Below are 72089 nucleotides of genomic sequence, written 5' to 3' on the forward strand. Positions count from 1 at the left end.
GTAAGAGACGAGCTATTAGAGCAGGCTAGTGCTCGAACTGTCAAACACTAACTTGTCTTAGTCTTCAACCTCATAGTGAAAATTCAGTTTTCAAGGTTTTAATGTGCCAGCCACCTGCTCATCGAGCACAGTTGAGGAGAGTAATCCAACCATCTGGTTGGAATTGACTCAAGTTTTCACAAACTTCTAAGTCTTGGGAATCTGACTTAAAGTGATCCACCTTTTTAAAATTTTAGTTCTTATTCAAAACCCAAAAAAATTAATTAAAATTTTTCTTCTTTCATTTGTATATATTTCTAAACAGTTCATTTTCATTTCTTTCCTTATCTGTTTTTCATCCACTGTTGGATATGAGTGTACCTTATAACGTTGTGTAGGATTTTTGATGCTGATCATTTTGGTACCTCAAGGGTCAAGATTGGGCGAGTAATGAAGCGTGGATCGGCTCTTGAAGTTGGCAAGGCACTGAGGACATGATCGGAATTTCCTAATTTCATTTGGGCTTGGGCCAAAAATTCGTTCACTTAAAAGGCACGTACCATCAAACCTATTTAACCCACGCGACCACCCAACCATCCATTATCTTCCTTAAACATTTCCCAACCCTAGCCGCCCAAATCAGCTCACGACCGCCCCCCTTCAGCTCGCGACCGCCCGCCCACCATATATAACACCACTCTAATTTTTCAGAGCCTGTTCCATTTTCAACCCCCATTCCAACTAAAAACCCCAATTTTATCAATTCCTATTCCAAATGGTTCGAGTTCTAAAAATCATGTCGGAGCAAAAGTTTGAACCCATCTGTAATTCCGATCTATTTGAAGTGCACTTCAAAACTGAGGTTAGAAGAAAATGATGGGATTCTTTGGTTTTGTTGGAAGGTGCGGCTTATTCTCCCTCTCACACTCTTTCGTTTTCGTAATCATATGCTTAGAGGGGAGGATGACCGCAAGATGGTTGTAAATGATGGTTACACACTCAAGCTCACCAAGGAGATGGTGAGTGAGGTTTTGGGGATTCCTCTGAAAGCTAATGTTCAGACAAAACAGTCCCTAGACAACAAGACCATCGACATGATGATGGCAGAGACGATTCTCAAGAGGGTGAAAAAACCCCAAGTCGCACTGCGTGTTTCAGAGTTCACTATGAAGGAATTAGTTGGCAGTACCTCAGTGGACAACCTACAACTTGCTAGGCTCAGCCAAGCCTTCTGACATGGGTAAGGAAATGTTCCACATCCTATGGATTCTCCAGGAGCAAAAGAATAGCTTATACATCGTCACCTTTGTTTAAGAGCAACTCTACAAACCCAGGAGGTCCACTGCCCCTCTACCAGTGTTGGTCACCAGGATCGTGCAGCACTGGGGGTTCTAGGCTACAGACGCTCTAGTGGAGGCCGGTCAAGGACGCTACCATAGGTCCTATCTATGCCCACTGCATCTAGAAAGTCTGGCATCCACCTGCCGCCAGAGCCGCCGAGCAAGCTTAATCTACCGAGCAAGTAGACTACTTCGCTAAAGGTTCCACTTGACAGTTCACTCAGCCCATGAACTGCATTCATTTCCTCCATGGAGGCCGGAGCATTCAGCACCAGCACATCCACTAGCTCAAGCAAACACAAGGAGTCATTCTAGCGACACAGTAGACCCTCAGAGAGAAGGAGCGACATTTTCAGCACACTTTCAGTAGAACACTGTAGAGCATTAAAGACACGCTCCCGCGTAGTGATAGACACGCTAGGACTCGACATCAAGGATAAGGATCTTCTCGACGTCGTGACGAGTCACGCATGGATTCTAACTAGGAAGTGCCCTAGTGTCCGTATAGTTGAACATTTTTCTTTTTATTGTATTTTTTGTTGTTTTATTTTTCTTTTTATTTTTATGACGTTAGTATAATATTCTCTATATGCTTGTTTATTTATTTTTCTTATGAAATTTGGTATATGAGTAGAAGGTAATACAAATACATCATGCCAAAAAAATTCATTTTTCTTTCATGCAGTTCATATGTTTTCAAATATAGAAAAACCAAAAAAAAATTCATAGTACAATAATAATCCTTAGTACAATAAACCATGTATTTTTCATTTTATATCAAATAACCCACACATCAAACTTATTTGGCGGTGGTGTATTTTCATCATGAAGAACATAATACAGGTGTATCACCGTTTTTGCTCATGTTTCTATGGTAATCTCTTTCCTTATCTCTTCATACTTTGAGGACAAAACATATTTCTATTTAGGGGTGGTATAGTAACATTATGCAAAAACTAGGCATTTTCTATAGTAGATATAATAGTACATTTATTCCTTTCTAAAAACATTTTTCGAAAAAAACCAAAAATATTTTTCTGTTTAGTATAAAAAGTCTTGTTTCCTTTTTCCATGATGAATAAAAAGTTTAGAAGTCTCATTATAGCAATAGAGTAAAGATTCGTTCTTTGAACTTAGACTAATATATATACAATAGTTTCTACATATTTTCATGAATGGCATGCATAAGCATTTGATTGTATATAGCAGTGAGTTTCCGAGACCAAGGTTAGAACAATTAAGTTCCATATCCTCTATGAATCTAGCCAAAAGCCTCATCTGAATGATTATTGAGTGATGACACAAAGGATGTTTGGATAGAAAGACCACACGTCCACTTGCTTGATCACCACGCCATATCCTAGGAGAGAATTTAGGTCTTTTTTGGATCGATATAGCCAAATAAACGTTAAAACCCCAAAAAGATAGTTTTTCCTCTAGTTACCCCTTTTGAGCCTTCACTATTTTCTAAAAGCCTTTTTTTTCTTCACCATAAATCCCTAACCCGTTACCACACACAATAAAAAGTTTACCCAGCTGACGAGTTGAGAATTGGATGGATATCAGAAAAAGAGAAGAGAAGACCTTGTACAAAAACAGATCAGTTAGTTTCTTCGAAAAGAAAATAAAAAAAAGAAAAGAAAGACCCAACAAAAACCAAAACTCCAAAAAAATCAAAGGAGTCAAAAATCGAATCTCCCAAAAGTTCAAATAAAAAAGAGACGGTATCATAAACAGAAGAAAAAATACACAAAAGCAAAGTTAGAACTCTCAAATTTCAAAAGCATATGAAGTCGCAAAGCCAAAGGGCTAAGGAATTATAATTCGGAAGTAAAGAACAAAACGAGGTTCTTCTCTAGTTACAAGTATCTTGAAGACCTAATTTCTCAACTTATCAGATTTTTGTTTTTCCCATCCTTTTTCTTTCTAAACCATCACCCTAGCCCCGTAACTCCTAATAAAATATACCTCTAGCTCAATTAGGAATAGAATGGTGTGATAGTAAGTGACAAGCGTGATCAATCGACCCCAGTTTCTTTGGATGTCATTTGAGTATGTGAGGAATATAAGTGCTCACTACACTTGAGAGAATGAAACTTGAGTGAATCTATCAGAGAGTTGTGATTGCAGCACACCCCTGTGAGAACCCACATTAAGGACACTCTCCAAAAATCTCGGAAACGACTCTACTTTTGCATTTCATTGCTCATGTTTTGCATATTTATCTTTAGATGATTAAATTACTGTACATATGTTATTATAAGTCCAAAAGAGCTTGTCCTTATTCACTGCTAATGAGATGTATATACTTCTAAGAATAAATAAGGAAACATGACCCTTTGTACTAGATAGAAAAAGTTTGTGAGTATCTTCACTGGAAAACTCTCACAAGGCTTAAAGCTTGTCCACTAGGGAATTCCTAGTAGTTTAAGGCCTTGTTGCATATGGTCAATGAAATTGCACTCCGCAAAACGAGATTAGTATAATTAATAATAAATCACTCATTTGTGATCTTAGTTTTTCTCTCATCTTTGCTTGAGGACGAGCAAAATACTATTTGGGGGTGGTGATCAGCTCCCAAATGTGCATTTTATTATCCTTACATTACTGCATTACAGCCCTTCTTACGCATAATGAAAAGACAACTCATAGCTTTTATTGTCTTTTTTAGGTTACAGAGCAATTCAGACCACTTATCATAAAAGTTGTATCTTAGCACCAAAAGAAGCATTAATTACGCTTATTATAAAGACTAGAAGATGCTATAAAAAAAGTGCTAAAAAGTCAGAGTCAAAGTCAAAGGTCAAAGGTCAAAGACTCAAAACCAAATAGCTGAAAGTCAAGTCCTCAACTCAGAAGACCAGAGATAGATGTCCTTAACTCAAAAGAAGGCTTTCTCTAAAACCTATCTTGATCAAGAAGAAATAAAAAAGCAAAAGTTAAAAGCAAAAGTATGAAGAAAATGGTGAGGTGTCTCAAATGTAATGGATAAGGGTAAATCGGTCTTTTGTAAAAAAGTAGGGGTATAAGAACCAAAAGTTAGGGAGAGAGAATGCACCTAGAGTTATTCTAGTGTCATGTAGGATTTATTTTCTAGTCATTTTCATTCAAGACATTTACTTTTTGTTCTTCAATTTTCATTCAAGTCATTTACTTTTTGTTCTTCAATCAATCAATCAATTCATTTCTTTGTTGTTCTTCTTTCAATCAATCATTTTATTTCTTTCAAGTTATATTTCTAATCATTTAAACAACTTAGTCTTTAAAGTTATTCAATCTAATAGAGTTAACTAATACAAGTTCTAAACTAAAGAATCTACCTTCCTTCCTTCTAAAACTCCCAACCATTCAAACTCCAAACAATCTATGGTTAATCTCACTTCAAAACACTTTGAAAGACTCAACACTAACTTAGCTTCAATATGCAAGCGGCATTGTGTTTATATATGATTGTTGGTTTGTCTATAAGAGCTGGCAATCCACTTGAGCTTATTATATGTGTTATAAGTGATCTCATCTAGAAACATTTTTGAGCTACTTCATGGAATGCTATGATTTCGGTATGATTTGACGAAATAGCCACCATGCTTTGCTTGTTGGATCTCCATGAGAAAGTTGCGTTTCCATTTGTAAAGACATAACCATTTTTAGACAAAGCTTTGTAGGAATCAAATAGGAAGCTTGCATCAGTGTAACCGTGTGAATACAGATTCCCATATTGTTAATTTATTATATCAAAAAGCATGTCTTCAACATCTATATTATTGTAACCAAATTTGTATTTACGTAAGAATTCCTCTCTTCCTCAATCTCTTATATTCTACTTTACTTCTAACATGTTATCAAAGCACTGCTGTTATTTTTTTTCTTTTACATCTCTAACTAAATACCAAAATATATGTATTATAGAGATGATTAAAAGAATAAGATGAAGATGTATTATTAATCATTAAAATCAATCTCATCCTACAACTATGAACAAAATACTCAGATTATATATTCATTAATTTTCCAGTTTTGATAGTTCATCGTAGAAATATTGTAGTTAATTCAATACTGATCCATTTTTTATGTAGTATACCTTGTTTTAAAGAGGATTCGTAGATCCACAACCTTTCTGTTTTACAGGAAAGGAAAAAAAAAAAAGGTCAGAAAATATGCATGACGTCAGACCAACATACCAGAAACTGTTCTCTACAATTTTGACATGCACGTCTTAAATTGTCATAGATTATTCATCAACCTATCATTTTTGTATATTTTATATAATTGCTTCATTGGTAAATACAAAGTGAGGTCCCGCTTTCATATATCACCCAATAGACTATAAGCTATGAGTACAATTAGTACTCTTTGGTAATGTCAATCACGAATATTAAATGATCTGAAGACGAATGATTTGAGTAAACCATACATGACTGCATGATTCCCTTTTTGACTATATTGACGACATTATATTTTTTGTTAATGTACTGTGATATGTTTGACTGTTTCAAGTATCATGTGAAAAAGAAAGGTTGCAAATCCAGAATATGGTTATTTTGAATCTTGGTTCAAAGTTATTGCATAGGTACCCTTAAATGAGCCAGGCTTTAGTGAACTTGGAATTGAAGATCTATATTGATTTTTCTTTGATTGATTTCTATTCAATTATATGCAAACTTGGATGGTTATATTATATTCTACCTGAAGTATTTAAGACACAAAATTTAGAGGAATGTAGATATGCTAAATCACAATCGACAAGGTTCCACATATCATATATTTTAACACTACCCATTGACAAGAACTTAAAAGCTAAGTTATTTTTTGTGGATCATTAAGAAGATAACACATCTGATTTAAGGCTTCCATCATTCTTGAATACTCGATCAAGTAGTTGTAGTATTGTTGTAAAACTTAGATCGTTGTATTGTTAGGTTCTGAATTGCTTGCTTTAATGATAAAATATGCATTGTTTGTTATTAGTACGTATTGTTCATTGTTTATCGATTAGAAAATTGCTATCGGGGAGATTATGATCTTAATCGGCATGATTGAGTTGTGCTATGTCAAAAAAGCATGTTCTCATAGTTTGTCGTAACTTAGTTTAAACCTTGGAATGAAGGCATGGGTTTTACACTCTTACAGTTTTTACGCTTGGCATTGATGCCTCCTTTGATACTGCCAGTCAAAACCTCACCAAGCACAATGCTGGCTTGACCTTTTCAAACGTGACTTTATTGCTACTATGACTGCAAAATGTATTTGGTTTTTATGTGGTTTGCTGATTTAGTGATTTTTCTGAATATCCTGGAATGGCAAGGGTGGAACTTGATAGAATCAGATTAAGAAAATAGTAAAGAGTTGAGGACAGCAGTAATAGGAGACAACCAAGGCGTGGATTACACTATCCTTAAGGAAAGATTTCGACCCTTCCAGTGGTGTAGAAAGTCAGCATTGGCGTCTTCTCCTCACAAGATACAATGGTTACAGTAGACTGACTTGTACTAGAATAGGCTAGCTACTCTCTAGAACGGCAATATAACTCTCTTTGGCGGGCTAACAATAAGAAGAGAAGAAGAAGAAAAAGAAGAAGTAGCTAGGATTTTGTAGTATGCGAGTTTTCTTTCTCTGTATAAGTATTAGTCTCTAGATCTGGATGCACAGTCCTGTTTATATAGAGGTAAGATAGATCACAATAAGTTTCCAAAACATAATAGGAAACCAGTTGGGAATAGAAATCTGAAACTTGCTGCTGGAAGCAAAAACAAGTTTAGGCAATTGGCCAAGCTACTACCCACTAACCAGACACACACACAGTAAGCCCAAGTCCAAGCCCGAACCCAAACCCAACACATCATGACGCGATACGATGCGGCTCGATGTGGTGCGGGCACGCACGCGCGCGTGTGGCTTAGGTAGAGGAAATCCTCATATACTTACTAAGTTAGTGTTGGATAACCAATATGGGACTATCTTCAAAGCACTAAAGTGAAGAGAACTCACAAAGTTCTCCTCTTCCACTTTGCTCATACACAAGTAGATTAAAATATACCAAATAGATTCCAACAATCCCCCACTATTTTAAAATACTTATAGTCCCCCACTATTTTGGAATAGGATATTGCAAAAGAAAAGGGTTTACGAAATGCTAGAAAGAAGCGAAAATTCAATGCCTAAGATACTGGTGCCTTACGGGCTTAAACTAATCATAGGATAACATGTCTTATCTCATGTGAAAGTAGTAGATATAAAATCATTGAACCAACATTCCCTTGTAGTAAAATAGATGACATGCACCCACACTACTTTTCCATTATATGTCAGTTCTGTTGTGTTGCACTTTTTGGCCCTGCGCTACCTGTGTTTCACGAATGCTCTAGGATACAAGCCCACTTCTACCATTCATATAGGTGGATTTCCATCAAGTGTACATTGCAGTTAAAATACACTATTTCATAATAAAATGGACTATGGATTTCAATAAGAGTAAAATAACTCATCCTTACGCATTGCAATTCTAGTTATAAAATGTATACAAAATTACTATCTCGTCATAGGGTGGGACATCTCAAAATAAAAGACGATAGTATATCAGAGTGACTAGGTGATTTGTTTTTCCCTTTGAACCTACTTCATGGGATCTCCAATCACATAGGTAGGGTTACTATCAGTGTCGCCCTATATCTTAGGCAAAAGTCACATCCCCCTCGACGTTTCAACCACTTGCCTCTTACTAAGCGATTTTGTCAGAGGATCAGCCAAATTTAACTCTGAACTCACATAATTTAGAGCCACAACTCCAGATTCTAGTAGTCACTTTATAGACTTGTGTCTCAGACGTATATGCCTACTTTTCGCATTGTATAGTTTGCTGACAGTCACAATGCATAGGTACAGCTAGAGGTGGTTTTGAACCAATAGGAAGATCTACCAAGAGGTTTCGAAGCCACTCAGCCTTAGCACATGCTTTATCTAAAGCAATTATAAGCTCGCACTCCATGGTTGAACGAGCCATCAAGGTCTACTTAGAAGATTTCCAAGCGATTGCACCTCCACCAAGGGTAAATATATAACCACTAGTGGACTTGATATCATGAGAATCAGATATCCAATTTGCATCACAATAACCCTCTATCACAGGTGGAGTTTGTCTAAAACGTATGTGTTAATTCATTGTTCCTCTCAAGTACTTGGCTGGTCTCTCTAAAGCACTACAATGTTCCTTGTTAGGACAATGAGTGATCTACTTAACATGCTAACTGCATAAGCAATATCAGGTCTAGTGCAATTCATCCAGTAATGAGATTACCAATAATTTGGGTATATTTAGACTGAGAGACACTGATAAACGTAAAAAATGAATAATTCTACTCCGAATAAATAATGAATATCAAACGGAAGTAAAACTAAAACTTTATACGAAATAGTTCTTATCAAAGATTTCTACTCTCAAATCTATTGAAATAGAGTTGGAATAAAAGATTCGTTCCACTCCTAGTTCTTTAGCATTCAATGTTTTCTAATATTGCGAATCTATCCAAAGTCTAATGAAAGTAATGGTGGGATTATACTACGATGCAAATTCAAATAACAAGATACTAACTATAATGATTCAACTACGAAATGCTACGGAATACTAAGGTTTGAATCTAGATAAAGAATTAGGGGGGATTGAATCCACCTTAACTCGACTTAATCAACTAACAAAGATTCGTCGTGATCCAAATTTCAATGCTTCGCATGTCAAAATGGTAATTCTAATCCCTAATTATACATGGCATCTCTACCAATTAATAACTATCATGTGAAGCAACCAAACCCATTCTCATGGTGAACTAATTACTTTCTAGAATTGAATAGATTATCACGACGATTTCTAAGTTAACAACGATCAAGCTTCATCAAGGCTTCTTCAACCCCCTCTAATGGAGGTTTAGCCTAGAATCATTATGCTCTCATTTCCAATCGAAATTGAATAAGACATAATATAAATATTCTAACTTTATTAAATTCAACTAAACAATAATTGAAATATAAATTAATAACTAAGAAATCATTAACAAACAAGAATTGAAATTAGATCTAAGCAATTTTAAATAACAAAATCGAAATTATCAAGAACTAACTATTTTATTTATCTAATGAATGATAAACAATGATTCTAATAACTAATCTAAAACAAGAAATGAAACTAATTAATGGAATGAAAACTAATTAATTAACTAATTCAAAAACTCAAAACTAAATCTAGATTATTCTCTAATGGCTACTTTCTATCCTAAGCTAAGTCATTCTTGAGAGCTAAGTCTTGTGTGTAGAAATGGAGGAGACCAGATCCACATTTTCGTGCATGGGCTGAAGATCCATGTTTTGGGCCGGAAAATCGAGCCCAAAGCCCAATTTCTTCAGTCCACAGGGCCCTTTTCAGTTGGCTTTGACTTTAACAGACTTTTCGTCCACTTCTGCTCCTCTGATTGCGTCAAGGTTTAGACCATTGGAAGGATCTTTCCGAGCCGGTCGTTTTGACATAAGGTACGCCCAATTTCGAGGCCTGAGTCTAAAGATACAATCTTCGGAAGTTCTGCTGACTTTTATGTGCTGTTTCTACCCGCGTTGACTTTGACTTTTCAGCTTTTGACCGGGCTTTACAAAGGCTTTTTCTCCTTGAATCTTGGCCTTTAATCATAGAACTTCTTTGCAACCAACCCTTACTCCATTATCTCTCCAAAGTGGCACATTTCTGCACATAATTGACTTCAATGCCTGAAATACGTAAAAGCACGTAATCAGTATTAACTCTTATTTATTACTCGCATAATTGGTTTAAAAGTATTATTGGTAAGGGGTTAAAACTACAGTTTTGGGCTCTTATCAGACGCCATGTTGATTATTTTTCTTAAGTTCACTATTTTTCTCATAAGGTGTCGACACAGGCTTACTATCATAATAGTTAACTTTTTCAAAAACTTCTCAACATAATGCTTTTGTGAAAGCGTATATCCATTACTATTTTTGACAATTTTGATTCCAAGAATCACATCAGCTTCTCCCAAATCCTTCATTTCAAATTGGGAGGATAAGAACATCTTGGTGTTTCCTACAACATAAAGGCTAAAACTCATGATTAACATGTCATCCATGTATAGACAGATAATCGCATATGTATTCACATCAAAAGATTTAAAGTAAATACATTTATCAGCATCATTAATTTGATATCCATTGGATATCATTACACTGTCAAATTTTTCATGCCATTGTTTTAGCGCTTGTTTCAACCTATATAAAGACTTAACTAATTTGCATACCTTATTCTCATTCCCTGGTACTATAGTACCTTGATAAACCATAAAAATAGTATTAGATTTCTCTAACTTATTCTTACGTTATCAATTATTTATTTTCTACTCTCACATATATATTCATACAATATATAGAGTAAAGAATCGTTCCACTCTTAACTCTCTAGACTTAAACGAATTCAACTAATCAAACACAAGGAAACAATGGTGAGAGCAATATTTATGGATGTGAATTTATACTACGAAACTAAATATATGAATTTAGCTTATACTAATTTAAATAAAGCAATTGAATATGACTTGAATAAAATATGGAGAAGAAAAGAGAGACATTGAAATCTACTTTTTAATTTCTTAACATGCTAGCATAGATTTGTACAGAAAACCCTAGTATAGATATTCTCACATAAGGTTAAAATATAAAGATTAAACCTTTAATGATCCCTAATTACTTTATACTATCTCTAGTCATAAACTAATTAGCATGAGAGAAAGCTTGTTCTCATTCTTATGGCAAACTCATTATTCTCTAGTTTAAGTTAAACTCTTCTTATCTCTAAGTCAAGAAAAACATAAACTTGAAACCCTAAACAACAATCTATACTAACAAATCAAGTCCTCTCAAAGCTTCATTCAAACTCCCTCTAATGGGAGTTTAGCTTTGATTCATGGGACTATCATGAATAAAAGAATGAGAAGAAAACATAAAAGAAAGATAAGCAATTGAATTGAATAATAATAATAACTTGAAGGTATTTTAATGAAGGTTTTATGGAGGCTAAAATTATAAACCCTAATTACTTAAACTATATTAAACTAATTAAAGAAAGGGGAGAGAGAGAGCTAAATTATTCTAACTAATGGAAGGAAAATATCTAAATTATTCTAACTAATGGGAGAGAGATAATAGAGTTTTGTCTTCATCCTCTTTATATTGGAGAGGGTTAGATTTACAATTTCATGCATGGGCTTTGGAGCTGTGTTTTGGGCTACTAAACCAAGCCTAAAACCTAATTACTTAAGTCTAAAAAAGGGAATATATTGTAACACCCTTTTTGTCCACTTTTACTACTTTGATTGGCTCACGACTTAGACCATTAGAAAGCTTTTTCCGACTCGGTCGTTTTGACATATAATAGGCCTAATTCTGAGGTCTTAGTCCAAAGATACGACCTGTGGAAGTTCTGTTCACTTTTCTACTCTTTTTCTACCCGTTGACTTTGACTCTTCAGTTTTGGCTAGACTTTAAAAAGGTTTTTTCTCTTTTAAACTTGAGCTTTAATCATATAATTTCTTTAGCAAGCAATTTGACTCATTTCTCTTGCAAAAGTGACGTATTTCTTCACATAATTGATTCCAAGACCTAGAATACACAAAAAACACGTAAACATTACTAACTCTTATTTATTATAAACATAATTAGCATAAATATAATATTATTAAGGGGTTGAAACTACAGTTTTAGGCTTTTATCATACCCTCAGGCTGCATCAAATATATTTCTTCATCAAGATCATGATAAAAGCCCAAAAATGTAGTTTTAACCCCTTAATATCATTACATTTAGACCAATTATGTATATATAATAAATAAGAGTTAGTACTGTTTACGTGCGTTTATGTATTTCAGGCACTGGAGTCAAATATGTGAAGAAACATGTCACTTTTGCGAGATAAATGAGCAAAGGTTGGTTGCTAAGAAGTTATATGATTAAAGGCCAAGATTCAAGGAGAAAAAACCTTTTTAAAGGCCGATCAAAGCTGAAAAGTCAAAGTCAATGCGGGCAGAAATAGAGCATAAAAGTCAATAGAACTTCCATAGGCCGTATCTTTGGACTCATACCTTGGAATTGGGCCTATTATATGTCAAAACGACTGTCTCGAAAAGAGATTTCTAACGGTCTAGGCCTTGACCTAATCAGAGGAGAAGAAGTGGAGAAAAAGGCTATTTTAGTCATTTCCAGCAGATAAACCCTTTCTGGACTTATGTAATTAGGTTTTGGGCATGATTGAAGGGCCCAAAACATGGCTCCAAAGCCCATGCACAAAATTGTAACCCTAGCCTCTCTTATATAAAGAGGACTAAGGCATAACTCTCCATATACTTAGACTTAGATAGATATAATTAATTAGAGCTACATAGTTAGGATTTAGACTTAGTGATTAGATTAAATTTAAGTTATTGTTCTTCAGTATTCAATCGATTAATAAAAGAAAGTTTGTTCTTCATTATGTTTCATTTTTATTTATATGTTTATGATAGTCTAATGACTTCTAGCTAAACCTCCATTAGAGGGGTTTGATGAAGCTTGATGAAGACTTGATATGTTAGTTAGGATTATTGCTTTTAAGAGTTCCACTCTAGTAGGATAGTTGATTCTCCATGAGAATGGGTTGGACTTCCTCACATGCTAGTTATTAGTTGGCAAAGATTGTCATGAATAATTAGGGATCAAACACTTAATCTTAGTTGATTAGGATTACAATAACCTACACTAGCATATTAGGAGTACATCAAGTGGATTCAAATCTCCCTAATCTCTTCTCCATATTCACATTTCAATATTCTATTATCATAGTATAAGTTAATACATCTTATTTAAGTTAAATTGCCATATTAGTATAATTCAATTCATTACTCTCATTCGTTTTGTTAGTATCGATTAAACTATCGAAAACTTACGTTTAAAGGACTAGGAGTGGAACGAATTCTCTACTCCATTTATTGAATGATTCAAGAGAGTAGATAACTTTGATAGTTTAGAGTAAATTATTATAGCTTTACTTCTGTTTAAGTTTAATTATTTAAGTAGGAGTAAACTAGAGTTTTTACAATTATCAAATGGCTTCATTTGAATAATCAAGGGGGTAATAACATCCCCCGCTCTAGTAATTCTTCTTCCACAGTTAAGGTTGCTAGTATATTTGAGGTTAAATTTGATCTTGGCTTAAAACTTTAATAGAATCTCTCACTAAAAAGGTAGAAGCCATTTCTGTCCAACAACAACATACTCCGGTCATAAATGTAAACACTCTTCCATGTAATTTCTGTTACAGCCTTGAGCATCCCGACTCCTATTGTCCTCTAGTCTATGAATAACCATCCGCTCAACCGAACAATGTTTATTCCATTAATAGCGAACCTAACGCGCCTTGGAGAAAACATCCCAACTTCGGTTGGAAAATTAATCATCATGTTACACCTCCAGGGTTTAATAATCAAAATGTTAGGCAAGCGCCAAATTACAATCAAGCTCTACTGAGACAAGGACAAGGTAATTATAATAATTATAATGTTAATAAAGGTATCGTTCCGATTACTAATAACTATCACAACCCACCCATTAATAATCAACGTGAGATAGTTCTAGTCACACCACCTGTGCCCACTACACCTTCACAACTGGATCGTCTCGACGCCTTCATACAGGTTAGCCAACAGCTTTTCCAATCCATGACTTAATCTAACCAACAGGTTTTACAATCCATTAATCATTCCATCCAACAGTTAATCCAAGAGAAAACGCCACCAAAAGGTGTGTTTCCAGGTCAAGCCGTACCAAATCCTAAAATGCCAAACACAACCTTTGAAGTAACCAGTAATCCTAGTAATGAAAATATCAACGTAGGTGAGCTAAATGCCATCACCACTCTCCGTTTTGGCAGAGTGGTTGATAATGCCGTAACAATGCCTGCCTACCAGTGGTCCCTACACCTGATATTTTAATAGATACCAAAGTCGTAACTAATGATCCTACTCCTATATAAGTTACCAGTTAATCCTCAACCTAAGAGGAAATTGCCAAGGTTAAAACTCCTATTGATCCATATGCTAAATATAGAGAGAACCCACTGTTTCTCCAGAGACTAGCCATGTTACACAAGGATACTAACTTTGATGAGATTATGGAAGTGTTTAAAAATCTAACGATTAACCTACCTTTTCTTGACGCTATTTAAAAGTTACCACAACATGCTAAGTTTCTAAAAGAGTTGTGCACTACTAGGCAGAAGACCACTATACCAAAAGACGTATTTTTAACTGAACAGTTCCCAACTCTATCTGAATATAATGGAATCATTAAGTACAAGGACCCTGGTCATCCTACTATACAATGCACCTTGGGGGATACCCATATGACGACTACGCTATTAGACACGAGGGCGAGTGTTAACTTACTCTCTTATTATTTATATAAATAAATAGGTCTCTAGGAAATGCAACCTACTAAAATGACGTTGCAATTAGCTGATCGGTTCATTAAGTATCCTAAGGGTGTTGTTGAAAACGTGCTGGTTAAGGTTCAAAATTTTTACTACCCAACAGACTTTGTTATCCTAGACACATAAGTCGCTAACGACTCTGTTCCTATTATTTTAAGGCGTCCTTTCTTGGCAACTGCCAACGCGCTCATAAACTGCCACGATGGTTCGATGTCCATGTCCTTTGGTCATCTTTCTATTCAGGTAAATGTTTTCAATATGATGAAACAGTTACCTGATTCATCTATAGATGGGGAAGTTAGCATGATCAAGAGCTTAGCTCAAGATTATTTCAACAATATATTTTTGGAAAATCAGATGCACCAGTACCTTTCCTTCGGGAGTTTCAACTTCGACGATGACTCCTACTTAGAGGAAGTCAGTGCCCTTTTCGAGTCTACCCCTATTTTAGATCCTTCTGATGTTCTACCTTTCGAGTTTGAGGACCTCTTACCTAAATAGGTCTTCACTACACAAGATGAGGATCCTCCGGAATCCTTTTTGCCAATTCCTCCCACCCCTGTGCTCAAACCTCTTCCTACTGAGTTGAAATATATCCATCTTGATCCAGATGGTAGTCATCCGGTGATCATATCTTCTTAGTTATTTGCTGATGAAGAAGCACGTTTGATTAGGGTGATTAGGGAACATCGTTCCGCGATCGGTTGGTCCCTAGACGACATTAAAGGGATTGACCCTGGTGTATACATGCATCGCATCCATTTGGAGGATAATGCAAAGATTTCACATGAACCTCAGCATCGCTTGAACCCTGCCATGAAAGAGGTGGTTAGGGAGGAAATTTTGAGGTTACTCAATGCGGGGATCATATATCCTATTTTCGATAGTGAATGGGTAAGTCTTATTCAAGTAGTCCCTAAGAAATCAGGGGTTACCATTGTTCGTAATGCTGCAGGTGAATATGTTTCCATGCGTGTTCCTTTGAAATGGAGGATATGTATTGATTACAGACGCTTAAACTCCATGACACGAAAGGATCACTTTCGTTTACCCATTATAGATTAGATGCTCGAACGTATAGCTGGTCATGCTTATTATTATTTTTTAGATGGCTATTCTGCCTATTTTCAGATCATTATTGATCCTGATGACCAAGAGAAGACTACCTTCACATGTCTTTTTAGAACATATGCATATAAACGGATGCCTTTTGATCTCTGTAATGCTCCTAGTACCTTCCAACGGTGTATGCTTCATATTTTTAGTGATATGGTGGAGCGCTTTATAGAAGTTTTCATGGATGATTTTTCTATCTATGGAGACTCTTTTAGTGAGTGCATGTCTAACCTTTCTCAGGTGTTGACACAATGTGAGAAGAAAAATCTAGTTTTAAATTAGGAGAAGTGTTATTTTATGGTAAAGAAAGGGATAGTGTTAGGTCATATTGTATCTAGTGACGACATAGAAGTAGATAATGCTAAATTGGATAAGATAGCGTCTTAACCTATACCACGGACTGTCTGTGACATTAGAGCCTTCTTAGGCCATGCAGGTTTTTATAGGCACTTTATCAAGAATTTTTCGAAAATAGCTAGGCCTTTAATTAATCTGCTTTTAAAGGATACCATCTTTGATTTTAATTTTGACTACAAGCAGGTTTTTGCAACTTTAAAAGCCGCTTTAACATCTGCACCGATTATACAGCCTCTCGATTGGTCTAAACCTTTTGAGCTTATGTGCGATGCTAGCGATTATGTTGTTGGTGTTATGTTAGGACAAAAACTAGATGAAAAGTCGAATGTAATTTATTATGCTACCAAAACTTTAAATGATGCTCAACATAATTACACTACTACTGAAAAGGAATTTTTAGCTGTGGTTTATGCTTTAGATAAATTCCGCCCTTATTTGGTTGGCTCTAAGACCTTAGTCTACACCGACCATGCAGCTCGTAGATACCTTCTTGCCAAGAAGGATGCTAAACAGAGATTGATCCGATGAATTCTTCTCCTGCAAGAGTTTACCTTATAAATTAAAGATAAACGAGGGGTAGAAAATGTGGTAGCAGATCACTTATCTAGACTTACCAATGACAGTGATAGTGATTCAGAGTCCATACCTGACTCTTTTCCTGATGAGCATCTTTATGCTATTTTTTCTGCACCATGGTATGCCGACATTGTAAACTACTTAGCTTCTAGTATTATTCCTGATATTTGGTCCAGAAATGAACGTAAGAAATTTTTGGACAGAGTTAAGTTATACTACTGGGATAAGCCCTACATTTTTAAGTATTGTGTGGATCAGATTATTCGTCATTGTATTCCCCAGTGGGAATATTATGAGGTTTTATCCTTCTGCCATGACAAAGAGTATGGTGGCCATTTTAGTGGTATGAAAATGGTTGCTAAAGTTTTTCAATGTGGATTTTATTAGCCTACCCTCTTTAATGATGCCCAAGTTCATTGCAAGAACGTGCGTTCGTTGCCAATAACTTGGGCGTATTACTAAACGTAATATGATGCCATTAAATCCCATTTTGGTGGTAGAAATTTTTGATGTCTGAGGCATTGATTTCATGGATCCTTTTCCTGTTTCCCACAGTTTTGTTTATATTCTTGTTGCTGTGGACTACGTTTCCAAATGTATAGAGGCCATGGCTTGACGTAGCAATGACCATAAGACAATTGTGTATTTTGTTAAGGAATACATTTTATGTCGGTCTGGTATTCCTAAATCCATCATCAGTGTTGGGGGAACACATTTTTGCAACAGAGTTATTACTTCTTTAGTTAAAAAGTACGAAGTTACCCATAAGGTGGCAACTCCTTATCATCCACAAACTAGTGGCCAGGTAGAAGTCTCTAATAGAGAAATAAAGAAAATATTAGAAACAACAGTAAATCCTGATAGGAAAGATTGGTCTAAGCGTCTTACTGATGCCTTATGGGCATATCGAACTGCTTTTAAAACTCCTATAGATATGTCTCCATTTAGACTTGTGTTTGGAAAACCTTGTCACTTGCCCATTGAATTAGAGAATTGTGTTATGTGGGTAATAAAAAGCCTTAACTTCAATTATGATGAGGTAGGTGTCAGGCACAAATTGCAATTAAATTAGCTTGAAGAAATCTGTATCGATTCTTATGATCTCACGAAAGATTATAAAGCTAACATGAAACGTATTCATGAGAAACAAATTTTGTATAAGGAGTTTGTGGTTGGTCAAAAGGTCATGCTTTACAACTCCCGTTTGCACATTTTCCCCAGGAAATTAAAAACCCGTTGGTCTGGTCCTTTTATGGTTATTGAAGTGACCCCTTACGGGGCAATCACCTTGTTAAATCTCAAGGACAACATTACCTTTCAAATTAATAGCCAACGATTAAAACATTTTCACAAGTTAATGTCCCCTAATGTAAAAGATGTTCTTTTACAAGACCCTATCTATGAGGACTGACCTTTGTTGTTGGTGTACTTCACTTCATTTCCATAAATTGGTGAGTGCACCATTCAGATAACCGGGCCCTCCCTTTGGAGTGTGCGGCTGTAAGTACCGAATCCTAAGTTCACGTTTAATAGAATTCACGTTTTCCACTCTTACATATTTTCTCGATTTTTTTGTCATGTTTCTCTATGGTGTGAATTATGTCTTTATTTCTTTATTATTTTCCCTTATATTAATCCATATTCATAAAAAATAAAAAAAAATAAAAAGAAAACCATAAAAATTGTAATCTAGCAAGTCTCGGGAATCTGACTTTAAAAGACCCACGTGTTTAAACAAATTTTCTAAACCCTGTTTTCAAAATTTGTTTAGGGGTGGGGTGTTGGTCTTTCCATTCTTGTTCGCTCAATTTCATATTCTTGTTATTTATGTTGTTTAGTAATATTTTGATTCAGGTTGACAATATCTATAAATTTAGATTCCTTTTGCTCACATAACTTATGTCATACACGCACTTCGAGGTATTTTCCATTTTCTTACATGTCAACCACATTTAGATTTGAGGTTTTTTATAGATCATTGGATTGTACTCTCTTTGATGATCGTTTTTATAGCTTATTTGCAAAAATCGGACTGTTAAAGAATTGGAAATTTTAGTTTTAATTTTATGCGGCATAGGACGGAATGGGTATTTCAAAATTTGTTCTGAGCTTGGGCCTAACAAGTTTAAACCCCACGCGTTTAAACCCCTTCGTGTTCTTCACCTTCTCCACGCTTCCAAGAACAATTCGAACCAAGGAAAAAAAAATCCAAAAAAAAACCACCACGACCACTCCAAATTCTCGAGTGAGCTTCAATTCAAACTCGTTCCCCACCTTGCATTCCACCCAAATTCGAATTCCAAACCCCAATGGCGACCCAAAACCGAAAAATTCTTCCAGAACAAGCTTTTGTTTCTAAACAATTTTTACCCTTTTATGATACTGAGATGATTGGGAGGAGGTGGAAAGGGTTGTGGTATTCGGTGAATGATTTTTATCACACCGATTTGGTGTTGAGTTTTTATAAAAAGAGGGAGATTGAGGGTAGGAAGATTTTTTTGTGAGAGTGAATGGGAAGAGAATGGAATTGTGTATAGGTGTGTTGGCTAATATTCTTGGCATCGATGCATGACGCCTCACACTGACAGTGCAAGAATCCCAATTCGGAGGAATCGAGGCTTTGATGAGAGAGACGGTATTGGAAGGGCAGTACAATACGCAATTGCACTGTGTTCAACAATTGTCTCTAAGAACCAACCAGCTGGCTGTAGCTTAGTGGATTGGTCAGAATGTCATTTGCACTATGAAAGTCAGTGACATTAATTCGAACTGTCTGAACGTTCTCTGGGTTATGCAAGAGAAGAGGTATGATTTTTGCATCCTCGACTTTTTGTTAGCTGAGATTCGATGCATCGGTATTAATAATGCACCCTTCCCTACTTTAATTACAAAGATTAAGATGCATTAGGACTGTGTTTCGAAGACTGATAGGATTTTGTTGAAGTTGCATGCAAATCCACGGATTTATAAAGACTGTATTCAGAGGAAGTGGAAATTGCCTTAGGATAGGGGTGTTGAGACAGAGTCGAATGAGGAAGATGAGGATGAGACGTCATGTTTTGATGCCAGAGTTTGGGAAAAGGCTACTACGGATGAAGCTCGTGCCTCCCTATTGCATCGTGGCATGCGTTCTCTGAATACCATCTGTGAGGATCTTCAAACTAGGCAAGTTACAATGCATGAGAACTTTGAGAGGATCAGTGATAGTCAGTGAGATATCCGAGCTAACAAGGAGACTCTCGTCCAGCGTGAGGATGAGCGTTGGGGAACCATGAATGCATTTATGGACCAACAATGCTGATTCTAAGTAGAAGTTTTACGATGCTTGCCACCTGATGAGGGTTCTTCTTCGGATACCTCTGGGAGGCATGAGCGTCGTTGGTGCAGGACGGATGACCCTGGCCCATCATCGTCACGTGGCTAGTTTTTGTTTGTATTTTTGTTATGTTAAGACTTCTTTTCTTGTTTTTCGTAGATTTTGTTTCCGAATTGTTAGTTAAGTAGTTAATATTTGGATTCTATAATTGTTATTTTATTTTAATCTAATTTGAAGTTATTTTAGTTCCGGCATATGCTATGTGTTGTATCGTGAATCCCACCCTTTCAACTTGTTTGGGGTGGAATTATTTCTTTAGAATTGCCTATAATCATATCCACGTATTTTTTGTTGAATTATTATCATCTGCTTGATAATGATTGAATTATGTAAGAATGTTGTTAAATTGGTGTCGCTAGAATTAGTAAGTGTTGTTTGTTGCAAACTCAAGGAGTCATAACTAGATTATTACTATTTTTAATTCTAGCCAAAAAGTTATTGGTTTGGTTTTGGAGCATGTCTCTTGTTTAGTTCTATTTTGGTTTTAGAAATATCTTTTTCCATCATGTTGCCTTAACTAGTTGGGAAGCTTGTGGAACTTAGAAACTAGTTCTCTATAAATCATTGGTGCACTCTCAACTTCACATCACACCTCTCACTTTGCATCTCTCACTTTGCCTTTGAATTTTCACTTCATAGCACCTTTCATACTCGTAGCGCGCACGCCCTCTGTTTTGCCTATACTTAGAGTGCGCACACCCCAAAATCACTGGACTTCGAGCAAGGTAAGAGCACGCCCGCGCCCTTCACTTCCGCAGCCACTTCCAGTTCTGATTTTTTGTAAGTTCTTCCTAGGCTGCTTCTAGCAGTTCTAGAGTATGTTGTATGATATGAAGTCTCCTTAGATCATACCGGAGATGTCATTCGAAGATTTATTCGCGAGTGGCACGTATGGATCTTGGTTCCGCAATGTGATCATACAGGCAGGATGGCAGCCTCTAATGGTAAGCTCTGATGAACTATATTCTCCTACACTTATAACTTACTTTTATGAGCATTGTATGTTCTTTGAAAGACCAGATGGAGAGCATGTGTTCTTATTTGCGTTTGCTCTTGGACTGTCCATGCCTGCTAAAATTCAAGACCTATGGGGCTATTGGGTAGATAATATGTATGTCTACACTTATGAGTTTTTGCATGAGGCTTATGGGGCAGGAATTTTCCGTGTAGAGGACCAAGGGAAATATAACGTAGCCCTTGGTAGCCTATCCCTGAACGTTGGTACTACCATGTTCTTTATTATGATGAATATTTTAGGGGAGTGGCCGCTTTCTTCTGTGAATCATGCCGCTGGTGATGTTTTCCTTTCTTTAGCTGAGGGACGTTTCCTATATGACATTCCCCAGGTTTTACTGGCTAGTCTAGCAAAAGCTCATAGTATGAGGCATAAGTACCTTCTTATGCCCATTTTAGTTTGCTGCATCATGCATTTCTTTTTACCTGATTTTTGTACCCATTTTACGGATTGGGTTGGGGTTGAAATTATGAGACCCACCAATTGTATTGTTCGTTCGTTTTGTGTTATGAGTTGGCCGGGATGGAGGGTACACCCTCATTGGGTAGCTCCTTACACCCCATTAGACCGAGTAACGCTTGACAGATTAGCACGGGTTGATGATACAAGGAGAAAGGTTTGGCAAGTTATCATGGCGTGGCAAGACGCAAAAGAACCTTGCTTCTTTATTGAGGAGGAGGACGACGAGTAAATGCGAATATGAGGTAAGTTTTTATTTTTGTTCGTGTCTGCTTATGTCCCAAGCAATTTACTTCTTGTTAACCCCATAACGGGTGGAACTCATATAGAGTTGCGTCAGTTTTTATTTATCTATATTAGTATGTTTTAAATTTGTTTTGCAGGTGTTCTTCAATTTTCACGCATTTCCATGGTATTTCCTAACCTTCGTATTTTAACACTTTGAGGACAAAGCATGCTCTTGTTTGGGGGTGGCATAGAAACACACGTAAATTAAGGCACCTATTAGGATAATATATGTATAATATGCACTTGTTTTATAGTAAAAAAATTAAAAAAAAAAATCATAAATATAAATAAAAAGTTTATACTATACACTTAGGAATATTGGTATTGTTTCTTTCTCCATGATGATATTAGTCTAGATATTTCACATTAGCTCTTATATTATAATAGTTTTTATAAATTTAGGTTAATAAGTAGGTAATAATCATTGCATCTTTCTATAAATATATTGCATGAATACCTATGATTGTTTGGCAGTAAGTTTCTGAAATCTAGGCTAGAGTACTGATTCTACAAATCCTGTGAAAATATAGCATAAAGCCTTATATGAGTGAAATATTTGAGAAATGACACAAGGGAGAAGTAAATTCCGAATAGAGAAATCACACGTCCACTTGCTTGATCACTATACCATATCCTAAGAGAGAATTTAGGCCTTCTTTGGATCGATATAGCTAGAAATTCAAACCTATATGAAATTATTTCCGCTAGTCACCCCTCTGAGCCTTTCTTTAGCCTTTCTTTAGCCTTTCATAAACCGCAAATCCTTGACCCTTTTACAAAATAAAATAAAAATAAAAATTAGCCTACCCATCTTTGAATGAGTTTGAGAATAGAGATGAAATGAAGAATAGGAAAGAGAAAGACCTTTGAAACCAAGAATTTGTTAGTTGCTTCAAATAAGAAAAGAAAGTTTCTATCCAAAGAAAAGAAAATAAAAAGTAGAACTCCAAAAACATAATCAAATGAGTCAAAAGCCAAAAGAAAAAGGAAAAAATGGCTAAGGATGGAAACAAAGTGTATAAGCAAAGTAAGAACAAGTTTTTCTCTAGTTATATAATATGAAGACTCTATTATATTAGACTTGTTCTTTTTGAATATCCATTTCCTTCATTCTTAAACCATCACATAATCCCCGCAACACCTAATAAAGACATTTAGCTCAATTAGGAATAGGTTAGTGTGATAGTAAGTGGCAGATGTGTTTGATCGACTTCGACTTCCTTGTATGTCATTGAGATTAGAAGGTAAAGTGTGCCCACTGTGCACTGGAGTGAGCGAAACTTGAATGGAAAAATCAGAGTGGTTTTTGTCTTGACATATATGTGAGGACCTACTTAAAGACGTTATTCCAAAGTTTCAGAAACGGACCTGTTATTGCATTTCATAGCATAGTTCATTATATATATGTTTATTCATAGATGATTAATTATTATGCACGTATTAGTTTAGATTTCGAATTGATTATTTTGTATTCATTGCTAGTGAGATGTATAGATATCTGAGAATAAAGTATGAAACAGTAATTTTATTTCTTAGTCGTTGTAGTATAGATGAAGTTTGTGAGTACCTTCTCTAGAAAACTCTCACGAGATTATAACTCGTCCACTAGGGAATTCCTAGTGGTTTAAGGCCTTGTTGCATATGGTTAATGCAATCGCACTCGGCGAAAAGAGATTAGTTAGAACTTCATTTTTGGTCACTTATATTAATTTCTCATATTTGCTTGAGGACAAGCAAAATGTTGTTTGGGGGTGGTTTGATAAGAGCCCAAAACTATAGTTTTAACCCCTTAATATCATTACATTTAGACCAATTATGTGTATAATAAATAAGAGTTAGTACTATTTACGTGCATTTATGTATTTCAGGCATTGGAGTCAAATATGTGAAGAAACATGTCACTTTTGCGAGATGCAGGAGCAAAGGTTGGTTGCTAAGAAGTTCTATGATTAAAGGCCAAGATTCAAGGAGAAAAAGCCTTTTTAAGCCCAGTCAAAGCTGAAAAGTCAATAGAACTTCCACAGGCTATATCTTTGGACTCAGACCTCGGAATTGGGCCTATTATATGTTAAAACGACCAGCTCAGAAAGAGATTTCTAACAGTCCATGCTTTGATCCAATCAGAGGAGCAAAAGTTGACAAAAAGGCTGTTGCAGTAATTTCTAGTAGAGAAACCCTTTTTAAACTTATGTAATCAGGTTTTGGGCATGATTGAAGGGCCCAAAACATGGCACCAAAGCCCATGCACAAAATTGTAAACCTAGCCTCTCTTATATAAAGCGGACTAAGGCATAACTCTCCATATACTTACACTTAGATAGATATAATTAATTAGAGCTACATAGTTAGGATTTAGACATAGTTATTAGATTAAATTTAAGTTAAGTTATTGTTCTTCAATATTCATTCGATTAATAAAAGAAAGTTTGTTATTCATTATGTTTCATTCTTATTTATATGTTTATGATAGTCTAATGACTTCTAGCTAAACCTCCATTAGAGGGGTTTGATGAAGATTTGATGTGTTAGTTAGGATTATTGTTTTTAAGAGTTTCACTCTAGTAGGATAGTTGATTCGCCATAAGAATGGGTTGGACTTCCTCACATGCTAATTATTAGTTGGCAAAGATTGCCATGAATAATTAGGAATCAAACACTTAATCTTAGTTGATTAGGATTGCAATAGCCTACACTAGCATATTAGGAGTACATCAAGTGGATTCAAATCTCCCTAATCCCTTCTCCATATTCACATTTCAATATTCTATTATCATAGTATAAGTTAATACATCTTATTTAAGTTAAATTGTCATATTAGTATAATTTAATTCATTACTCTCATTCGTTTTGTTAGTATCGATTAAACTAGCGGAAACTTACGTTTAAAGGAATAGGAGTGGAACGAATTCTCTACTCCATTTATTGCATGATTTAAGAGAGTAGATAACTTTGATAGTTTAGAGTAAATTATTATAGCTTTACTTTTGTTTAAGTTTAATTAGTTAAGTAGGAGTAAACTATAGTTTTTACAATTATCAGATCACCATTCAAAAATGCAGTTTTTACATCCATTTGATGAATAAATAAATTATGAATAGCAGCTAGAGCCATTAGAACTCTTATAGAAGAAACTCTAGTTACAGGAGCATAAGTTTCAAAATAGTCAATGCCTTTTTTCTGGGAGAATCCCTTGACTACTAGTCTAGCCTTGTATTTATTAATGGAACCATCTGTTTTCATTTTCTTTTTGAATATCCACTTGTAATGTATTGGTTTCACCCCAGGAGGTAGATCAACTATCTCCCATGTATAATTAGATATAATCTAATCTATTTATGAGTTTATAGCATCTTTCCAGAAATGTGCAACTCTAGAACTGAATGCACCTCATCATACGTTACAGGATCATCATCAATGAGAAACGTGTAAAATTCATCACCAAAATTAGTGGATTTTCTATCTCTTTTACTCTTCCTAATTTCTTGTTCAGAAATTTCAGAATATGTTGATTGTTGTTCACTAAGAGCAACCAATCTCTCAATGCCAATTTTCAAATGAAACACATTCTCAAAGAAATCAACATTTTTACTCTCTATAATAATGTTAGTATCAACAAGGTTATTATCAGATTTTACTACTAAAAATTTATATACATAACTAATGAACACACAATCAATAATTCTAGGTCCCAATTTTCTCTTTTTAGGTTATTTCACTAAAACCTTTGCAAGACACCCCCACATTTTGAAGTATTTCAGGTTAAGTATATGACCCTTCCATAATTCATATGGTGTCTTATTCCCTATTTTCTTGTTGGGTACCCTATTCTGTATATGGCAAGCAGATAGGATTGCTTCCCCCCACAAGTTCAGGGAAGCTCCAGAACTTACAAGCATAACATTCATCATCTCTTTTAGTGTTCTATTTTTTCTTTCTACTACTCCATTAGACTCAGGAGATAATGGTGGAGTAGTCTCATGAATAATGTCATTCTTATCACAAAAGTCTTGGAAGGGGTTGTACTCATATTGTCCACCCTTATCAGACCGAAGTTTTTTAATCTTACGGTTAAGCTGGTTTTCAACTTCAGCTTTGTACTTGAGAAACATCTCACCTGCCTCATGCTTGTTTCTAAATAAATATACCATGGTGTACCTAAAAAAGTCATCTATGAATGTAATATAATAAAACTTCCCTCCTCTAGACATGGTACTTCTAAATTCACCCAAATCTGTATGAATAAGGGTAAGTGATTCAGTTTTATCTCTAGAAATAGTTCTACAAGGTTTCTTTGTGGCTTTAGTCTCAGCACATATTTCACATTTATCATTAGAAAAATCAGAAATATCAGACAATAAACCACATGCTTTCATCCTTTTCATATATTGAACATTCACATGTCCTAATCTACCATGCCATATATTAAAAGAGTTAAGCAAGTAAGTAGAAACAGATTTATTCTCATTCTTAATAATGTTGTCAAGTGCATTCAACATGAAAAGACCACTATTATTACAATAACATTTCCTAACAAAACTCTCATTCTTACTCAAAACGAAGTTATCACTCAGAACAAAACTCTCATTCTCAAAAGTCACCTTGACACCAGCTTTTCCCAGTAATGACACAAAAATCAGATTCTGACGAAACTCAGGAACATGGAGAACATTACTAAGTGAAAGGGTTTTCTCTGAAGTTAACTTCAGAAAAATCTTGCATGTTCCCTCAATAGGAACAGACCTTGAGTCACCCATATAGACCTTTTCATCTTTCACTAGTATGTAATCTGAGAAGGCTTCAACATCACCACAGATGTGGCGGATGGCACCAGAATCTAGTACCCAATTCTTCTTCCCAGTGGACATGAAAACATGTGACACTACATCAACGATTATATCATCTCCCTCAACTAAATTAGCATTTGGAGGATCATCTATGTCCTTCTTGTGCCTGCACTGAAAAGCTCTATGTCCCGATTTACCACAAACATAACAATTTCCATTACCAATACCACTCCTTTTAAAAGAAGTGTCTTTGACCTTGAAATTATTATTCTTGGTGTACTTTTTGCTTTTTAGAGTTTTTGTTATACTTGCTGGGATTACCTTCAACTATATTGGCTTTGGAATTGAATTTCTTAGACAACACATCATCCCGAGTCTTGCTTTTTTCCTCTATGTCAATGTGAATGATCACATCCTCAAGAGTCATTTGTTTGCATTTATGATTCATACTATTCTTATAGTGCTTCCAAGACTTGGGGAGTTTTTCAATTAAACATCCAACAATAAAGGTCTCGAGTAAATCAATACCTTTAGTTTTCAAATCATTAACTAGCACATGAAAATCATGGATTTGAGACGTTACATCTTTATCCTCTCTCATCTGGAACTTTAGAAAATTCCCTACAACATATTTTTAAGTACCAACATCCTCAATTATGTATTTTTTGTTCAAACTATCCCATATATCATGTGCATTCTTAGATGAACAATAAATATAAAAAATCTCATTACACAAGGTACTCAAAATTGCATGACGACATACCTTATTCCCATTGAGCCAAGCAGCTTGATTTCTTTCGAAATCAATAGAACCCTCCATGGGTGCTATATCAGTGAGATACTTCTCATGGTTGAGTACATCTAAGGTTGAGAATGTAGGAACCGTTATGGTTTCACCGAATGTTTACAAACTGCGAAAACCCACGCGCAGCGGAATAAGGGGTTCTCATGGTTTTGGATAGAAATCATACCTTTTAGATCAGCTAAGATAACTCTCATAATCCAAGATCTATGAATTCGAATCAACCTCTTGATTTTCTATTGTATTCCTATTAATGGAATGGACGTTGTGTGGGTAACAATCTACCACCCTCTTCTTTCTCTTTTTCCTTGTCTCTCTTTTTCCAATCAATGAATAGTGAATTCAGCTAGGAGAGAAGAGTTTCTATTTATAGGCTACAACAGGGACCATGAGGAGAAATTAGGGTTGGGCCGTCGGCTTGGGCTTTCCATGTTCGCCCAGAATACACGGCCCAAGTCCGTCAACAAATGGCTTATTCCACTAAAGGCCATTGTTGCACTACCGCCCTAATCCCAAATTACGTGTTACGTTTATGGGCTCCATATTATATGCTTGTTGATCTCCCCGTGTTTAAGATATCGAATGCCCGTTGATTAAGTCAAGTTACTGCATGACAACTACATTAATCAACTTCTTATGTCCTTGAGTAGTACCACTCAACCTCATTGTCATATCGGATTAAATCCACCTGCAGGGTTTACACGACAATCCTTATGAGCTCCTCAAGGAGACATCATCAACCCGACTTCCTGCGGGTCACAGATTCCTTCTATAATCAACAGCACACCTTACATACAATGTCATTGTCCAATCCATCGAGTTTGTTGATTCACAAATGAATCTCACTCATTGATGATTTAAAGCAATGTACAATGCACGTAAGTGCCCGTTATTATATCCGGATTAAGAGGACAAGCATCCATAATAACAAAGGCGTTTATTCTCTTATATAGTCAATATAAAGAGAAATAACCTCACTTGGTCCTGTTCAATACATACAAAGTGTACTAGTGTAATTATATAGTCAAGATAGACTAATACCAGATTATACTACAACCTTACCAATGGTTTGTCCAAATCCATCTAGGTTGTGAACGTTTACTTATACGTTATAAGGTACTGATGATATGATCTTCTGTGTGTCACCACACACCATATCATCTACAACATAAAGTATTAGACGCATGCATATAACTAATAACATATATAATACGCATAACATTTGCCCATATGATTCTCATTCAAAATATAAAGAATTAGAGTTAATACAAAAGTAATGCTTTTAGTATATAACCCTATCAGAGAACACCCTTTCTCTCCATCGCTTGAAGTGAGAACTGCTAAAGGATTCAATCTTCGACACATTAGGTAGGTTGCGAGCATATGGTATAGGTGCAACATCCCTCATATTATAAGTAACCTCCTTGACTCCAGAACTTGTTTCCTTGTTTGGCATGTCTGGTGGTGTAGCATATATCGAGATTCTTTCCTTAGGATTGATAGAACCAGATTAAGAAAACAGTAAAGAGTCGAGGATAGAAGTAACAGGAGACAACCAAGGCGTGGATTACACTGTCCTTAAGGAAAGATTTTACCCCTTCCAGTGGTGCAGAAAGGCAGCAGTGACGTCTTCTCCTCATAGGATACAATGGTTATGGTAGACTAACTTGCACTAGAACATGCTACTCTCTAGAACGGTGATATAACTCTCTCTGGCGGCTAATAGTAAGATGAGAAGAATAAGAAGAAGCAGTAGCTAGGGTTTTATGGTGTACGAGTTTTGTTTTTCTGCATGAGTATTAGTCTCTAGATCTGGATGCACAGTCCTGTTTATATAGAGGTGTGATAGATCACAGTCAGTTTCCAAAGAAGAATAGGAAACCAGCTGGAAATAGAAATCCGAAACTTGCTGCTAGAAGCAAAAACAAAACCAGCTGGGAATAGAAATCCAAAACTTGCTGCTGGAAGCAAAAACAAGTTTAGGCAATTGGCTAAGCCACTAACAAGACACACACACAGTAAGCTAGACCCGACCTGACGCAGTGCGGGCAGGCGTGTGTGGCTTAGTGTGAGTCCTCCCTCCTAACACAAAAGCTTTTGTACCCTAAGGGCACAACCTTATGGTAGAGGAAGTCCTCATATACTTACTAAGTTAGTGCTGGATAACCAATGTGGGACTATCTTCAAAGCACTAAAGTGGAGAGAACTCACAAAGTTCTCCTCCACTTTGCTCATACACAAGTAGATTGAAATATACCAAAGAGAGTCCAACAGAACTCTCAATGTATTTCGTTTTTATGTGGTTTGCTAATTATTTAGAGGTTTTTCTGAATATCTAGGAATGGCATGGGTGGAACTCTCAATGCTTTCTACCGTGTGCTTAGTTCCTTGAGCTTGCTCATAGTTTTACAACTAATGGCAACACGCTCAAATTTCGGTACGCAACCCGCATTGGACCCTTTCTACCGTGTGCTTAGTTCCATCGTGAAAGCACAGCTTAGACATGGCATGAGGTGGCTATCTATATGCATCTATTATTGGACTAAGTAGTTTTTATTGGAAATTGTTTCCCTTGATTTCTTGGTGTATACGATTTCTATGTTATGGCTTGCAACCAGTTAGGCTGGGTGCAATGGCTCCCCATTCCCTCAAAAGCGAAGGGAGTGGCGGTGGTTTTTTCCCTCTATCTGTATATAACTCTCCATATATAGAGAGTGTTATTGAGGAATAGAGAATGCATTCCACGCGAGTTGAAATGGTGTGGTTTGTAAAAACCCAAACGGCGCTACTTGAAGTGGCGTGGAATGCAAAATACAATTTCAACTCTTCTTCTCTGATGGTGATGACCAGAAAATATGTCTTTTAGGTCAATAGTAAATTTGTAATAAATTTTTTTTTGGGGTCCGCCCAACACAAAAAAAAAAAAAATTGGGGTCCGCCCAACACAAAATGGAAGGTGCCCATAGCGAGTACAATAATCTATTATGGTTATTATAATTGTTTTTTAGTATAAAAAATCTTGTTTGGTAGAGAATTTTAAAAACCATTATCTCATTCTCAAAATGAGATAATCAATTAAATCATAAACAAATTAAAAAAAAACTAACTTAAAGAATGAGAAACAAAAATTGTGGAGTTATCCTCTTCAAATGAGTTAACCTTATTTTCATTTTTTCTTTTTCTGTTTTAGTAATTTTCTCTTTCCATATTTATATTTTTTTCCAATCATTAAATCAAAAATTGTTTTGTATTTGATTGGTTGGTATCATTTCTTCTCTAAAGGTTTAAGTGAAAATCTTTTATGTGAAAATTGATTTTAAGAATAAAATTAGTTTAATGCGGTAGAAATGGTTGTATAATATAAAAAATAAAGTACATAGATTAGTGCAATTTGGGCTTCACATTATCCACACACAATAAAGCCCAGTATTATTGAAGGTAAAAATTGTTTCTTGGAAATTGGTAATTTTATTAGCTAAATCTATGGTGCGCGAGATGTATGGTGCGCCATTACATCTCGGCCACTCATACCAAGGGGTGCGTGTATATTTAATGGCAAAAGTACTAATCCAAAGGCCCATATTACCTGCGCACCATACGACCTGCGCACTGAAAACATGCTCAATTTTATTATGGGCTCATGGCTTCATGACGATTATTTATTTAAGAGTATAAAATAAGACTTTTGAAAAAAAAAATCTTGAAAACTTTTGTTCTTTAACTTTTTTTAATACATGTTTTTTGTTGTATTTAAAAAAAAATGACTTCAATAATTTCCACCCTAATAATGATAAATTAATAATAGACCAATACATTCATAGACTACAACCTTTGGTACAGCGGTTACAGAACATACATTACTAGACTTTGGGCTTTTAAATCAAAATCTAATACGTATATTATTTATTAAAGTGGATTTTGGGTTTTTAAATAATTAACTATCATATACATATATTATTCTCCAAACTGCTACTGTTCAATTAATTTTATGCACATCTCTAAAGTAGTATCGAGCTTAAAGCAAGGTTCCGTAGTGCATACAAAACATCCACACTATTCCTCGAACCTCCCAATCCCTATACAATCCACTTCATCCCATGTCAAGGAATGTGTCATGTAATGCCTTCAAGTGCAATGTTTACAGTGTTGCAAACGGCAACCTCGTGACAATGATTGGATTGAACCCTTAATTAATAATTCTCAGTAGTCACTATTTGGCTCTATCTTTGGCATATTGGGTTTGGCACAAAACAATGCCAAGGTTGGTGATGCACATGAAGCATACCCAGTTTCCACTGGAGCCTCTCTCCAAGACTGATTTACACTAATTTAAGAAGGATCTTCTACGGAAACCCTTGTGGCCTGGTCTTTTGGCAAACCATGCAGGAGTTCATTTGCAGTTTCGCTGCCCTTTTATGTACGAGTAATTCTATGGAGACAGGCATTTTGGCCCGTATTAGTGACTGGCTGACATGTCTTGCAATTTTCTACTACTCTCTCAAATCCACTACTCAAACAAAGAAAACAAAATTATTCTACTACCCTTCTTATTCTCAATTTCTCATTTAATAATGTTTTAGAGTTTTTAGAGTACACGGGATATATGGGTGCGCAGTCATCTCGTATCTTGATTGCAGTACATCTTGGAGCAATACACACGCATCCTTGCCTGATGAGTGGCCCATATGTGAGAGTGCACCTGTTAGATTTTGCAATAATGTTTTATACCTTTAGACTCTGTAAATTGAAATTTCTCATCACTAAATAACATAAAATTAGAAGAAAATTTTATTTGAGAACTGGATTTGCTGGAAAAGATGATTCCAAACATTATTAATGAAAAAATATTTTCACAAGTTTTGCACTTGTAAGGAGATTTTGTCTCCAATCAAAACATAAAGATACTATCTTTTCTCTTTTTTTTTAAAAAAAAAACCCAAAAATTGGTCTTGTTCAGTGTTCATTAGTAGAAGAGAGAAGGAAAGTTGGGAGTGAAGGGATTAGGGGCTATTTTCGGTTTTTTAATTTTTTTGTCATGTGAGAAAGAGGTTAAAGAATAAAAAATAGCTAGCCACATCATCCATGTCACTAAACTAGGCTAAAAATAATCAAGAAATTGGTCCCAAGGCCCAATTTTGGAAAAAATAAAGTCTAGATGACACGGTTTTTTGTGAATAACTCACAAAGACAAATTTTGAGAAAAAATAACTCACGAACCTACTATTTCAAAATTAGTAATCCTCAAAGACAAAATAAGTTGGCCCCACCTTTTTATATTTTTTTAAATGTCAGTTATATCCTTCCGTAAAAATAACCTTCAAAGACAAATAGTCCGGATTTAAAATAAATATTTTTCGATTTTACCCTTTCTGTCATTTTACTATGAACAATGAGTGTTCATACCTTCTGCTGGTGTATGAACAATGATTGTTCATATCCAAATAGGTAAATGTACCTTCTACAATATATTGATGTATGAACACTGAATATTCATACCCAAAAGACTATGAATATTCAATGTTCATACCCAAAGGACAAAGGACTATGAACATTGAATGTTCATACCCAATCAATGTTCATACCCAAGGATTATGAATATTGAATGTTCACTATGAACATCGAATGTTCATACCCAAAAGACTATGAACAATGAATATTTATACCCAATCAATGTTCATACCCAAAGACTATGAACATTGAATGTTCATACCCAAAGACTATAAACATTCCCAAAGACTATAAACATTTAATGTTCATGTATGGACATTGAACATTCAATGTTCATACCCAAAAGACTATAAACATTGAATGTTCATACCCAAGGACTATAAATATTCAATGTTCATACTAAATACACCGGGTCGTTTCGTCTGGGCCGGGATGTTAATTATTTTGGACTAGGAGTATACTTGACATTTCATCTACCTGATCTGTTTTTTATTTCGCATCAAGAGTATACTTGACCTTTCATCTACCTGGTCCTTGTGAGTTACAAAAATAAAAATGTATCCTTGAGAGTCACTCCTTGAAAAATAATGTCGCCTTAGAATTATTGTTTATGTATACAGTTGCAATGGCTGATCGGCATTAAAATTGGCACACAGGCTAATGCAACTCTCAAAATAATACGTGTATTGCAATAATGATTTTGACGGGCTAGACCTGTATCTTCCATATACTCGCAAGTCCAACCACTTTGATTACTTTGATTCGCATCACAAGTTGGAACTTGTTCACTGAGAAAGGCTAATTAAGAGGACTATTGACTTTTTAGTAATGTAGAACAACTTTCTTGGAACTCGCAGCCTACAATTAAAGAAATATTTCCAATATACAAGATAGTAAAATAATTATTTGGAATTTTAAAGTGATAACTGCTTAGCAGAAAACAGCTAGTAAGATAATATAGTATGTTTCATCTGAATAAGAGGCCGCACTCCCTTATTGTAAACTAGCACATAATAATACGTATGTTTAAGCTCACTCTGTTAAAGCTACATCCCGAAATTTGATGATACCATCCGAAACTACATTGGCATTTCAAGAAGTTCATGCTGAAACGCTTTAAGTGTCCTGTAAACAGACTCAATCCTGGATTTCTTCTTGGGGTTCAAATGCGACATCACATTACCATCCCACCATCAATGGTGAGGACCTGCAAGAAACCGGGTCGAGACCTTTATAAGCTCAAATTCTTAAAGCATATGAAATGGGCAACAATTTCTGTTATCTATACCCGTGGATTATCAAGGAGGGGGGGTATACCTGCCCAGTGATGTAACTAGCAGCGGGATTCAAGGCTAAAAATTCAACTAATCCAGCAACTTCCTCTGGTTGTCCATACCTACCTGAAAACAACAACAATGGATGATGATCAGTTCAGAGAGTAAACAACACTTATAACTGTATCCTACAACAATTGTGTTATCCTCCCTCACATTCCCCAACGCAAGTTGCATATGATCTTCGTAAACAAACAAATTAAATATCCAGGGCCAGTAACAAACTATACCATGCTTAATGCGTTACTCTGAAGTATGAACCAAATCTGTATCCTAGGTTTGTTGAAATTACTATTGAGTAACCAGGTACTTGTGTTGAGAACATGATAGCAGGTGCTTATGTCGAGAACATGATTAAGATGGCAAGGTAAAGCTTGCCAAAACATTCATTAATATAATCTTACCCAAGGGGATGGTCTCTAATATTTTCTTTTCAATATCTTCTGAAAGCTTGGCAGTCATATCAGATGCAATGAATCCGGGAGCGATAGCATTAACCTGCACATCGAATTCTGTGAAGAAAATTGATAGACATCCACTAACAAGGGATGCATCTTTAGGCCACATCTAAATTTTAAATACACAAAAGTAAGACTAATATCTGGGACACTCACATTGATGTTTCTGCTTGAATATTCCTTAGCAACAGTCTTAGTGAAACCAATAACACCTGCTTTCGCAGCACTGTAGTTGGCCTGACCAACATTTCCAACAAGACCAACAACAGATGCTATATTGATTATTCTTCCCTGCAACAGTCGGATGAAGGTAAAATAGGAATAGTTAAGCATAGAAAGAACAAAATGTTTCTACTATCTACTAACTTAATGAGCACAGATACTTTTGACTATTATTTGTCAAACATACTAAAAAGTCAAACCTATTACGCGGGTTGCAAGAAAATCACAAATGAAGGTTTCTTTGATAGATACACAAAAGATTACCCTGATAATGCAATAACCATAGGTACTTATTTCCAGATCATTTAGATGAACTACAATCACAGATGAAAAAGGGCAGTCCCTTCCAGAGGGTATTTGAGGCAAAAGGAAAGCTCAAAGTATCTCTCTATATGTTGATTGTGCCAGTGTTATTGACGACATGGTTATCTCACATTAAAATATTAGTTGGAATTAAGGCTCTATTTGGCAGTGTGAATAGAGAGTCCATATTAAGGAATTGGTGACGTGGCAGTCATGTTTACCTTATATAGGTGTTTGGTCTGTTTAAAACGTGGGTACTCTAGTAAGCCCCTTGAATTGCGGGAACACAAAAGTGTGGATAAGCAAATCCAAAGGAAAAGCCCAGATTCGCTAAAACGTGTTTTCAATCCATGAGAGAGAAAAAAATAATAATAAAAAAAAAAAAAACACATAAAGAATGCTCTCTCTCTCTCCTTCATGGGAATCCTAGTAATGGAACCATAACCTTATGTATTTTCTCTCTCTCCGCCTTATTTATTTTCTCACATTAAAACATATTTTTTTTTTTCCAAAAAGTGGTGTTTAAATCTTCACATTATTCATCAAATTGGGATTTTCCTTTTTTTGGGGATGTTTTTTGTATAAATCAATTGGGTGCTTATGTATTCAGTATTTAATTAGAGTTTTTTCCTTTTATTTGTTTATGAGTTTTTATTTGTTTTTAAGTTTTTATTTGCAAATTTTGTTTATGATTTTTTTTTCTAGTTTTTTTTTTTGTATGATATCAAAAATGAGTATATAGGTGTTAATGTCAACCAAATAGTAGCCAAGTAAAACATGTGACAGGAAAAGGGGTGACTGGACAAGTAAAACAAAATAGTAACCAAATAGTAGTTCATCTCATGACTTGTATCACCTAATCACAGTTAAGTAATACAATATCTCTTACAGCCAAACAGAGCCTTAGACATGTGCCATGTTTCTATTGTTTAGATGCATCTAGGTAGCGCAGTGTAAAACCACGATAAAGCTAATACAGAAGTGCGAGGCCATCAGTCACCTAAGAGTAACGGTCATAAATGCTAGCAACAACGTAATCATTGAGTGAGAAGCACCATAAATAATGCCATTATGCCAAATGACAGAGAGAAATGGGCTACAGCTACACAGCATGGTATCTAACAAGAAAGATGGTTGGAATTCACAATCATTAATGCCAACTCTACAACTGCTGATTTTCCTGTTTATTGACTAGAAGAAGTTGGCAACACGCTTTACATGCACAAAACTCAAAACATGCATGATTGACATGTAATTAAGAGTTACCTTTTTTTTCTTCATCATTATTTTAGCTGCTGCCTGCGTAGAGTAAAAGCCAGTCAAAAACAATTGAACCAATGCTTAGCCATCAATATAGTCGTATACTTGGCAATACATACCTGAGTACAGAGAAATACACCTGTGAGATTCAAATCGATAACATCTTGCCATTGAGATTTCTTCATTCTCATCAACAAGGTATCTCTGGTGATTCCTGAAAAAATTGTGGCATTGTGAGGAGATGAAACAAAATACATATTCAACTACTAAAAAAGGAACAAATGCTACTCATGAAATAGGGAGGCTAACTTTTAATGACCTGCATTATTTATCAATATATCAACTGTTCCCCATGCATCAACAGCCTGTTAGACAAACCATATCATCTCCCAGACTATGATATTTAAAAAAAATAGTCAAAACTTAGCTCTAATCAGTCAGTACAAATAACTTAGTGCGCACAGTTTTAATCATTGACGCAACATCTTCTTCTTTGGAAACATCTCCACCGAAAGTAAGAGCCTGACCACCATTTGCTTCAATCTGCACGGAAGTAAGCTGACTGGTCATAACTTCGTACTGACTAAGCAGCAATAGCACCACTTATCAAAAAACAACAGCACCACTCAGATAGCATGAGAGATTAAAATTAAAAAGAGCACAGCTGGATCAAGAATTAATACAGCTGACAATTAATTACTAAGACTAGGGATGAATGATGCAATGAAATATTCAGCTGCGAACTCTTTTGGCGCAAAAATCTATACAACAAGATAATTTGAATAAAAAGAAAACCGCTAAAGATTAAAGTCAGATGCATCAGCTTGAGACTCTCCGAAAAAAGATTGCATCTCTAAGCAACTTTTGCTCTTAAGCAAGCCATAACTGGCACTTGCCACTGCAGAGCTTCCAACTTTGTTAATGATGGATCCCTCTCTAATATTAGAGGAGCAGCATTTGATGGTCTAAACTCTAACAAGATAGGATGGGCCGGCTTGAGATAGTGTACACAGAGGAAGTGTAAGATAATATCAAATTTGTGAAGCTGCAGGACATAGCAATTGGCTACAACTATGATTGGAACAATGTGATAGAACGATCAACTAAAACTCACTCCCTCAAAAAAGTCAAGATCATCAATAAAGAGGAGAGCGCCCCATCATACAGCCCAGACATGGTTCATGGGATTTGATCCAGAATTTATCAACTGGATTGGGATCTGATCTGTAAAGAATGAACTGGATAGCGTAGATTTTACATGTTCTAAAGATGCTGCTAGCCTAATAGGACATCTGACTAATTAGCCTTCAACGTACCTGTCAATGTAATTCTTTTATTTTCCACATCTGAAGTATTGTAGGCAAGAATGCTCAAGGGTAGTGTACTACAGATTATGGTATTAAATTTCGTTGTGTTGGTGTGAACCCAGCATGTTTCCCAAAAACACTGCATTTTAGATGAAATACAATAAAATGTAGGTAATAGAAGAAAGGTGCTACTAGCTCCGAACCTAGGGCAAAGAGACCAAAACGAGGTTGGTTTATAAATTGGGGTACCAGCAAAAAATATCCTATAGTTTGTCTCAGGGTAACCAGCTGGCTGTGGATACCGGCATAGTTTTGGAGCTTAATGTGAATCAGCTCAAGTATGAGACTGACTTCTGTTCCATGCAAAATTCTGCTTTTCCTTTAGAGTGCTATTTAGAGTTAAGACAGAGGCACGAGCATTCCCAATGGCTGGGTCTTCTTGTAAAACAGAAGATGAATATATCACCTACTTGTTTCTCTGTTCCTCACTGCAAAACATGCTTATAGGCTTTACTGTAGTAGAAATGAAGGTCTGAATGTGATGATTCTATCTAAGATAAATTTTGAAATCAATGCATTTATGGCTTACCGTAATTGAGCAAGCGTGAGAAAACAAAAAATTACCACGACTTGATTGTCATTAGCTCACACCATAACGGGCCTTTTTCTATTGGTTGTACTAAGGGAACTTAATGAAGTTGTTTTCATAATCTCAGCATTTCCAATAGCAAATGAATTGACGGCAGCAAAAAGAAAAAATTAAATCATGGTACGTAAAGAAAATTAATACATATATGTATATATCAAAACAAAATAAGCATTGTTTGCAAATTTGGAGAGTAGCCATGAACAATCTTAGTAAAAGAGGCAACTATTACCTCTTTTGAGACTTCTTCAGCCTCCTTTGAGGATCTTGCATAATTCACAAGGACCTAAAGGGAAGAAGAAAATATAATGTCAACAATAAATTGGGACAAACTCTAGAACTCATTATTTTGTAAAAATGAGAACATCTTAGATATTAAGTTCCTTCATTTGGTTTAAAGGAATTAATAATAAACACTACCTTACAACCAGCTTTACCCAAAGCCAGAGCAACAGCCTTCCCAATACCTCTAGAAGCACCAGTTACAATAACAACTGGAGCCTCCACACTTTTTGGCGCTGCTTCAATGCTCCCCTGCTCAACTGCCGCCACCGCCTGCGCTTTTACACCTGAAATAAAAAAAAAACATTTCTATAGCTCAATAAAATTCTATCTACCACACCGGTAATAAAAAAAATAAATAAAAAAAAAGGTTTACCAGAAGAATAAATTGATCTGCTGCTGCATTGTGATTGAGAAATCGTGACAGGCGAAAACGGTGAGAATTGGCGGAACTGGGAGATTTTCGGAAGGGACGACCGGTTGTATCCGGTTGATGTGAAGGATAGTGATCCAGTGGACGCAGTTGCCATTGGAATAGATGTAGCTCTGCGGAGGAGAGTGGAAAGAAACGAGGACGCCAGCAAGAAAAACAAGAATTGGAGACAGGGTTTATTTATACTATACTAGTAAAGAGAGTGCGGGGGGCATTCAATTTTGTTTCTTTGGAAGGTCCGACGATTAAAAGAGTAGCGATGATAACTATGTTTGTTTGTTCAATTTAGTCTTTCCTACCTACTGTGCGGACCAGCTCCAAATCTAAAGTACTCCTTGTGTTTGGGCACACTCCCAAAAAAAAAATTGAATTATTACAAATTTGCCATTACATAATTTTGTGTTGCGGCACTCCCCAAGTCCACAATTACATCAAGAAGGTAACCCTGAACCCTCGTAGACTCTCCAAACTATCTTATTCTCATACACACCCCCTACAAACAAAATTTCCCTCCACATCTTAATCAAAATTTCCCTCCACATCTTAATCAAAACACTAAATGGAAGGCCCAACTATTTAGAACATGAATATGAAGATGAGATTCAACAACTGATTAGAGAAATGGTAGAAGAGAAAATGAAATATGAAATTAGAGAAATTGAAACGGGAATGAGAGGAGATATGGAAGGTGAAGAAGTTGCAATGGAAGTGAAGAAATGGTAATTGGAAGTGAAGAATTTGATGATGCGACTAGTTATGCAAAGGAGGTGCCGAAAAACCATTGACGACGAAGATAAGAAAATAATGAGGTAAATCTACTACTACATTATGTGTATTGTTGACAATTTTTGTGTTTGTGATAGTTGTAATGTGTATAGCTAATGTTTTTGTTCTTGTAGTAGTTGTAATGTGTATAGAACTCGTTATTGGCACCACCAAATTGCCTGACCCCTTAAATTTCAACCCCATGAGGTCGCTCATAAGCCTTTGGAACGATCTGATGAGACTGTATGGAACTTTGTCCAAACGGCTCCATCAATTCGTCTAGACATATACTCAAACAGATTTCCTGGGTCATTTAGAGTGTTAATCATACCTGACTAGGTCGTTTGGAGTATTTATGTGGTAAATATAGGGTCGTGTTAATGCACGACATCGTGAGGTCGATTGGAATATAATAAATCACTAAACATTTGTATTTATGTAGGATCATTTGTCACAATCCAAGAACCAATCCTTTGCAAACTCAAATGACGTCGAAGATGTTGAACCGATTTTAAGGGATTCAACGGAAATGTTTACATGGAAGATATACGTATTAGATATTGATTTGATTAGATTTGATTTTGTAAATGAAACTTTATTTTTATATTGATTGTTGATTTTGTTTTTTTTTTTTTTCATGTATTTAGGTTTTTCATACACGTAGTGAGGCAATTAGTTGAGCAACCGCTAGAGGAAAATAATTGAATGTGGTTGTGTTAATTGAGAATTCTACTTATGCTACGGGGAACCGAGCACCAAGACTAAATTTGTCTTGCGAGTGTTCAGGTGTGTATCGGTCACACAAGAAGGAAAGTGAAGAGAAAACTAATAAGAGAAAGACGGGAAACAAAAAATTTGGATGTCCATTTAAGTTGAAATATGTTTTCCAACACAGCACTGTCGATAGTTGGAAAATACACGTTTCTAATGGTGTTCACAACCATCAACTCGTGAAGACTCTTGAATGATATGCATTTGCTACTCATTTAACCGTTCAACTACTTATCAGAGATGACTAAAAATGGAATAAAGCCTAAAGAAGTTTTGAAGTCCATCAAACATATGTATCCAAAAATCATATACAACATGTATCAAGTGTACATTGCGAGACAAAAGCTGAGGAAATTGGATATGAACGGTCTCACGTAAATGCAGAGATTACGTGAGATGTTAGCAGAAGAGTGGTATTTGGAGGAGTTGAGAAAGGATCATAATACCGAGGAGATAACGGGGTTGTTATGGGCCCATCTGGAGGGTGTTAAATTGGTTCGAACTTTTCTAAAAGTTTTCATCTTAGATATCACCTACAAAACCAATAGGTATCAGTGGCCTTTCGTACAATTTATGGGGATGACTTCAACTTGGAAGTCATTCATTGTGTGTCAGGTGCTGCTTCAGTCCGAAACAGCGATAGACTGAGTGGGTTTTGCGTCAGTTTGGTGGTGTGTTGGGTGACGAAAGTCCATCCGTGATAATATCTGACAGGGGCTTAGCCCTGATGATTGCCGCTGATACAATGTTTCTTAATGCACACAAGCATATTTGTAGATGGCATATCACTATGTGCGTCCTTGCAAAATGCACTGATATGTTCCCAACCTCAGAACTTGTAGAGAATTGTCAGTTTTCCTGGAGCACTGTAGCACAATCGAGTACTATGGATATATTCAAGCATTATGATAACCCGTAAAAACTCACTTAGATTACTCTAACTTCATTCTTACGGTATCAATTATTTTTTCCTTCTCTCACATATATATTCATTCAATATATAGAGTACGGAATCGTTCCACTCTTAATCTAGCAAGACATAAATGAATTCAATTAATCAAACACAAAAACAATGGTGAGAGTAATGAGATATGAAATTTCTATTCGAAATAACAACTATTCTAACAAGCAATCATCCTCACATGACTTCCTTAACCTCCTCTAATGGAGGTTTTAGCCTAATATCATTATATTATCATTCCCAACACAAGAACAATAATAACAAGTCATAATTTAATAATTAATTTAAACTTTATAAATCCAATTTTAACAATAATCTAAGAATCAAAATGAAGACAACCTAATTTATGAATTTAAAACAACTAAAACTAAATAAGAATTTAATCAATAACTAAATTGAAATGAAAACTAATACTTTATTATAAAACTAATAGTGATTCTAAATAATAATCTACTTTGTTCTAACTCTAATTAATTGAAGGTAAAAACTAGATCTAAAACAAGCTATTCTAACTAATTAATGGAGTCTAACCTAATTTTCTAATCTAGATCTAGGTATCCTTAAGAGCTAAGTCTTCTCCATACAAATGGAGGAGACTAGATCCACTTTTTCGTGCACGGACGTTTCGCCCACTTTTGCTTCTCTGATTGGGTCAAGGCTTAGACCATTGGAAAGCTCTTTCCGAGTTGGTCGTTTTGACATAAGGTAGGCCCAATTACGAGGTCTGAGTCCAAAGATACGGCCTACGGAAGTTCTGCTGACTTTTGTGCGCTATTTCTGCCTGCGTTGACTTTGACTTTTCAGCTTTGACCGGGCTTTAAAAAGGTTTTTTCTCCTTGAATCTTGGCCTTTTATCATATAACTTCTTAGCAACCAACCCTTGCTCCTTTATCTCGCAAAAGGGACGCATTTCTACACATATTCGACTCCAATGCTTGAAATACACAAAAACACGATAACAGTACTAACTCTTACTTATTAATCACATAATTGGTCAAAAGCGATATTGTTAAAGGGGTTAAAACTACAGTTTTGGGCTCTTATCAAACCACCCCCTAAAAGCATTTTACTTGTCCTCAAGCAAATATGAGAAATTAGAATAAGTGACCAAAAATGGAGTTCTAACTAATCTCGTTTCGTCGAGCGCGATTGCATTTACCATATGCAACAAGGCCTTAAACCACTAGGAATTCCCTAGTGGATGAGTTATAGCCTCGTGAGAGTTTTCCAGTGAAGGTACTCACAAACTTCATCTATACTACAACGACTAAGAAATAAAACTATTGTTTCCTTATTTATGTCTCAATGATCTATACATCTCACTAGTATTTAAACAAGAATGATCATTTTAAAACTTAAACTAATACATGCATAACAATCAAATCATCTTAAGAAAAACAACTATACAATGAACTATGATATGAAATGCAATGGCAGGTCCGTTTCTGAAAGTTTTGGGTAGCGTACCTAAGTAGGTTCTCACAAGGAATGTGTCAAAACACATAACACTATAATTTTTCCACTCAAGTTTGCTAACTCCAGTGTGCAGTAGACACACGTTTCCAAGGAAGCCAAGGTCGATCAAACACATCTATCACTTACTATCACACCAACCTATTCCTAATTGAGCTAGAGGTCTTTATTATGTGATACGGGGCATAGGTGTTGGTTAAAGAAGGAAGAAAGTGGATATTCAAAAAGACAAGTTTGAGAAAGTAGGGTCTTTATATTATGTAACTAGAGAAAACCTTGTTCTTTTGCTTCTACACTTTGTTTCCATCCTTAGCCTTTTTATTTTGGCTTTTTTACTCATTTTATTCTATTTTTGGAGTTTTTATTTTATTTTATTTTTCTTTTCTTTGGATGGAAACTTCTTTTCTTTTATATTTTTTTTTTTTCAAACAACTAACTAATTTTTGTTTACATTTCTCTTCTCTTTTCTTACTCATCCCATTTCTCAGACTTATCCAGATAGGTAGGCTGATTCTATTTTTTCTTTTGTTTTATTGGGTAAAGGATTTGTGGTTTGTGAAAAGGCTAATGAAAAGCTCAGTGGGGCGACTAGCGGATAATAAATTTCATATAGGTGTGAATTTATGGCTACATCGATCCAAAGAGGGCCTAAATTCTCGCTTAGGATATGGTGTGGTGATCAAGCAAGTGATTGTGTGATTTCTCTACTTGGAATTTACTTCTCCCTTGTGTCATCACTCAGATATTTCACTCTTATAAGGCTTTTAGGCTAGATGCTCACATGATATATATTAAGTACTCTAACTTAGGTCTCAGAAAAATACTTCCAAGTACAATCAAAGATGCTCATGCAAGATGTTCGTGAAAAGATGCAATGACTATTACCTACGTATTAATCTATATTTCAAAAATTAAATCCTAATTTAAGTACTACGTGAGATTTCTAGACTAATATCATCATGGAGAAGAGAACAATTCCATTATCACTGAGTGCCTAGTATAAACAATATATGTAGAAGAATGAAAGAAAACTTATGTAACCCATCAAAAAATATATGCAAACCATCATGTTGTTGCTATTTTAAAGAGTTAGAATGACCCAAAAGATGAATTAGTGATATTTTAGGTGAGAAAGGAATGAAGTATGGATTTTGATGTATTTCATGAGGCTTAGATGAGGAAAAATAAGACAAACTAAGTTTCTCACTACACTCGGTCAAAGCTTGGCTCTCAACTACAGGAATGGTGTACTCATGGGATTGTGTACTAGGCAAACACTCTTCACCGTGAGGGTTGAAAAAATTATAGAGGGTCTCTGAGGTAATAGGCTCAAGTGCAAATTCGAAGTTCTTCTGAAATGGTGGGTGAATGGATGGCTTAGTTGTGGTAGATGGTTAGATTGTAGGAGGTGGTAACTCAGGTGGATGGTGGTCAGTTGATGGTTTATCAGTTGGTGGATCCTCACATGCTCTTAAGAAATCATAGAATTCTTCATCTAGCTTAGCTGAATCTATAAAGTTGTGATTTGTGACTTTATCTGTAAGAATTTCATCTATGTTTTCCATTGTTATTTCCTCAGCTGCCAAACGAAATTTAGATTCATATCGATCTAAAGATGTTACTTCCTTTAATTCCTGCACATTACCTTGTTCATGCCTTATATTAGAATTGTTGATTTCTATTTCCTCACTCTCGTCCTCTAAAACAATATAAGTTTCCTCAATGGCATCATGGTCATCCGAAACAAGTCCTACAGAGTCGTCTTCAAGAATTTCCTCATCCAGGTTGTGTGTGGAGTTAATATAATGGTTAATGGGAGGGTCATGGGAAGGTAATGGTTCATCTTGTGTGTCGATCTCTGGCAAGGTTGAAAGTTCTGTGTTAGGTGAGGGGATCATGGAAATCATTTTGGCTAGATTCTGAAGCATAGTTTGGGTTTTTGCATTTTGTTCTCTAAACGTTTTTCCATTATTGGCTATTTGTTGGGAAATTTGGTCCGGGAAGGGTGGCGAGCTAGATGGGTGGGTGATTTCTGGCATGGTGGAAAGGTCTAGCGTAGGTGAGGTTAGCATCAATCTTGTCCGTTCTAGGTTTTGAAGTATTATTTTGTTTTGGGCCATTATTTTATCAAATGTTGTTAGCGGAAGGAAAGCTTGGTGGTGTGGTTCTGATTGGTACGGTGTTTGATAGTCATAGTTATTGGCGTTTGAGTAACTCTGGTTGATTTCGTACTATGCTGGGTTAGGTTGACTCCATGTATTGTTTGGATGACTAGAAAACTCTTGATTGTATTGGTTACTATGAAAATTTGAAAATTGAGGTTCATAATTATTATTATATTCTATAGTAGGTCCAAACTCTTGGTATGATGGGCAATGAGAAGCCCAATGGTAAGGACTACCGTAGTATGAACATGGTGAAGGGTTTACATAATAATCACATGATTGTTCGTCTACATATTGATATGCCATATTGGTTTTTTAAAAATTTATTCTAAGACAATTAATATGCAAACAAAACTCTAACTATAAATTTCTAGATAGGCAGGTGCATTGACGTTTACGAAAAAGAAGTCTGATTATACTAGAATTAAACTCCTCTGACAGAAGAGGCGAGGAGTGGAAGAAGGAGTACCTGAATGCCTCCTTGCTACGCGTTTGAATAGCGTCTTGTATACGCGATCTCAGTGTTTGTATAATATTAGAAACACTGAATAACTTGAAGAAATGAAAATTTGGACTGACCTGTGAAAATCGGGCTGCTCCAGAAGAGGGCGCGGGTCGCCCTCACTTTTAGCTTGGGTAGGGCGCGGGGTGCGCTCCGACCTTGCTCGAGGAACAGGCACTTAGGCGCGGGTCGTGCTCGAAATTAGCCTTGGGTGGGCGTGGGTCGCGCTCAGGTCAAACTCGAGTTCCAGGCACTTGAGCATGGGGGGCGCTCGAACTTTGCCTTGGTTGGGCGCGGGGCGCGCTCAACCTTGGATGATGTCCAGTGTTTTAGGCGCGGGTCGCGCTCGAAAATAGGCTATCTAGGGCACGGGGCAGGCTCCAAAAAATTTGAAATTTTTACAGTAGTTTGCTAAGACGTCTATCAAGTAGCCTGTAAAATTTTAGATCAATTGGAGCTATTAAAGTCCTTCTATTGCTCTTCAAAGTTTGTGAAACAGTTTTCAGATACAATACAAACAACCGAATGGTTAACCAATCAAAACAGAGACAAAAATTGCCAAAATTTTATTGGAGACTCCTGACAGATCATGGGTATTCTTGTAAAAATTTTAGAGTAATTAGAGTTCTACAGACCCTCCTTATCGGCTGTTGTTCCAGAAATTAAGTGTTTGCAAAACTGCAGAAACACACTAGAAACACTTCACTAGTTAGGTGGTCAAAACAAATAAAAAACTCGTCAAATTTTTAATGCAAACTCCCGACTTAGGATAGATACTTTTGTAAAAAGTTTAGAATTTTTGGAACTTCCTAAGTAGCCTTACTTGTCTGTTTTTTAAGAACTTACGGTTTGAAAACTGAAATGCAGCACTGTAATGATTGTATTAGTTCACTAGGTAAAGCAACTAGGACAAATCTGACAACATTACAGTAAATCAATAACACCTTAAGGATTATGCCTGTAAATTTTCAGAATTTTTCAAAATTTACAAATACCTTTACTGCAGTGTTTTCCTATGTGAATCCGCAACCCCTATGCCTAAAATAGTGAACAGTTCCACAAATTCAAGAAATAAGAATGGAAAATTAAAAGGGTGGGTGGGTAGAGAATGGGGGATTGCCCCTTGAATTCAAGCAATTGAATTCTTGTCTTGAACGAGATTAAGATGGCAGCGACGCCATTTGATAACCCGTAAAAACTCACTTAGATTACTCTAACTTCATTCTTACGGCATCAATTATTTTTTCCTTCTCTCACATATATATTCATTCAATATATATAGTATGGAATCGTTCCACTCTTAATCTAGCAAGACATAAATGAATTTAATTAATCAAATACAAGGAACAATGATGAGGGTAATGAGATGTGAAATTTCTATTCTAAATAACAACTATTCTAACAAGCAATCATCCTCACATGGCTTAACCTCCTCTAATGGAGGTTTTAGCCTAATATCATTATACTATCATTTCCAACACAAGAACAATAATAACAAGTCATAATTTAATAATTAATTTAAACTTTATAAATCTAATTTTAACAATAGTCTAAGAATTAAAATGAAGACAACCTAATTTATGAATTTAAAACAACTAAAACTAAATAAGAATGTAATCAATAACTAAATTGAAATGAAAACTAATACTTTATTATAAAACTAATAGTGATTTTAAATAATAATCTACTTTGTTCTAATACTAATTAATTGAAGGTAAAAATTAGATCTAAAACAAGCTATGCTAACTAATTAATAGAGTCTAACCTAATTTTCTAATCTAGATCTAGGTATCCTTAAGAGCTAAGTCTTCTCCATACAAATGGAGGAGACTAGATCCACTTTTTCATGCATGGGCAGAGGAGCTGATAAAAGTAAAATGAATAGTCTACCTACGAAATGAACGATGAATTCACAACGTAAGTAAACTAAAACTGGACTTTTACTAATCAATTATCAAATCTTCTACTCTCGATGCGAATTGCACTAAGTGGAGTAGGAAGTTCGTTCCACTCCTAGTACCCTAGCATGGATTGTTTTCTAAGTCTAAGAAATCAGTCTTAAATCTAATGAGAGCTTTACGAAATGTTATGCTAACAAGACGCGTTAATTTAAATAACAAGATATAATATAAACTAAAGTTAATCTATGAAAGCTACGGAAATACGATTGTTTGACTCTAGATAAAGAAATAGAGGGGAATTAAATCCACCTCGAATCTAACTTAATAACCTAGTATAGATTGTCGTATCTCGATTCTTATGTTTTCACGGCAAAGAATTTCGAAGTCTAATCCCTAGTGTTCATGGCATTCCTACCGGATACTAACTAGCATGTGAGGTCGCCCACCCATTCTCATGGCTAAACACGACCTTCTAGAGTGGAATAGATTCTACAACCAATTCTATACTAACCACTAAGTTTTTTCATCAAGGCTTCATCAACCCCTCTAATGGAGGTTTTAGCCTTGAGTCATCAAACTAACATTTTCCATTGAATCTAAACTAAACATAATGTAAGAAATTGAGATTTACTTAATTCAACAATAATGAATCTAATTTAATGGTCAGTAATGGAATAAGAACAAGAATTTAAATTAGATCTAGAATGGAAATGACAAGAACGAAATTGAATAATACTATTTTATTTATCTAATCAATCAAGAACAATCATTCATGAATTTAATCTAAAACAAGAATTGTAATGGAACTAAAACTTAATTAATTAATTAAAACAGATCTAGAATTCTATATATTAATTTAGGTCTAACTAGCTACCATTAACAAAGAGCTAAGCTTTTGTTTTTTATACATCCAGATCTAAAATTTGTGCATGGGCTTGGAGCCACGTTTTGGGCCAGAGAATCAGGCCCAAAACCCAATTCTTTCAGTCCAAAAAGGCCTCTTCAGCTGCAGTTGGCTTTCACAGACTTTTCGTCCACTTCTGCTCCTCTGATTGGGTCAAGGCTTGGACCATTGGAAAGCTCTTTCCAAGCCGGTCGTTTTGACATAAGGTAGACCCAATTCCGAGGTCTGAGTCTAAAGATATGGTCTTCGGAAGTTCTGTTGACTTTGTGCACTGTTTCTGCCTGCGTGGACTTTGACTTTTCATCTTTTGACCAGGCTTTACAAAGGCTTGGTCTTCTTGAATCTTGGCCTTTAATCACCGAACTCCTTAGTAACCAACCATTGCTCATTTATCTCATCAAAGTGGCACATTGCTGCACATAATTGACTTTGAAGCCTGAAATACATAAAAACACGTAATCAGTCTTAACTCTTACTTATTACTCACATAATTGGTCTAAAAGTATGACTGCTAAGGGGTTAAAACTACAGTTTTGGGCTCTTATCAGGAGCCATATTTTGGGCCGGAAAATTTAGCCCAAAACCCAATTTATTCAGTCCACAAAGGCCTTTTCAGCTAGATTTGACTTTCACGGACTTTTCGCCCACTTTTGCTTCTCTGATTGGATCAAGGCTTAGAACATTGGAAAGCTCTTTCCGAGTCGGTCATTTTGACATAAGGTAGGCCCAATTACGAGGTCTGAGTCCAAAGATACGGCCTACGGAAGTTCTGCTGACTTTTATGCGCTGTTTCTGCCCGCGTTGACTTTGACTTTTCAGCTTTGACCGGGATTTAAAAAGGCTTTTTCTCCTTGAATCTTGGCCTTTTATCATAGAACTTCTTAGCAACCAACCCTTGCTCTTTTATCTCGCAAAAGGGACGCATTTCTGCATATATTCGACTCCAATACCTGAAATACACAAAAGCACGATAACAGTACTAACTCTTACTTATTAATCACATAATTGGTCAAAAGCGATATTGTTAAAGAGGTTAAAACTACAGTTTTGGGCTCTTATCACGTATATTTAATGTTGTGGAAAAGTGTTGGTCGGTTGAGTACCCCAATTTTGTTAGTTATCTCCGAGAGACTTGGTTGCCTTACAGAGATCGATTTGTATGTTGTTGAATAGACCAACACCTTCACTTTGGGAGTACAACGACCACTAGAGTCGAAGGATCTCATACTCAGGCTAAACGTGTTCTAAAAACCTCAAATAGTCATGATTTTCTATGTATGTTTTGCTTAATCCACCCATTCTCGTTAAACACCTACATCAAGGAAAAACAATACACCAAAGACACTAGCGGACAAGTCTTCTCTAAAACCACCTTACCACCAAAGATCAGTTCTCCAAGAACTCCTTAAGCACTAAATAAGACTCCGTTGAAGGACCAAAATGTGAGAGATGGGTAGACCTTGGCATCCCGAGGGATCCAAAATATTACAGGTTGGATATTCCTAAAGAAATGCACAAATACATTGTTAAAGCCGATGACCTTATTGGCGATGGCAACTGCAGGTATAAAGTTATGTGCATTGCAATGAGAAGAAGTCGGGAAGATTAACCGCAAATAAGAAAGGAGTTGTACCAAGAGCTTATTGACCACTTCCCCCTATAATGTACTTTGTACAGTCAAAGTGAGGTTGTTTTTGTGAAGAAAACAATTCCACATGAAGAAGGTTACGCACCCTTAAATAAGTAGATGAGCATACCCTTTGTTAGATATACCTATTTGCTTTAAGATTTAATGTTGTTCTCCTACATTTAGTACTTCGTCAGTGCTTCCTTATCATCCCACTAAGAACCCAAGCAACACCTGAGAGAGTGAAAAGAGTGTTGGGTAGCGCATATGTTGGTAGAAATCATTTTGTCAATTTCGAACTTGTTGAAGATTGTCTGGTTCCTCCAGCAATGCGGCAATGGCTTAGAGCTCAATATGACATTGCATAAAGTTATAATTTGGCATTAACAGAAAGGCAAGTGCAATGACATTGAACATTCCCAATCTAATATGGGAAGACGGGCTCATTGAAGACCCAATAATATGTGTTATCGACTAAGTTGTTCAATATTGTTTTGATATTATTTAGAACAAGTGTAATTTTATTTTATGTAAGTTGTTAGAATTTGATTGCTTTCCTTTGGTTACAATTTTTGAGTTCACTTGAAGTTGATGTATTGAATTTGGATATGAAGAAAGTTAAATAATAATAATTAAAAAAAAACCCCAAATATTGGAAATTTTTGGTCCCAAACGACCCAAATATATCGTAGAAGGTAAACCTAAACGATACTATAAGGTCGATTTAGCTTCCAAGCAAATGGTCTACGCATGTCATTTGAGACCAAAGTCTCAGGCTTTGACCAAAGTAAAAAAAAGCAATCTGAGCACGTCGTTTGAGACCAAACTCTCGGGTTTTTACCTTGGAGTAGTGTAGTCAGGTTGTTTTGGTGTATTACGAACCAATCTCGTTATGTTGTCCAAGGCTATATTGACCGATATTACTGAGTCGGGTTCATACCTTCTATGCGGCACTAGGATTACTTGTGTCCATTTTTGTTAGAAATTCGAAATTGAAAGTCAGGTTTACGTTGTTTGAACATTATAAATTGTAAAATTGATTAATAACAATATAATTTCAATTTACAATACATAATTGTATAATATTTGATTAATACAAATTATTACTCGGCCATAATTGTACAATAATTGATTTAAACAATGATTAGGGTTTTGAACCTGTCTACAACTCAATAAATTTAGGGTTAGGAACAATGTCTTGAAAGTTTATAAGTGATCAACACACCCCAATTGAATTAGCAAAATTGAATTCCGATGTAAAAAATTGGGTTAGGAACAACATAATTAGATGCACTAATACATACACAATACGTTACATGCACTCCTTATTAGTTATGACATGGTATCTGTATGACTAAGTTAGGGTTCACATAAACAAATTGAATAAGAACCAATGTAATCAAGCATGCCAAAATCTAAAATAATATTTTGTTTTATATCTAAACTTGTTATTTTCTATTTTTTTTTTCAATTGTGAATTATAAACTAGTTTAGGATTTACAAATTTCGTACCATTATAATAAATTCAAATTCAAACATATTTCACTTAATTATTTGAAATTTTCAAATTTCCACATTTTTGAAATGTATCAAAATTTCAAATATTAAAAATGGCTCCACTTTCAAATTTTTGTTATTATGGTTAACAAAATTTTAAAACTGTTCCACTTTCAAATTTTGAAATTTATGAAAACCCATTTAAGTAAGAGTGTAAAGGGATAAACCCATAGCTCAATTGTTTTTCTTCCCCCAAATTAGAACCCAATTGTTCTTCTTTCCCAAAATTACAACTCATAGCTCTATTGTTCTTCTTCCCCAAAATGGCTACCTCAAACAAAATGTGTTATTGTGTTTATCAAATAGTGTTGAAGACATCAAAAAGTGAGAATAATCCGGGTATAAAGTATTAGGGATGTGTATCGAATTTAAATGATCACTATTTTAAATGGGTGGATACACCCTTGCACTTAAACATAAATAAAGGTAAGGGTAAGGCTATTTAGGAGACTGTGAATGAGGGTGAATTGCTAAATAGTCATTTGGAAGCAATAAATAAGGTGTTGGAGAGGAACATTGAGCTTGAAGAGGAATGTAAACAAATGCTTCAAAATAAAGTGGATGAGCTAGAGAAGAAGAGCAAAAAAAAAAAAAAATGAAATTTTCATAATGATGAAGAATGTAATCATTGTTGTTCTTGCTTGTTTAATTATATGTAGTTGGTTGAAGTAATTTGAAATTGAAATATCAAATCCTTTGAAATTGAAAATGGAAATATGTTTTTAATTGAAATCGAATGTGTACGTTATTGATAATTCTTAGCATGTCTTAGCATGCACTTACAAAAAAAACCCTTCAAAGTCAAAAAAAAAATTCAAGTTCTTGAAAACTCCAAAACCACAAGTGTAATGGGACCCAGACGACCTCGAAACATCACTATGATCAATCGACTTCATGAAGGTTGTTTGAGTATACACTCAGGCGGTCTGAGCATGTCATTTGAGACCAAAGTATCGAGTGTTTGCCTTAAACAACATGGCTGAGTCGTTTGGGGACTCTGTTGGGCAATATGATTAAGGTCTGAAATTCCGCGAAACATTGAAATTTCACGAAGTTAGGGTGCCTAAAACATTATGGATCCTAATTGGATCAAACAAGGCCCATGGGTGATATATAATGGGATTTCTGTGTAGGATTAGCTTCTGAAATTCCGCAAAATATTGGATTTTCACGAAATTTAAGGTGCCAAATTACATTATGGATCCCATGTGTATAAATCAAGGCCCAAGGAGTGTTATATTTTGGCCCAAGACTTATATATATGCGATTTAGGCATGCAATTTCATACGTGCATATACATTGTGCTAAAATTAAATATACTACCCCCAAACAATTTGAGAGAGGGGGGTTCATGAAATAGTTTAATAAAACTACCTAAACATGCTGGTACGTAAATAAAAACTATATGCTAAGGAATTAAAATATGTGATTAATCCTACATTAAATGTAATGTTATGTGCATAGGTGAGAAATCACAAAAACAAATACTAACTACTTAACGAAAAATGCAATGAACAAAAAATTAAACTAGGGTACTAAAAATAAAACAAGTACGAAAATGAAATAGTTATTACAAAACAAGATAAATGTAAACAAGTGCACGACAACAAAAGCAAGAAGGGATCTATCCCTGAGAAGTAGAAGGTCCAGAACCATCATTAGGTTGACGACGACGAGGCTCACACCCAGAGTCAGCAGAAGAAGACAAACCTCCGGGCTGGGGCAAACGTCTCAAGACCTCGGCCTGAAACTCTGCCTGTGCATCCAAGAGATGTCGGTGATCCAAATCCATATTCTCCATATAGTTGAGCAAGTCACCCTGGTTGTCATTCAGGAGCTTGACATTCTGCTCTAAGGACCGCTGGTGACATTGAATGGAACCCTGATGCTTATGAATCAATTCATAGAGCTCATGTAGGGTTCCCTGGTTATCATAAAGCGTACGCATCCCACTATGGAGTAATGAAAAATGTGCAAAGTCCGAAAGAGCACGTTCCATAGCATCTTCAGCAAAACAGACAGGATATACATCTTCTTCCTCCTGGTCTACCTCAGCAGCCTTCTTCTCAAGCAATGTCCAGTTCCTTTGGATGCACTCACTATACACCTTGGCATTTGAGTGAGGCTTAACATGAGTTATATTCGACTCCAGCACACAACCCCAAATTAACATGATCTTAGTAACTAAAACAGGTAGGGGTGCAATAAATGTACCGACAGCCATAAGCTCCTCACACAGAAAATCAATAAGGCAAAAACCATACCTCCTGTTTTGCAGAATCCAAAAGGACGTGTAGGAAAGACATGTTGATGTCACTGGGCTTAGAAGAACCACAGACGATTTTTCCCTGCCACTACGTCATAGCCAACTGGTTCCTCTGTAGTGACTGTTGTCACGTACAGTGAGAACGATCATTGTAACGGCCCTCGAGCAGTGTATCCCTCATCAACGGAAGGACTCATTCATACTAAGATCCTTGGAAGGTCAAGGTGATCTGTTTTGCTGCTATCCCTGTGGTGGATGCTAGCAACTCGTGCGTCATATCCTTTTGAACTCTGTTCAAATTAACAAACAACCTCCTTGCCGGAGTTTTCACCTTGAACCGATAAAATTTCAAAACAAAATCCTCATGGTAGTACTCATAAGTAGATTACCATATCCTATCCCACCCTCTAGCACGCATCTTCGTACCATAGAATAGCTGGAATTGCCCCGCGTTGAATGCGAATTCCAGCATGATTTTTGCTGGTCGAGCCATGAGGTTGAAATGGGAATACGAGTAGGGGAATAAAATGGGGAGGATGAGGGGAAGGTGAGGCAGAAAACTGAAATTGTTCGGTGGCAGCGCTCTGGTTTTACCTTTGTAGGGGGCGGGTTGCGCTCAAGGAGATTTATATATGAGTTTGTTTGGTGAGGTAGAGAGGAAAGAGAGGGGCGAGCCGCGAGGTGAAGTGGAATGGTCGGTAGGGTGTGCATATGTGGGCTTTGTGAATTATCAATTTTTGGCCCAAGCTCAAATCTTTCCTAAAATACCCATCATGTCCTGCTATTTCGTAAAACTTAAAACTAAGATTTCCGATTCGTTAGCAGTCCGATTTTTGAGAATGAGTTATGAAAATGATCAGCATGAAGAATGTTATCTAAAAAATCTACGAAAAGATCAAATATAATTGTGGGTGACACATGAGATGATGGAAAAATACCTCGAAATGCATAAATGGCATAAGTTATGTAGGCGAAGAAAATCTAGATGACTATATTGTGTCAACACAAATCTATACGACTTAATTGACAGCATAAACAAAGATAGTGATAAGAGCCCAAAACTGTAGTTTTAACCACTTTAACAATATTGCTTTAGACCAATTATGTGACTAATAAGTAAAAATTAGTACTGTTATTGTGTTTTTGTGTATTTCAGGCATTGGAGTCGAATATGTGTAGAAATGCGTCCCTTTAGCGAGATAAAGGAGCAAGAGTTGGTTGCTAAGAAGTTCTATGATAAACGACCAAGATTCAAGGAGAAAAAGTCTTTTTAAAGCCCGGTTAAAGCTGAAGAGTCAAAGTCAACGCGGGCAGAAACAACGCATAAAAGTCAGCAGAACTTCTGAAGGCCGTATCTTTGGACTCAGACCTCAGAATTGGGCCTACCTTATGTTAAAACGACCGGCTCGGAAAGACATTTCAAATGGTCCAAGCCTTGACCCAATCAGAGGAGCATAAGTTGGCAAAACGTCCATAGAAGTCAAATATAATTGAAAAGGCCTCTATGGATTGAATAAATTGGGTTTTGGGCTCGATTTTCCAGCCCAAAACATGGCTCCTCAGGCCATGGACAAAAAAATGGATCTCGTATCCTCCATTTGTATGGAGAAGACTGAACTCTTAAGATTACCTAGATCTAGATTAGAAAATTAGGTTAGACTCCATTAATTAGATCCAAGAACTTAGTTTAGATCTAGTTTTTACATTCAATTAATTAGTTTGTTTTAATTTGATAAGTAGTTATTCATAACCTTAGTTCTAAATTAGTTTTAATTTGAGTTTTAATTCATTTTGAATCATTATTGTTATTGTTCAAATAGATTAATAGAGTTTAATACTTATTCAATAATGACTTGTTCTAGTTGTTTAATCAAGTTTAGTTTAATTTACATTATGTTTTCCTTTCATTATTTTAGTTTAATTAATCCAATGATATTAAGCTAATCCCCATTATAGAGAGTGATTATGAAACCTAATGAGGAATAGATTGCTTAGTAGAATTATTTCATTGTGTATGTGTTTCAATGAGTTTAGTTTACTGTATGACTTCCAAAATAAGCATATGATAAATTAAACTAGGGATTGTTGTAATTAAGTCGAGAGACTTGGTTGTAATAATCCTACATGCTAGTAATAATGACTATAAAGATGTAGGTTGTTGCTAGGGATGATAAAGGTTGAGGCTTTGGGTTGAATCGTTGCGTGAAAACCTAAATATGATCTATTTTTAATGAATAATTCGATTCTTGCATGAAACTAGTTATTAGGTTGATTGATTACTTTTCTCCATACTTTTTCTGTAATCAAAAACCCTATTTTTATTAGTTTAGTTAATTTAGATTTTTTTGAATCCATCGTATAATCGTAGAATAGAAATTTCACATCACAAATTACTCTCACCATTGTTCCTTGTGTTTGATTAATTGAATTCACTTATGTCTTGCTAGTTTATGAGTGGAACGATTCCGTACTATATATATTGCATAAATCTATATGTGAGAGTAGAAAATAAATAATTGATACCGTAAGAATGAGGTTAGAGTAATCTAATTGAGTTTTTACGGGTTATCAAATGGCGCCGCTGCCATCTTAATCTTGTTCAAGACAAGAATTAAATTGCTTGAATCCAAGGGGCAATCCCCCATTCTCTACCTACCCACCCTTTTCATTTTTCTTTCTTTTTTCTCAAATTTTTGTCATTGTTCACTGTTTTAAGCACAGGGGCGCACGCCTTCCATTTTGCCTTGTTCAAAGCACGCCACCCTTCCTTTGTGTCTGCGGAATCACAGCGAAGAATACTACGGTAAAGGTATTAATAAATTTCCGAAAATTCCGAAACTTTTTAGGTATAATATTTAAGGTGTTATTGATTTATTGGAATATTTTCAAAATTTTCCTAATTATTTTACCTTGTGAACAAATATGATCTTTGCATTGCTGCATTTCAGTTTTCAAACCGTAAGTTCTTGAAAAACAGACGAGTAAGGTTACTTAGGCAGTTCCAAAAATTCTAAACTTTTTACAGGAGTATCTATCCTAAGTCAGGAGTTTTCTGTAAGATTTGAAGAGTTTTTGATTTGTTTTGACCTCCTAACTAGTGGAGTGCTTCCAGTGTATTTCTGCAGTTTTGCAAACACTTAATTTCTGGAACAACAGCCGATAAGGAGGGTTTGTTGAACTCCAATTGCTCTAAAATTTTTACAAAAATACCCATGATCTGTCAGGAGTCTCCAGTACAATTTTGGCGATTTTTGTCTCTGTTTTGATTGGTTAACCATTCAGTTATTTGTATTGTGTTCGAAAACTGTTTCACAAACTTTGAAGGGTAGTAGAAGGACTTTCACTGGCTACTTGATAGACATCTTAGCAAACTACTGTAAAAATTTCAAAGTTTTTGGAGCGCACCCCGCGCCTTAGATAGCCTATTTCCAAGCGCGCCCCGCGCTTAACCGCCTGGACATTGTGTCAAGCACGAGCGAGCCCTACGCCCTAGATTGCCTATTTCCAAACGCGCCCTGCGCTCAACTGCATGGACATTGTGTCAAGCATGAGCACGACCCGTGCCCTAGGTAGCCTATTTCCAAGCGCGCCCCGCACTCAACCACCTGGAACTTGAGTTAGACAAGAGCCCGACCCGCGCCCTCTTCTGGAGCAGCCCGATTTTCACAGGTCAATCCAAATTTTCATTTCTTCAAGTTATTTAATGTTTCTAACACATATAAATACTGAGATTGCATATACAAGACGCTATTCAAACGGGTAACAAGGAGGCATTCAGGTACTCCTTATTCTAGTCCTCGCCTATTTTGTCAGAGGAGTTTTAATTCTAGTATAATCAGGCTTGTTTTTCATAGACATAAATACCACACGCCTATCTAGAATTTCACAAACTACACCTGCATCAATGGCTAAAGAACAAGAGACTCCTCTATCTGATTTTTATAAAGCCCTAAAGGATGGCCCTAAGTCGTGCATTGTTCTTGCAGACCTAGTGGGGGATTTTCGAATTCCCCCTAATATATTTAACTTGTTACCAGTTTTTCATGGTTTAGACCATGAGAAGCCTTACCAGCATATGCGTAGGATAGAACAAGTTCTCACTACATTCCATCATCCTAGCGTAAGTCCGGATCAAGTTAAGCTTAGGGTGTTTCCATTCACCCTAGCCGACAAGACGGCGTCTTGGTTAACTGCCCAAACGCCAAACTCTGTGGACTCATGGGCTAATCTTGTTCAATTGTTCATGGAACAGTTTTACCCACCACTGAAGACAGATGAAATGCTTCAAAAGATTCATTTCTTTCACCAGAATCATCATGAATCCTTTTCAGAGGCCTGGAATCGTTTCACTGATCTTCTCATTGAATGCCCGCATCATAATCTTGCGAAGGACTCGCTTGTTCGTGCCTTCTTCAAGGGGCTTTTACATCGTCATAAGGAGGTTCTAGATATCATGACTGGGGGTAGTTTTCTTAGTAAAGGAGCCTTGGAGGCTTATACATTTTTAGAAGATCAATCCAAGAGGAACAACAATTGGGGAGGTAACGACTCTTCCCGCTCCACTCCTTCTTCTTTTGAGGTTAAACTTGATTCCGAGCTTAAAACTCTTATCGATGCCCTCACTAAAAAGGTAGATGCCATCTCTGTTCAACAACAACCCACTCTAGTCATGAACATTAAATCTACTCGTTGTAATGTTTGTTTTAGTCTTGAGCATTCCGACTTCTATTGTCCTCTTGTCTATGCACAACCACCACCATAACCATCAAATTTCAACCAGTTAACTCAACATCAAGGACAAGGAAACTTAGGTAATCAGAATAGAGGTTTAGTACCCATGACCCAGAACTATCAACATCAAAGCATGAACATTCAACAAGTTTTAATTCCAGTTCAACCATCTACAAACGAAGTAGTAGTAGTAACCTTGTTGGAAAAAAATCAAATCAAATTATGGAACAAAACTCTAACTTGATGAAAGATCAGCATGATCAAAACTCTAATATGATGAAACAAACGATGCAAATGATACAGTCTTTGTGCCAAAAGGTTATTGACATGTCTCTTAGCCAAAATAATAACCAAACCGGCATGTTTCCAGGTCAAGCAGTACCTAATCCTAAGTCAACAAACACCGCCTTTGAAATAAACAGTATTCACTGTAATAGTAATATAAACCAAGGGGACCTACATGCAGTCACTACCCTTCGTTCAGGGCGAGTAGTTGATAACCAAGTGACTATGCCTAAAGATCACCCGTAAACTAAAAATGATATCATACCAAATACTATAATAGAAATTGAAGACCCTGCAACTGTAGAAGTACCAGTTAAACCACAACCAAAAGGGAAAACACTACAAGACCCAATAATAGAAATTGAAGACCCTACACCTATAGAGGTTCCAATATGGACACCTAGATGGAAAATGGCTAGAGATAAAGCAAAGACTAATAATACTTTTCACCCTTCTGCTAAATATAGCGATAAACCACCATATCCCCAGAGACTAGTTATGTTTAAAAAGGACGAGAATTTTGATGAGATTAGAGAAGTGTTTAAAAATTTGACTATAAACCTACCTTTTCTAGATGCTATAAAAAGTCTACCTAGACACGCTAAGTTTCTAAAAGATTTGTGCACCAAGAAGTGGAAAACCAACATACCCAATAAAGCCTTCTTAACTGAACAATATTCCTCTTTATCTGAACATAACAGAATTGTTAAGTACAAGGACCCTGGTCGTCCTATTGTACAATGCACCTTAGGTGATACCTTCACAACAACTGCTTTATTAGACCTGGGAGCAAGTGTTAACTTACTCCCTTTTTATTTATATAAAAAACTAGGTCTAACAAAACTTCAACCAACCAAAATGACTTTGCAGTTAGCCACTCGTTCTATTAAGTATCCCAAAGGTGTAGTTGAAAACATTCTCAAGTAAAGTTCAGGGATTTTTACTATCCAAAATAGACTTTGTTATTCTCGACACGTTGTTGCTCATGATTCCATTCCCATCATTTTAGGGCGTCTTTTCTTGGCAACCGCCAATGCCCAAATCAATTGCCGGGATAGCTCAATGACTTTTTCTTTTGGAAATCTTTCTGTGGAAGTTAACATGTTTAGACAAAAGCAGAGACAACTAGGTTTTCTTGTAAAAGGTGAAGTTAAGTCTATTGAGAGTTTTGTATATCACATTAGTGTTTCCGACGATCTCGTCCCCACACTAGTTGATACCCCTTTTATGGAAGAAGACAAAGATCACAATTTTGACTCCTTGAACAAAATTGAATTAGAGACAGAATTTTCCACCCTACCTTCCGACCCTATGAGAGATGTAGTAAATCTCATAATAGACGAGATAGATGAATTCCTCAAAGATGGAGATGAATATCATAATTATATGGATGTGAACAACCTAGATAAGGAATTCGATGAGTTTCTAAGAGCCTGTGATTATCCACCCTCTCAAGAACTACCTAAAGAGCCACCTGATACCTTCATTTTTAGATGTGTGATAATACCAACCCATGCCACCAATAAGTTTTATGCTAAAAACACGCACTCATTTTTTCCATTCCTTCAATCTAAAACTTATCCATACCCTACATATCTTCCACAACCATCCATTTTCTCACGATCATTCACTTGGACACCTTTTCGTTCAAAGAAAAAGAAGAAACTTTATGCTCGATTAGGTTCTAGATCCATCAGAATTCACTCCCATTCTACTAAGCCATGCCATAGGAAATCTTGGTGCTTAATTCTGTTTGGTGGTGCATTACGTGTTCACTATTTATGGAAAGATCCACAATTATTTAGATTATTGATGTATGGTAAACTGCATGCTAATACATATATATCACATTAAGTCTAGGGAATCTGACTTAAAAAGACCCATATAATTTTTTGTAACATACCACCTTTTTGGAGTATAGGCCAAACAAACATTTTCAAACTTAAAAAGAGTTTTCCAATTTTGTTTGGGGGTGGCATATTTTGGTATTTCATTTCAAATCTTTTTGCCACCATTTGCCTGTCATGTTTACTCCAGTAAAGTTTGTGTTAGTTCGTACGTAACAATTTAATTGTGCCTCATGTTATCATATCATCTTTACCATATTTCTGTTACAGGTACTGACAATTTTTGCCACGTTTTTATGGTAAATTCTTTCCTTATCTCTTTACACTTTGAGGACAAAGCATTCGATTGTTTGGGGGTGGGATAGAAACATTTGCAAATATTAGGCACTTTTAGGATGTAAATTACGCACTTTTCTTTATAAAAAATTAAAAATCATAAATATTGTTTATACTAGGCACTTAGTGATAATAGTATTGTTTCCTTCTCCATGATGATATTAGTCTAGAAATCTCACGTAGTACTTGAATTAGGATTTAATTTTTGAAACATAGAATAATACATAAGTAATAGTCATTGCATCTTTTCATGAACATCTTGCATGAGCATCTTTGATTGTACTTGGCAGTATTTTTTTGAGATCTAGGTTAAAGTACTTAATGCATATCCTGTGAGCATCTAGCCTAAAAGTCTCATAAAAGTGAAATATCTGAGTGATGACACAAGGGAGAAGTCAATTATGAGTAGAGAAATCACACATCCACTTGCTTGATCACCACACCATATCCTAAGCGAGAATTTAGGCCCTATTTGGATCGATATAGCCAGAAATTCACACCTATATGAAATTTATTATCCACTAGTCCCCCCACTGAGCCTTTTATTAGAATGTTCACAAACTACAAATCCTTTACCCAATAAAACAAAATAAAAAATAAAATCAGCCTACCTATTTGGATAAGTATGAGAAATAGGACGAGTGAAGAAAATAAAAGAGAAAAACTTGTCTAAACAAAAATTAGTTAGTTGCTTCAGAAAAGAAAAAGAAAAAAAGTTTCCAACCAAAGAAAAGAAAAGAAAAGAAAAAGAAAAATAGAAATAAAATAAAAAGTCCAAAAATAGAATAAAAAGAGTCAAAAAGCCAAAATAAAAAAGCTAAGGATGGAAATAAAGTGTAGAAGCAAAAGAACAAGGTTTTCTCTAGTTACATAATATAAAGACCCTATTTTCTCAGACTTGTCTTTTTGAATATCCATTTCTTTTCTTCTTTAACCAATACCTACGCCCCGTATCACCTAATAAAGACCTCTAACTCAATTATGAATATGTTGGTGTGATAGTAAGTTGTAGATGTGTTTGATCGACCTCGGCTTTCTTGGATTGTCATTGAGATTGTGAGGAAATGTGTGCCCACTGCACACTGGAGTTAGCAAACTTGAGTGGAAAAATCAGAGTGTTATGTGTTCTGACACATTCCTTGTGAGAACCTACTTAGGCACGCTACCCAAAAGTTTCATAAACGGACCTGCCATTGCATTTCATATCATAGTTCATTGTATAGTTGTTTATCTTAAGATGATTTGATTATTATGCATGTATTAGTTTAAGTTTTAGAACGATCATTCTTGTTTAAATACTAGTGAGATGTATAGATCATTGAGACATAAATAAGGAAACAATAGTTTTATTTCTTAGTTGTTGTAGTATAGATGAAGTTTATAAGTACCTTCACTGGAAAACTCTCACGAGGTAATAACTCGTCCACTAGGGAATTCCTAGTGGTTTAAGGCCTTGTTACATATGGTCAATGCAATCGCACTCGGCGAAACGAGATTAGTTATAACTCCATTTTTGGTCACTTATTCTAATTTCTCATAATTGCTTGAGGACAAGCAAAATGTTGTTGGGGGTGGTTTGATAAGAGCCCAAAACTATAGTTTTAACCCTTTTAACAATATTGTTTTAGACTAATTATGTTTATCATGCTTTTGTGTATTTCAGGCATTGGAGTCGAATATGTACAGAAATGCATCCCTTTTGTAAGATAAAGGAGCAAGAGTTGGTTCCTAAGAAGTTCTATGATAAAAGGCCAAGATTCAAGGAGAAAAAGCCTTTTTAAAGCCCGGTCAAAGCTGAAAAGTCAAAATCAACGCGGGCAGAAACAGCGCATAAAAGTCAGTAGAACTTTCGAAGGCCGTATCTTTGGACTCAGACCTTGGAATTGGGCCTACCTTATGTCAAAACGACCGGCTCGGAAAGAGCTTTCCAATGGTCCAAGACTTGACCCAATCAGAGGAGAAAAAGTTTGTGAAATGTCCATAGAAGTCAAATACAACTGAAAATGCCTCTGTGGACTGAAGAAATTGGGATTTGGGCTCGATTTTTTGGCCCAAAACATGGGTCCTCAGCCCATGCACTAAAAAGTGGATCTGGTCTCCTCCATTTGTATAGAGAAGACTTAACTCTTAAGATTACCTAGATCTAGATTAGAAAATTAGGTTAGACTCCATTAATTAGATCCAAAAACTTAGTTTAGATCTAGTTTTTGCATTCAATTAATTAGTTTGTTTTAATTTGATAAGTAGTTATTAATAATCTTAGTTCTTAATTAGTTTTAATTTTAGTTTTAATTCATTTTGAATCATTATTGTTATTGTTCAAATAGATTAATAGAGTTTAATACTTATTCAATAATGACTTGTTCTAGTTGTTTAATTAAGTTTAGTTTAATTTACATTATGTTTTCCTTTCATTATTTTAGTTTAATTAATCCAATGATATTAGGCTAATCCCCCCCATTATAGAGAGTGATTATGAAACCTAATGAGGAATAGATTAATTTGTAGAATTATTTCATTGTGTATGTGTTTCAATGAGTTTAGTTTATTGTATGACTTCCAAAATAAGCATATGATAAATTAAACTAGGGATTGTTGTAATTAAGTCGAGAGATTTGGTTGTAATAATCTTACATTCTAGTAATAATGACTATAGAGATGTAGGTTGTTGCTAGGGATGATAAAGGTTTAGGCTTTGGGTTGAATCGTTGCGTGAAAACCTAAATATGATATCTTTTCAATGAATAATTCGATTCTTGCATGAAACTAGTTATTAGGTGGATTGATTACTCTTCTCTATACTTTCTATGTAATCAAAAACCCTATTTTTATTAGTTTAGTTAATTTAGATTTATTTGAATCCATCGTATAATTGTAGAATAGAAATTTCACATCACACATTACTCTCACATTGTTCCTTGTGTTTGATTAATTGAATTCACTTATGTCTTGCTAGTTAAAGAGTGGAACGATTCCGTACTCTATATATTGCATAAATTTATATGTGAGAGTAGGAAATAAATAGTTGATACCGTAAGAATGAGGTTAGAGTAATCTAATTGAGTTTTTACGGATTATCAGATAGGAAGTTAAGTGAACAAGGAGGGGTGATTACCGACCCCCAAACAAATTTTTTGGAATAAGATGAAAATATGTTATGGTGAAAATGTGGGTCTTTTAAAGTCAAATTCCCTAGACTTTCTAATTTATCTAATTTTTATGGGTTCTAAAGTTTTCTAGTTTTTATGAATTTGGATTTTTGAAAATAAAAGAACAAAGCAACTAAAAATATAACCCACTCCATAGAGAAACACTACTAAAAAAGAAACAAGAAAAAGTGCAAGATTAGAATGCGTTAATTACATGAAACGTGGACTAAGGATCCGGCACTTACAACCACACACTCTGAAAGGACGGTCCAGTTACCTTTTTGGTGCACTCCTAGAATCTGGAATTCGGGTAGGAAGTACACCAATCATAGAGGGTCAGTTCTCATAGACAGGGTCTTGTAGAAGTGTTTCTTCTATAGCTAGCGACCGTAACTCGTGGAAATGTTTTAAACGTTGGTCATTTACTTGGAAGGTACTATTATCCTTGGGATTTACCAAGGTGATTGCCCCGTGAGGGGTGACATCAATAACTAAAAAAGGATTTGACCAACGTGTTTTTAATTTCCCAGGGAAAATATGCAAACATGAGTTGTAGGGAAAAACATTTTGGCCAAGTTCAAACTCTTTATGCAAAATGTGTTTATCATGAATACATTTCATGCTAGCTTTATAATCCTTCCCGAGATCGTAAGAATCACTCCGAAGTTCATCAATCTCATTTAATTGCAATTTGCGCTTGACACCAGCATCGTCAATGTTGAAATTGAGATTCTTCATAGCCTACAGAGCACAGTACTCCAACTCAACAGGCAAGTGACAAGGTTTTTTAAAAACCAAGCGGTAGGGTAACATGCCAATAGGTGTCTTAAAAGCCGTTATGTATGCCCATAAAGTATATGTTAGGCGTCTAGACCAGTCTTTTCTATCATGATTAACTGTCGTCTCTAAAATCTTTTTGATTTCTCTATTAGACACCTCGACTTGGCCACTAGTTTGCGGATGATACGGAGTCGCCACCTTATGGGTAACTCCATATTTCTTAACCAAAGCTTCAACAACTCTGTTACAAAAAAAAATTCCCCCATCACTGATGATGGCTTTAGGGACGCCGAAACGAGAGAAAATATATTACTTCATGAAAAACACTACAGTATTATGGTCGTTGCTACAACAAGCCATGGTTTAAATCTATTTAGAAACATAGTTGACAGCTATGAGGATAAAAACAAAACCATTCGAGACGGGAAACAGACCTATAAAATCAATACCCTAGACATAAAAAATCTCCATTACGAGAATGGGATTTAATTAGGGGCATCATATTATATTGAGTGATACGCCCAAGTTGTTGACAATGAATACATGCTTTGCAGTGTGCATGGGCATCTTGAAAAAGGGTAGGCTAATAAAAACCGCACTGAAGAACTTTGGCGGTAGTTTTCTTTCCACTAAAATGACCCCCACATGATTGTTTATGGAAGAAGGATAAGATTTCCTTGTGCTCCCACTGGGGAATACAACGACGAATTATCTGACCTGCACAATACTTAAAAAGGTAAGGTTCATCCTAGTAGTAAAACTTAGCTTTGGCCAAAAATCTCTTGCGTTCACTCTTGGACCATGTATCAGGAATGATCTCGGACACTAAAAAATTAACAATGTCCACATAACATGGTGCAGAAAAAATTGAATAAAGGTGCTCATCCGGAAAAGAGTCAAATATAGATTCTGAATCACTGTCATTCTCATTAGTCAACCTAGATAAATGATCTGCAACTACATTTTCTGCCCTTTTCTTATCCTTAATTTCTAAGGTAAACTCTTGCAGGAGAAGAATCTAACGGATCAATCTCTGTTTAGCATCATTCTTCACGAGAAAGTACCTAAGCACTACATGGTCTGTATAGACGATGGTCGTGGAACCAACTAAGTAGGGGCAAAACTTATCTAAGGCATAAACAACAACTAGAAATTCTTTTTCCGTAGTAGTGTAATTATGCTGAGAATCATTTAATGTTTTACTTGCATAAAAAATGACGGTGGACTTATCATCTAATTTTTGGCCTAGTACGGTACCAACAACATAATCGCTAGCATCACACATAAGTTTGAAAGGCTTAGACCAGTCCGGTGGTTGTATGGTAGGTGCAGAGGTTAAGGCAGCTTTCAAAGTCTCAAAAGCCTATTTACAATCATAATTGAAATAAAAAAACGGCATCTTTTATAAGCAAATTGGTTAAAGGCCTAGCTATTTTTGAAAAATCTATTATGAAACATCTATAAAAACCTACATGGCCTAAAATGACCATGATGTCACGGACAGTTTGTGGTATAGGTAAAGATGCTATCTTATCTAATTTAGCCTTGTCTACTTCTATGCCATCTTTAGATACAATATAACCTAACATGATGCCTCTGGTGACCATAAAATGATATTTTTTCCAATTTAAGACTAGGTTCTTTTCCTGACACCGTTTGAAAACCTTGGATATGTTTGAAAGACAATCCTCAAAAGAATGACCGTAAATGGAAAAAACATCCATAAACACTTCCATGAATTGCTCCACCATGTCACTAAAAATATAAAGCATACATCGCTGAAAAGTACTAGGTACATTACAAAGGCCAAAGGGCATTCGTTTATATTCATCTATGTTCCAAAAGGATAGGTGAAAGTAGTCTTCTCTTGGTCATCAGGGTCAATAACAATCTGAAAATAGCTAGAGTAGCCATCTAGAAAATAGTAGTAGGCACGGTCGGCTAGACGTTCAAGCATCTGATCTACAAAACATAAAGGAAAGTGGTCCTTATGTGTCATGGCATTCCGCCTCCTATAATCAATATAGATCCTCCACTTTCAAGGAACTCATGTGGAAACCAACTCACCATCTGCATTATGAATAACTGTAACACCCGATTTCTTAGGGACTACATAAATTGGGCTTACCCATTCACTATCAGAGATGGGATATAATACCTGCATTGAGTAACCTCAAAACTTCCTCCCTGACCACCTCTTTCATGGAAGGGTTCAAACGACACTGTGACTCACGTGAGAACTTTGCATTGTCCTCTAAATGTATACTATGTGTGCATACACTAGGATCAATCCCTTTAATATCGTCTAGGGACCAACCAATCACATAACAATGTTCACGAATTATCCTAATCAAACTTGCCACTTCAGTAGCAGATAACTGAGATGATATGATAACCGAATGACTGTCATCCAGATCAAGATGAATGTACTTTAACTCAGCGGAAAGTGGTTTAAGCTCAGGGGTGGGAGTAGTGGGTAGGAGGGTCTCCGGAGGTTCTTCCTCCTCAACAACACAAATTTGTTCAGGAAATAGTTCTTCAAACTTTGGAGAATGATCCACTGAGGGGTTATGGATAGGAGTGGACTCTAAAAGGGCATGTACTTCCCGGATGTAGGAATCATCATCAAAGTCAATACTGTCGAAGGAAAGTTATTGGTGAATCTAGTTTTCTGGAAACGTGTTGTTGAAATAGTTTTGAGCAAGGCTTTCAATAATGTTAACCTCTCCATCGATAGTCATGTCTGGTGTCTGTTGCATCATCTTAAAAACATTCACCTCAACAGTAAGGTTTCCAAAGGAAATAGGCATCGAACCATCACGGCAGTTAATAAAGGTGTTGGCAGTTGTCAAGAAGGGACGCCCTAAAATGATTGGAAAGAGTCATTAGCGACTTCTGTGTCGAGAATAATGAAGTCAGCTGAATAGTAGAAGTTTTGAACTTTTACAAGAATGTTTTCAACTACGCCCTTGAGATACTTAATAGAGTGATCGGCTAACTGCAAAGTCATTTTGGTTGGTTTGAGTTCATGTAGACGTAGTTGTTTATAAAGATAAAATGGGAGTAAGTTAATGATCAGTGTGTAACACAGCGGTGTGGTTTGTCATTTCGTTCACATTTCAATAAAATTGCAAAACATTATTTATAAACAAAACAAATTTGATCACGTGAATTTGTGAAAGTGAATTTAGATGAGAAAATGATGAAAATAAAAGAAAATAGACTTTGATTTCAGAGATAGAAAATCTTTTTGAACGAATCATATCTTCATTAAAAGAGTTAGTCTCGATTTTTTATCCCTAATAACGACTCTTCATCTTTGAACGAGCATTATTAGTGTGTGGAATCGATTCAGAACCCCATCTCTGGATGAACTTACTCAATTCCTAATCGTTATAATTATCGAAACACCCTCTCTAACGGAGATAATCCTCACTCGAGCAAAGTTTCTGCTCCGAGATCATAAAACTAAGGTGTTATTCTAATTAATAGAAAATAAAGCTGAATTAAAAACATTTTAATTAAAAACTGGAAATTAAATTCTTCATTACACTAGAAAAATTGTAAAACTACTCTAAATCCTATGATTGAATGCTAACCATTAAATGAGAAAAACTAAAACTAGACCCCTTCTATTTATAGTTGAATGGATGGTCGTGATTGAATCTCATAAATCTTATCCAACGACTGAGATTTGATCACTATTCAACACTATTTGAAACTATTCGGAACTATTTATCTTTTTACTTTACAAAAAGTTAAATAATAAAAAATCTAAAATATCTACGTCGTATTCGATGAATAGTAATGTGCTTGACTTTATCTCTGATTTCAAACCATACGTCCATTTTGTATAAGCAATATACCGTTGCTTAGAGTTTTCTGTGTTGATCATTTTGACAGGTTATATGCTTCAATCAGAGTTAGAAGGCAGAAGTTATCGTTGTTTGAAGTTTTCTCCTGTCTTCCGATCTGATTTAGGTCAGTTTGACCAAGTTTTTTACTCGAAAATCTCTCCTTTAGCTAGCTTAGGGACATAAGTTTGGATTCTTCAACTTGTTTCGTGGTTCTCTGAGTCTATGAGCTTTGTTGGTAGTTTAGAGCTTTAACTGAGCTATTACTGAATATTTCAAGTCCAAGCTTTATTCGGCTGTATTTTGTGCTAAAATGCTAGTTTTGTGTGTATTTTATCGTTGTCTATTGAAACCTATGAAAACATGAAAATACAATTAATTTACATTTATTAAACACATAATTGACCCAAATGTAATGTCCCTACGAGGTTTAAAACACAATTTTAGGTACTTATCAGTTAACACTCGCTCTAAGGTCTAGAAGAGTAGTTGTGGTGAAAGTATCGCCTAAGGTGCATTGTATAATAGGATGACCAGGGTTCTTGTACTTAATGATTCTGTTATGTTCAGATAAAGAGAGAAACTGTTCGGTTAAAAAGGCTTCCTTAGGTATGTTCATTTTCCTCTTTGTGCTGCACAAATCTCTAGGAAGCTTAGTGTGTTTTGGAAAACGTTTAATGGCATCGAGGAAAGGTAGGTTTATAGTCAAATTTTTGAAAACTTTTCTAATCTCTTCAAAATTATCATCTTTCTTTATCATGGCTAGTCTCTGGGGAAATGGTGATTTATCCCTATACTTAGTATAAGGGTCAATAGGAGTATTGCCCCTTTCTTTAGCTGTTGCTGATTTCCCCCTAGGTTGAGGTTTAACTGGTACTTTTACAGTTGTAGGATCTTTAGTTTCAACTACGGTATCTAGTAAGGCTCCATTGTTTTTTTCAGTTTGTGGGGAATCATCAGGCATAATCACTTTGTTGTTAACCACTCTCCCCAAATGAAGAGTAGTTGCTGCCATTAATTCACCCTAGATTAGATTGTCATTACTAGGATTACCGGTTACTTTGAAGGCTGTGTTTGTTGACTTAGGATTAGGTATGGCTTGACCTGGAAACACGCCTTTGGATTGGATCTTATCTTGGGCTAACTGTTGGATGGATTACTGAATGGATTGTAATATCTGTTGTTGAGCTTGCATGTACGCATCGAATCGATCAAGCTGGGAAGGTTGAGCAGCCATGGGTGGTGTAACAGGAACTATTTGACGTTAATTATTAACTGGTGGATTATGATAATTGTTATTAATCGAGACGATACCTCTATTGGTGTTATAATTATCTTGCCCTTGTCCTTACCTTGGTTGAAATTGGGTGTAGTTGTTGGTGGTCCTAACATTTTGATTACCAAAACCTAAAGGTGCGGCTTAATGGTGGTTATTTCTCCAACTAAAGTTGGTATTTTGTCTCCAAGGTGCATTAGGGATGTTAAAAGCGCAGACATCTTCTGGCTATGGTAGTGGTTGTTCATAGGCAATAGGACAGTAAAAGTCGGAATGCTCAAGACAAAAATAGAAATTATAATGAGGAGAGTTGATGTTCATGACTGGAGTGGATATCGCTTCTTGTTTATGAATAGAGAGGGGATCTATCTTTTTAGTGGGGGATTCAATAAGAGTTTTAAGCTCATGGCCAAGTGATAAAAACGTAAATGTTACATATATTTACACCCAGTTTTATATTAGTTAGTTCATTTATTTCATTTGTTTGATTTAGTTTTTGTGTTTCTAGTGACTTTGCAGGACTTGGAGTTAACGTGGAAATATTAATGCATAACTACAGTTTTGTCAGCAGTAATTCCAGGGAGTAGGCGTTGATTGAGTTAGTACAATGGTTCTAGTTGGACTGGCATGGGACGTGTATGGTGCGAGATCAGTAGAGGGCTTAGTCTATGGGAACTGGCGGACATGGGGCCTTGAATATATTGGCTCAAGGATATTGAGTAGCACGTGAACAGTACAAGCTTGTGAGCTATGTGCCAACATCTAAAGTCTAAACTCACATGACTAAAGGAGGTGCTGAAGACCGGACCATGTACAACTAATTAGACCAACCCATAACTAAACATCAAAGCCCACACTTCCAAGCCCATACAAACATATAACCCACCAAGCCATATTCTAACTATGTTGCACCTTGGACTACCGAATCAAAGAGTTAGCAATTCATTCTCACGAACAGAAGAAACCCAGAAACCGATCCCTCTAATTTCGGCGATCCAAATCAACACCCGAACCAATCAAACCACACAACCTATTACCTATTCATACTCCCAACTCCCAAGAGCACTTGAACACAATCTCAACTCTCCTATCGCTCAGGAAAAGAAACAAAAAGAGAAACCAAAGGCTGAAAATCCTTATTCAAATCAAACTGATCGAATTCAAAATCTCGCTACCGAATTAGATACTTCTAATTCCATTCCAAATCAAACACTGCTCAAACCGAAACCTCTATATATACAAGTAAAAATCAAAGGGAACGGGGCTCTGGAGAATAGGAAGTAGAATATCGAGAGGGGAGAACATAACATCGGAGAGCCGAAGAGCAAGAATTGGAGACACACGGAAATCGAGAACGAGACGAAGGAAAGCCAAGGAGATTTCACTGTCGACATGAGTTCTCCTAACCTTTTCTTTATTTTCAGTTCCATTATTATGAATTGCTAAACTATTAGCTAGGGCTAAGATGAAGCCCTAGCCTTGATGTTATTATTTTGAGTTTGGGTTTTGATGATTTCACTTAGATATTAACCGATTAATCTTCGTTCAATATATTCACGATTGATAGTAGTTTATTCTTTCACTTTGTATGTCATGCATCCTTAGTCATTTGAATATATATTGTTATTGATCAAAGCTTGATTT

General features: G+C 35.8%; 1 protein-coding gene across 2 annotated transcripts; it reads right to left on the reverse strand.

Annotated features, from left to right (window-relative positions):
• Positions 1–33890: 33890 nt before the first annotated feature.
• LOC147493750 (NAD(P)-binding Rossmann-fold superfamily protein) lies at positions 33891–39637 on the reverse strand. 2 transcript variants are annotated; one of them, XM_086565106.1, is made up of 11 exons: positions 39239–39637; positions 39001–39149; positions 38813–38866; positions 37090–37170; positions 36947–36992; positions 36747–36841; positions 36634–36666; positions 34999–35133; positions 34789–34882; positions 34368–34450; positions 33891–34257 (listed from the first exon to the last, which is right to left on the reverse strand). In XM_086565106.1, exons 1-11 carry the CDS (start codon positions 39390–39392, stop codon positions 34225–34227), a joined length of 957 nt encoding a protein of 318 aa, XP_086421232.1. In that variant the 5' UTR covers positions 39393–39637; the 3' UTR covers positions 33891–34224. The 2 variants fall into 2 exon arrangements, with proteins under 2 accessions (XP_086421232.1, XP_086421231.1); XM_086565105.1 differs by having other exon boundaries at positions 37072–37170; positions 39239–39596.
• Positions 39638–72089: the final 32452 nt, after the last annotated feature.

Source organism: Coptis chinensis, chromosome 6 (assembly GCF_015680905.1).
Source record: "Coptis chinensis isolate HL-2020 chromosome 6, ASM1568090v1, whole genome shotgun sequence".
NCBI classification, from domain to species: Eukaryota; Viridiplantae; Streptophyta; class Magnoliopsida; order Ranunculales; family Ranunculaceae; genus Coptis; species Coptis chinensis.

Excerpts from the sequence above, each read along its gene's own strand:
- LOC147493750 (XM_086565105.1), bottom strand. The coding sequence starts at position 39,392 with ATGGCAACTGCGTCCACTGGATCACTATCCTTCACATCAACCGGATAC. Across the intron at positions 36,667-36,746 it reads GTGTATTTCTCTGTACTCAG|GCAGCAGCTAAAATAATGAT; the intron begins GTATGTATTGCC and ends TACTCTACGCAG. Across the intron at positions 35,134-36,633 it reads TAATGATGAAGAAAAAAAAG|GGAAGAATAATCAATATAGC; the intron begins GTAACTCTTAAT and ends CGACTGTTGCAG.